The sequence below is a fragment of the Arachis hypogaea genome, chromosome 6 (assembly GCF_003086295.3).
Source record: "Arachis hypogaea cultivar Tifrunner chromosome 6, arahy.Tifrunner.gnm2.J5K5, whole genome shotgun sequence".
NCBI lineage: Eukaryota > Viridiplantae > Streptophyta > Magnoliopsida > Fabales > Fabaceae > Arachis > Arachis hypogaea.
In genome coordinates, this window is record NC_092041.1 from 33,914,510 (window position 1) to 33,986,598 (window position 72,089).

The 72,089-nt window shown below is 39.0% G+C and overlaps 1 protein-coding gene, 1 long non-coding RNA gene and 1 other non-coding gene across 3 annotated transcripts; 2 read left to right on the plus strand and 1 right to left on the minus strand.

Annotated features, from left to right (window-relative positions):
- Positions 1 to 27,473: 27,473 nt before the first annotated feature.
- On the plus strand, positions 27,474 to 29,710 carry LOC112696534 (uncharacterized). The gene has a single exon (XM_025749339.3). It carries the CDS (start codon positions 27,817 to 27,819, stop codon positions 29,278 to 29,280), a length of 1,464 nt encoding a protein of 487 aa, XP_025605124.1. The 5' UTR covers positions 27,474 to 27,816; the 3' UTR covers positions 29,281 to 29,710.
- Positions 29,711 to 30,749: 1,039 nt separating this feature from the next.
- On the plus strand, positions 30,750 to 36,598 carry LOC140173441 (uncharacterized). The gene is made up of 3 exons (XR_011862278.1): positions 30,750 to 32,840; positions 34,900 to 34,997; positions 36,331 to 36,598. It is a non-coding gene; the product is annotated as an uncharacterized lncRNA (long non-coding RNA).
- A 33,672-nt stretch (positions 36,599 to 70,270) lies between these two features.
- LOC112699957 (small nucleolar RNA R71) lies at positions 70,271 to 70,374 on the minus strand. Its single transcript, XR_003152888.1, has one exon. It is a non-coding gene; the product is annotated as a small nucleolar RNA R71 (small nucleolar RNA).
- Between the last annotated feature and the right edge of the window lie 1,715 nt (positions 70,375 to 72,089).

Sequence of the window (72,089 nt, forward strand, 5' to 3'; positions counted from 1 at the left end):
TGAGACTAGTGTCTCAATAAGAAACAACAATATTTTTGGTTTTTATGATTTTGTAAAATTTTTTTGTGTTTTTCGAAAATTAAATGGAAAAAGATATCAAAATTCTTAATGAGAATTCCAGGAATCAGTGCAATGTTAGTCTAAGACTCCGGTCCAGGAATTAGACATGGCTTCACAGCCAGCCAAGCTTTCAGAGAAAGCTTCGGTCCAAAACACTAGACATGGCCAAAAGCCAGCCAAGCCTTAGCAGATCACTGCTCCAAAAGCAAGATTGATAAGAAATCAACAAGCTCTTGTGATGATAAGTTGAAACCTCGGTCCAATGAAATTAGACATGGCTTCTCAGCCAGCCAGATTTCAACAAATCATCATGAAACTCTAGAATTCATCTTCAAGAATTTCGAAAAAAATAAATACCTAATCTAAGCAACAAGATGAACCGTCAGTTGTCCAGCCTGAACAATCCCTGGCAATAACGCCAAAAACTTGGTGTTGTTGCCGGATCTTGGCACTGATGTTACCAAAAGCTTGCTCAAAACTTGAACAATCACCGGCAACGGCGCCAAAAACTTGGTGCGCGAAATTGTGAACAATACTTTTTCACAACTCTCATAATCCCCGGTAATGGCTCCAAAAACGTGGTAGCTCAATACCATGGCATTACACAACTTCGCACAACTAACCAGCAAGTGCACTGGGTCGTCCAAGTAATAAACCTTACGTGAGTAAGGGTCGATCCCACGGAGATTGTTAGTATTGAAGCAAGCTATGGTCATCTTGTAAATCTTAGTCAGGCAAACTCAAATGTATATGGTGATAAACAAAAATAACATAAAAGATGAAGATAGAGATACTTATGTAATTCATTGGTAGGAACTTCAGATAAGCGTATGAAGATGCCTTCCCTTCCGTCTCTCTGCTTTCCTACTGCCTTCATCCAATCCTTCTTACTCCTTTCCATGGCAAGCTTAAGCAAGGGTTTCACCGTTGTCAGTGGCTACCTCCCATCCTCTCAGTGAAAGCGATTGCATATGCTCTGTCACAGCATAGCGGAATTCATCTGTCGGTTCTCAATCAGGCCGGAATAGAATCCAGTGATTCTTTTGCGTCTGTCACTAACGCCCCGCCCTCAGGAGTTTGAAGCACGTCACAGTCATTCAGTCATTGAATCCTACTCAGAATACCACAGACAAGGTTAGACCTTCCGGATTCTCTTGAATGCTGCCATCAGTTCTCGCCTATACCACGAAGACTCTGATCTCACGGAATGGTTGGCTCGTTTGTCAGGCGAGCACTCGGTTGTCAGGCGATCAACCATGCATCGTGCAATCAGGAACCCAAGAGACATTCACTATGGCCTTAGTTGCTTGTAGAACAAGAGTGCTTGTCAGTCACTTTGTTCATGGGTGAGAATGATGATGAGTGTCACGGATCATCACATTCATCAGGTTGAAGAACAAGTGATATCTTAGAATAAGAACAAGCGGAATTGAATAGAAGAACAATAGTAATTGCATTAATACTCGAGGTACAGCAGAGCTCCACACCTTAATCTATGGTGTGTAGAAACTCCACCGTTGAAAATACATAAGCATAAGGTCTAGGCATGGCCGAATGGCCAGCCTCCCAATGATCTAAGATAGCATAAAAATGAAGATAGCTACCAAAGTCCTCTAATACAATAGCAAAAGGTCCTACTTATAAGAACTAGTAGCCTAAGGTGTACAGAAATGAGTAAATGACATAAAAATCCACTTCCGGGCCCACTTGGTGTGTGCTTGGGCTGAGCATTGAAGCATTTTTCGTGCAGAGACTCTTCTTGGAGTTAAACGCCAGCTTTCATGCCAGTTTGGGCGTTTAACTCCCATTTGGGTGCCAGTTCCAGCGTTTAACGCTGGGATTTCTTGAGGTAACTTTGAACGCCGGTTTGGGCCATCAAATCTTGGGCAAAGTATGGACTATCATATATTGCTGGAAAGCCCAGGATGTCTAATTTCCAACGCCGTTGAGAGCGCGCCAATTGGGCTTCTGTAGCTCCAGAAAATCCACTTCGAGTGCAGGGAGGTCAGAATCCAACAGCATCTGCAGTCCTTTTTGGCCTCTGAATCAGATTTTTGCTCAGGTCCCTCAATTTCAGCCAGAAAATACCTGAAATCACAGAAAAACACACAAACTCATAGTAAAGTCCAGAAAAGTGAATTTTAACTAAAAACTAATAAAAATATACTAAAAACTAACTAGATCATATCAAAAACATACTAAAAACAATGCCAAAAAGTATACAAATTATCCGCTCATCAACCATAAACAAGCATCACCTAAAAAAATGCAATGATAATATACAATTGCCTAACAATAGATGACGAATGCATGGTGGCCAAAACATGCAATTCAAAGAGGTAAGATGCATGAAGGCAATGTAACATGTACTTGGTGTTCACAAATGTTAATCATGGAAAGTTCTAAACCAAGTAACCAAATATAACCTCAACAAAGAAATCCAACAATGACAATTAACAACAATGATGTTAAGATAACATCCTATTAATAATGAGCAGCAATAAACAGTAGACAAGATTAGTAATCCAACACTTATAATGGAAAACAAAAATTAAACTATCTAAATAACTAAAAGAAGTGGTGTTACATGATATTTGGTAGTGTTGGATGATGTTTGAATAGTGGAAAGAAAAAAGAAGAAGGAAAGAAATGGAAGGAGGAGAAGAAAAGAAGGTGGGTGAAATAAGGCAATCCACGCGTGCGCGTCATGTGCGCGTAAGCATGAATTAATGAAATGGTAGCGATGCGTACACGCAAGGTATGCGTGCGCGTCGATGGGTTATTTTGCAAACGACGCGTAGGCGTGAAGTGCGCGTATGCGTGCATTGGGTACAAATTTGGCACACTTCAGGCACAACTCTCGGGTGAATGTATGGGAAGTGGAAAACTTCAATCACGCGTGCGCGTGCATGACGCGTGTGCGTGGATGGTTGAAATTACTTAGGTCACGCGTACGCGTAGTGCTCTATTTTTCAAAATTTTTCTATGTTTTTGCACCAATCCAAGCATTCCAAACCTCTAAACAACTACCAAAATATCATAAAACCTTATTTAACATACTAAACTCCCAAATAAACATATCTAACCAAACAAAACATAAAATTAAACTAATTATTAGCAATATTTACAAAAAGAAAAAAGGAAAGATGTTACCATGGTGGGGTGTCTCCCACCTAGCACTTTTGTTTATTGTCCTTAAGTTGGACTTATGGGGAGCTCTTATCAAGGTGGCTTGTGCTTGAATCCATCCTTGAACATCCACCAATGCTTGGACTTCCATTGTGCTTCATCATTCAAAGTTACTATCTCCAAGCTTTGATGGAGTTCTTCACAAACCATGGGCTCCCAAAGTTAATTCTCCTTGTGCGATCCAGGATCCCACACTTTATTTTCACAGCCGTCCTTGAGTTGATCATGGTGATTTCCTCTGGGTGGCAAGAGAGATGAATTCTCATGGAAGCACCAAACTATCCTCCTAGACCCATCAAATTGAGCACTAGTCCAACACATGCTCCTCAATTTTGAGCTTCCAACCATAATGAGCCTAAACTTACAACGCCAACCACTAAACATCCTCCTCTTACGCTTAATTCCATAAAGCGCCCTAAGTTGGTCATCCGTCTCAAGCAAACCATATTTAAGTGGGATAATAAAGCTAAGAGTTAGAAGTTTTACCCACTCAAATGAAGGATTAGATAACAACCTAGGTGGAGGAGTTCCCAATGGTCTTGACAAAGTATGCTCCACTCCCGTCCATCCTCTTCTAGAGACGTCCACCACTTGGCAAAGTTTTTCAAGCTCTACCTCTTGCCAAGCTTCCTCAAGTTCACATTCTTCTTCACCAAATTCTTCCATCTCTTCCCCATCACTCAGATCATAAATAGAAGGTTGAGTGAAGTCTACCTCCTCATTAATTTCGAGCATATTGGGGAAGGATTCTTCAAGCTCAAAAGGATCATATGTTGGTATGGACTCATCATAAATAAGAGGGCCTATTACTCGGAACACTTCTTCCAATTCTTCAATCACATTCTGCCTTGGAGGTTGTGCACTCTCCTCCTCAACATCAACTTCAATCTCCATGGAAGAAGGCTCTTCAACTTGTGATTCCTTTATATACTCAACATATCCTAAGGTGCCAACCACTATTTTCTTTGGATTAATCATCTCTACCTTCTCCTCTTGCACTTCTTGCTTTGACTCCTCTTTTTCACCTTGGAGCTTCAAGTTTACTCCCTCACTAAGCTCTTTGGTTGCATCTCCACATTCAACAATGGAAGTGCTTTGATCGCACAAGCTTAGGCGGGATGAGACTATGTTGCTAATGGCTTCTACCATGATAACCATTTTTGCTCTTAACTCCACAAACTTCTTTTCATCTTCCTCTTATCGCCTTAAGATATGAGATTCAAGATCTCTCAATTCCTGCATGGAGGTCTCATCGAAAGGTGATGGTGAAAGAGAGGGTTGTTTGAGGGAAGGTTGTTATAATTGGAAGGTGGTTCATATTGGTGAAATTCTTGAGGTGATGTGTATGGACTTTGTGGTTCATGGGGGTAGTGGTATTGGAATGGTGGTAATTCTAGATATGGTTCATATGGTGGTTGGTATGGTATGTATGGGTTGGGATCATTTGGAGGTGAATGATGGTATGAGGCTTGTGAGTGTGGTGAAGGGCTATATTGAGGAGGGGGTTCATATGCATATGATGATTGTGGTTGACAACCACAATGAGGGTCATCACATACATTAGATTGGTATGCATCAAGATTTGAATTGTACCCATAAGAAGCCGGGGGAGGTTGTTGCCAAGAAGGTTGTCCATAAGCTTGGGGTTCCTCCCACCTTTGATCTCCAAATTCTTGATGCATATTGTCATTGTAATCTCTATCTCCTACAACACAGTTAGAACCATACTCAAAGCCAAAGTCATGAGAATTCATAGTGAAAGAGAAAATAAAAACAAAAGCTAACAAGAAACAAAGAGAACAAAATCCTACAACTAGCAAAAACTAACAAACAAACCAAAAATCAAGATATTCACAATATATACAATAGCCAATAACATAACACCATTGCAATCCCCGGCAACGGCGCTATTTTGATGAACAGATTTTTGACGGTCAAGAGTCTCACAAATGAAGTCTCGTTGTAAAGTATAGTTTCTAAACCAACAATAATCCTTTCATGCAAAGATTTGGTTGTCACAAAGAACAAACCCCAAATAAGAATTAATCGGAGTATTTGGACTCCAGATCGTCTCAGGAGGATTGCAATGAAGTGGTCAATTAATGGCTATGAAAGAATATTTTTGGATTTTTGGAATAAGAGACATGAAAAGTAAATAATAAGGAAATTCAAATAACAAAAAGGCCTTGGCAAGGGTGGGTGGTCAAGGATCTCTATCCTTATCACTAACCACAACATGAGAATTGGCAAGGATCAACCTCATTAATCATCCTCTAAATGATAAAGGAAAGTCAAATGAGCTATGTTAATCCAAGTCCATAAGTCCTAGTTCTCCACCAATTCAATTAGTGAGATCTAAGGTCAATGGCTCCCAATCATTAGTCACTTGGATATTAGCAACTCAAGAGTTCCTACGTTACCTTCCCAAGCCAAGAGCATAAAATTCTACTCTAAAACCCAACCAAGCATTTTGTCAAACACTTGGTGGGTACAAATGGAAAGCATGATAAATTGCAAGAAATATAAATCTATCAACTACCAATTGCAAGAAAAGTAAAATCACAACTCAAATCAACAATAAAAGAACATCAACATTAAATTGCATTAAAAATAAACCAAATCCATCATGAGTGCATGATTACAAAAGAGAGCAAAGAGGAAAATTAACACTACAAACCATGAGAATGAAATAGTAGTAGCAAGAAATCATAAAGGAAATGAGATAGAAACATAAAATTAGACCTAGATCTAAGATGGAAATACCCTAAGAACCTTAATTCTAGAGAGAAGAGGGAGCTTCTCTTTCTAGAAGCTAAATTACATGATGCTAAGCTACAACCAAGTGCTCTCCCTTTACTTGGGCTTCAATTCTGCATGAAATACACTCAGAAATAGGTTGGAATTTGGGCCTGGGCTGCTCAGAAATCGCCCCCAGTGTTTTGTCTTTAAGTGAGTCATGTGCGAGTATCGGCGCGTACATGCCATGTTCTCGTGCGCGTCGATTGGCTAATTCTTCATCCGCGCGAACGTGGCATGTATGCATGCGCGTCCTTAGACAAACTCACATTTGTGCACGCGTGCCTTGTACGCGTGTGCACCCATTGATGCATTCCCAATCTTGGTTTCTTCATGCATTCTCCACTTTGTATGCTTTTTCTTCATTCCTTCAATCCAATCTTTGCCTTCTAAACCTGAAACCACTTAACAAACATATCAAGGCATCGAATGGAATTAAAGTGAGTTAAAATTAGCTATTTTAAGGCCTAAAAAGCATGTTTTCATATTTAAGCAAAATTCAAGGGAGAATTACAAAACCATGCTATTTCATTGAATAAATGTGGAAAAAGGTGATAAAATCCCCCAAATTAAGCACAAGATAAACCACAAAATTGACGTTTATCACGTCTCCATTACAGAGAGTGGCATGAGGTTTATGCTTGACCCTAGGTCACACAGATCCTTCTCAATGGTCATGGTGCCTATAGTGCAAGGAATCAGGAAGCGTCCAGGATCTGGAAGCTTTTGAGGTAGCTTCTGCTGAACCAAAGCATTGTGTTTTTTGGAAAGAACTGGAGGTTCTTCCTCCAAAGGCTTTATACTAAATAGTTTGGCATTCAGCTTCATGAGAGCTCATAGGTACTGAGAACCTTGCTCTTCCCTAGTGTCTTGATCCTCATCAGAGGATGAGTATTAATCAAAACTCATGCATTGAAGAAGTGCATGAAAAGGAACCTCGATGGTCTTTATATGAGCATTGGCTTCCTTTAGTTCATGGATAAGGATTTCTTGAATGGGTATTGAGCACTCAGGGAGTGTGCCTTTACTAGCGTTCAACGCCAACTCTGATGGCTCTTTAGGCATTGAATGCCCATGTTGTATACCCTTACTAGCGTTAAGCGTCAGTTCCCTTACCATTTTGGGCGTTGAATGCCTAGCAGGGATGTTCTAGCTAGAGTTTAATGCTAGCTTCCCTGCCTGTTGGGGCATTGAACGCCCAATAAGGGCTTCCTCACTGGCGTTCAGCACTAGAGTACCTGCTTGTTTGGGCATTGAACGCCCAGCTAGTGTTCTTTGGCTGGCATTCAACACCAGCTCTGCTGCCAGGATTAGCATTGAATGCCCAGTGAGGGCTTCCTCACTGGCATTCAGCACTAGGTTCTTAAGCTGTTTGGGCGTTGAACACCCAGTGAGATCTTTCTCACTAGCGTTCAACACCTTCCCAATCTCTCCAAATTTGGCCTCAGCCTCAGTGAACAAAAAAATGATAATTTTCCAAATTTTATAAGATTGAATAAAAAATATCAATTAATTTTTTTATATAAATATAATTGCTATGCTTAGTGTGTGACTCGTTGATTTTTTAGAGTGGTTAGAGTTCGACAATAAAATAAATGACTTATAGGATGAATTCATTAATAACTAAGTATTGATAGCCTTACACTCTTTTCTTGGGTTCACTTCAGTATTACTTGGAAGAGTGTCAGGAGGAGTCTCAAGGATCCTCTTGCTCAGTTGACCAATTTGTACCTTCAAATTTCTGATGGAGGACCTTGTTTCAGTTATGAAACTATGAGTGGTCTTAAAGAGGATGAGGACCAGAGTGACTAAGTTAGAAAGGCTCTGCTTAAGGGTCTCCATATTCCCTTGAGAAAATGGGAATGGTGGCCTGTTGTTTAACCTATTCTGGTTCATTCCACCTTGATTGTTATTGAAACCTTGCTGAGGCTTCTGTTGATCTTTCCATGAAAGGTTAGGATGATTCCTCCATTAAGGGTTGTAGGTATTTCCATAGGGTTCTCCCATGTAATTCACCTCCTCCATTGTGGTTTGATCAGGATCATAAGCTTCTACTTCAGAAGAAGCTTCCTGAGTGCTTCCAGCTGCAACTTGCATTCCAGTCAAATATTGAGAGATCATGTTGACCTGTTGGATCAAGATCTTATTCTGGTCGATATTGTTGTTTTTCCAACCCCTAGACGTCTTCCTTTTGGGGTCTTCCTTTTTATCATAACTGTCCTTCACCGACTTCAATTCCTCTTCCTTTTCTGAGAACTTCTGTTTCATCTCAGGTGTCAGATCATTCTTCAAATCTAAATTTTCTCTCAAACTAGCCAGCTCATTAGTCTTTTCTAATAATTTTTTATGTTTTACCTCCCAACTCTGACCAATGCTCGACAATCAAAATTCGAGCACCTACAAAAGAACAGCTATATCAGATAACTAAAAATTGCAATCTACCTTATACATGTACTAAGGTTACGTCAGATGATGACTAAAATGTCTCATCGGCAACAACCATGAAAGGGGAATTCTTATCCCAAACTGAGGATCCATCACCTTCATCAGCAAAACCATGCAACTTTTCTTGATTACTCACAAAAGTAGTCAACTCCTCAAACAGAATCTCTTTTCTTTTTTCCAATAAGTCATTAGAAACATCCACATCAATAAGATTGGTCTTCTTCTTTTTAAAGACAATCTTCGTTCTTTTTGGGATAGGTTGGTCAACCTCCACTCCTTCATCTCCGTTGACAGGGTTTGATAACGAGCCCTCCTTTTCGACATTCTTTATCATGTAATGAGCTCTTAAACTCGTAGCCAAAAGTCCAAGATAATTTCCACCTGAGTGAAAACAAAGAAAAACATTCAAATACAAATAAGTTATTCTCGTAAACATATGGAGATCTTCTATCAAACCTTACCGAGGTAGTTAACCGCAGACATTTTGTCCTCTTCCCATGGAAACAAATAAAAAATAGAAATAAACTTTTTTTATCAACAACCTCCATAAGAAAGTCTATTATACACCTATTCCTCGGATTTATCTCTTTGGGACCCAAAATATGTTGCGGTTGTGAACACCACCAGAGAGGAAACTTATCACCAAGGTGTTCATCCAGGTAAAAAGGGAAATTTTCTTCCGCCGATCTTACTTTCAAGAATATTTCTTTAAAATCTTTGAATGATGACTTGTAAAGTTTAAAAATTCAAAAACCAGGGGTACTAAAAAGAAGGTTTCACCTCCAAAAATTCCATTAATATTTCAAAACACCTAAAAAAAGTCCAACCATTTGGGTGTAATTGAGAAGGAGCACAGTTCAACTACTTCAACATACTACATTCAAAATCCGTAAAAGGCAACTCACCTGAAGCTCTTCTAACACACAATTATACATGTAGAAATACTCAATGATTTTTCCTATGAAACACATGTTCAGCCCTTGTACATGGTAACAGTTCTACCTGAAATCCAGACCTCACTATTCTTGTAGAATCTATTTTATCAACACTATCTTTATCTAAAAAGAGAGACTCACGGATTTTTACATCCTCATTAACCCACTTATAGGAACCATCACCATCATCCTTTTGTACTTCTTTATCATTTTTCTCTCCCATTGTTTTCCACCAAACAAAAAGAAGAAGATGAAAGGATGAAAATTGTAAAACCCGGTTAATTAATGGCTAATTAACCCATAAATGAGAATTTATTCTAGAAAGCCCAAAATGTGATTTTTATGGCTAAATGTGATAGAGGAGACTGAGACAAGAATTTTGGTACCAATTTTATAGAAATCGGACCAAGATTGGACCGAACGGGCCAAACCGGGCCAACCGGACCCAAAGTGGGCCCTTGGCCCAACATAACTAGACCAAAACCCTAGTTTTCAGCATTCTCTCTCCTCACTAAACACACTCACATGCTGAAAATGGAGGCCATGGAGGGAAGAACACTCTCTCAAGTTCTTTCTCTCACTTGATCTTCAAACCACCATAACTTTTGATCTAGAGCTCAGATTGCCGCTCTGTTTGCGGCCACGTGTTCACCACAGAGAGCTCTACAAAACCCATACAATTAATCTTGAGGTAAGCCACGTTTTGTGCTTCGAAATTCCAGTCTTGTTTTCGAGTTTTATGAGCAAAAATGTTGAGATTTTGGGCTCTTTGATGTTATAGGACCCAACTCTCTTGAAGGAGAAGGTTAATCTTGTCTCCTTGGACCTTGGGTGTGGTAAGATTCTCAATCCTAGTGTAATTTGTTGATTCTATGATGTTTGGATATTGAGATGTTGTGTATGGGTATGATTATTGTGGCTTAGGTTGTGTATATGTGAATATTAGAGCTTGATTAGTGATTTTGAAAAGCTTGAAAAAGGGATTTGGTGGTGAAAAAACTGTTCTTGGAGGTATTGAGGCCTTGAGACCTTGTGGATAAGTGGTTTGGAAGTGCTCCGGTTGAGCTTGGGAAATCGGCTAAGGTATGGTTTCGGTTTCCCGTATCTAATATGTAATGTGGTAGAAAATACTTAGGCTAGAGGCCCTAAGATAGGCATTGAATGGTTGATGTTGTTGAATGATTGAGATATATGATGTGGTCATATATGTTATGATGATTATTGATGCCTTGGTGGTATGATGTATGAGAAATATGCATGTTGTGATATATGCTTGATGATTGGTTATGGTTGAATTGTGAGTTGAACCATGTTGATGGTGAGTATGATATTGATTGTGTACAATGATGATTTATTGGAATTGGTGTTGTTGAGAATTGGCATGGGGAAGAGTATATGATATGTCAATATGTTTGAGTTTGAGCCACTTGGGTGAAGTGGGTTAAAATGATGAGATAGTGATTTTGTAAATTATGGTAATGTGTCAATGTGTGAGTTGAGGAGGTTTGATGTTGAATTTGATATATATTGATTGATTTCAAAGAAAAGGGATAAAATTGGCATGTTTTTATTGGTTTTGAAAAGAGTTGAAAATGGCCTGTTTGAAAATGGCACTTTGTAGTTTTTATGAAAAACATGGTTTTTGGGCATACTTTGACGGGACATAACTTGGACTACGGATCTCTGTTTTGTGCCAAATCTATTTAGAAATGAAATTGGATCCGGGATGTCCAGGCCGTTCGAAGAACGGGTGAAAAATGATTTGAAATGAGGAAGTTATGTCCGTTGGAAGATTGGGGTTTAAATCTGTGAATTCTGCAGCTTTTAACTTAGAAAATTTTTAGCAGAACGACCCCCTGCGCGTAGGCGCACTTGGCGCGTACGCGCAGTTCTTCCAGAAAGCGCCATCCACGCGTGCGCGTGATGTGCGCAGGCGCGCCGATGGGCTGCACCCAATGCCCAGCTATTTTCCAGAGAGTTGCGCCATAGTTGTGCCAGTTTTGTGCCTGGGCACAAGAGTACACGCGCGTACGCGAGGTTGACGCGTGCGCGCCGTTGACTATTTTTGAATGTGCGCGTCCGCGTGAAGGGCGCCTACGCGCCGACGAGTTTTTGTGGCCATTCGCGCGTGCGCGTGGAGTGCGCGTACGCGTGGACCTGTTTTCATCCCAAAGTTGATTTTTGAGTTTTAAAAGCCAAATTTCATACTTCTAAGCCTCCGGTCTCACCACTTATGTCTTAAATCATTATGATATACCTATCTATTAGATAAGGAGCTAGTGAATGTGGCAACTTGCGAGTGAAGCAAAGAAAATGGATGATCAATGAAGATCAAGCATGATTATGTGAGATGCGGAGGATGGTGGTGGAAGTGCTTGTTATGCCATAGGCCGAAAGGCTGTAATTGTTAATGAAACGACTGGTTATGGATTTAACCGTGAGCCGGATGGCTGGATTATTGCCGTGTTACGGCGGAGCCATGATTATGGTTATGTATAAATGCATATATATGCTGTTGAATGAATTGTGAATGTTGCACTTCCATTATCAGAGATGAGAGTTTCTCTGGGAGAAAGCAGTGGCTAGCCACCACGTGCTCCAGGTTGAGACTCGAAGCTCTGTTAACCCTATGTCGTCAGGGTGGCCGGGCACTGTGAAATTCCCGGACGAGCTCACCCCCAAAAATATTCACCAGTGATGGTGATGGATAAATATTCACCAGTGATGGTGATGGATAAATATTCACCAGTGAGGGTGATGGATATGGATCATGATTATGATCAAGTTATAATGAGCATGACTCAAGTTAGGGAGACACGACAGAGGGACAGTCCAATGGTTAACTGCCAGGACTTGTCGGGTTGGCTCTATAACCGACAGATGATATCATCAGCCACTAGGGACAGGCATTCATCATATGCATACTATATGAATTGTTTGAGATTGCCTATTTGACTGCATATTACTTGCTAATTGTCTAAATGTCTTACTTGTTCCTAATTGTATATTTCTTGCTTGATATAACTGTGTTTGCTACATTATACTCCTGCTGGTGGTTGGGAGGTCTGAAGGAATTAGAAAGGGAAGTATTAGTTAGACTAAAGAATCTTTAGTCAGATGCCCTTTATGGTTTAGCCTGTTTATAAGCTTTGATATTATCTGGAGGAAGTTCTAGGATTGCCTTCGGCTTTCCTCCATTATTATGTATTATATATGTGGAAGCTGTTACCATGCTGGGGACCTCTGGTTCTCACCCATGCGGATTTTGTGGTTTTCAGATGCAGGACGTGAGGTTTCCCGCTGAGGCATGATGGAGACTTCTATAATTGCGAAGATCCTTTGTTCTCGGGGCTATGTTTTGGTTTATATGTTTTGCTTAGATACTTTTATCTCCATTAAATAATAAAACTGTGATGACTCCTCTTATGGGAGATTTTGGAGAATAAGTTTTATGTATTTGTGTCCCTTTGGGTTTCCTTTGGGGTTTTCCTTATTTTTATCATATGTATATATTGCTATGCTCGGACTGGTTATCTTCGCAGCCGAATTTGAGTCTTGATATTCCTGTTTTTGACACTCCTTTGTATATATATAATCACGCGTTGGTTATCCTTGTTCGTTACGTTATCGATCGGAGTGTTGCGCTTTCAAGTTGCGATTTTTTTTTGTTTACCCCTTTTTTTTCTACAAAGGCTCCTAGTTATAATCAATCATTCATACTACTATACGTACTAAATTTTTTTTAGAGGTCGTAATACCTTGCCATCTCTGAATTATGACTTAAGCATAAGACTCTGTATGGTAGGGTGTTACATTATGGTATCAGAGCAGTTCGTTCCTGTAGAGCCTGAGGGATGGACTGACTATGCTTCTGTGCATTCTCTGTATGTGTGTTATGTGCTATTAGTATATCTGCTTGATATAATTGGCATAAACGTTCATGAGCATGCATTTGGGACTTTGAAGCACTAGACTTCCGATATTGAGACTGATCAACTTAATATCGATTGTTTGGTGTGTATAGGAACCAGATGGCACCTCGTGGACGCGGTAGAGTTAGTGTGAGAGGTCGTACGAATGCTCGTGCGTCGGAGAATAACCCTAATGACCCGGTGAACTTTATGACTGCGTTCGAGAACATGGCTGCTGCTATGCAAGCCACTGCTGAGGCTCTTGGTCAACAGATGAACAACCGTGGTAATGATGGAGGTGGAGTTCAAGGCCTGATGACACTGGCAAACTTTTTGAAGGTTAATCCACCTAAGTTCAAGGGAACTGCTAGTCCGACTGAGGCTGATACATGGTTTCAGGCTATAGAGCAAGCACTGCAAGCACAAGTGGTACCTGAAGGGCATCATGTCGAGTTTGCTACTTATATGCTCACAGGTGAAGCGTCGCATTGGTGGCAAGGTATCCGACGTCTTCTGCAGCAGGGTGACGACTATATCACCTGGAATGTTTTCCAAGAGGAGTTCTATAAGAAGTACTTTTCGACTTCTGCTAGGACAGCTAAGGAACTTGAGTTACTGCAGCTGAAGCAGGGTACTATGTCCATATCAAAGTATACTGACAAGTTTGAGGAGCTGTTCAGGTTCTCTCGTATATGCCAAGGGACTCCGGTGGAATATGAGGAATGGAAGTGTGTTAAGTATGAAGGAGGACTCCGGAGCGATATTTTCAGTTCAGTGGGACCAATGGAGATTAGGACCTTCTCCGAGTTGGTAAACAAGTGTAGGGTTGCTGAAGAGTGTGTGAAAAGGGCAACTGCTGAGAAAGGGAGTCACAAAGGATCATTCCTACAGAACCGAGGGAAGAGCTTTGCACCTAGAAGTCCGTCTTTCAAGAGGGGAAGCTCTTTCAAGAGGCCCAACAACAACAACTCCCAAGGAAAAAGGTATGGGAAGCAGCCTCAGAATGATCAAGCTTGTACTAGGTGTGGAAGTCACCATCCGGGAGCACCATGCAAGGCCGGATGGGGATTATGCTACAATTGTGGAAAGGCGGGGCATAAAGTCGCAAATTGTCCTGAGAAGCAGAAACAAGGTGCTGGGAAAGCACAACAGACTGGTCGGGTGTTCACCACTTTAGCTGTAGGAGCTGAGGGATCTGAGACACTCATTAGAGATAACTGTGAAATGGCTGGTCAAACTTTAAATGCTTTATTTGATTCGGGAGCATCGCATTCATTCATTGCATTTGAGAAAGCCCATGAGTTAGGATTGAAGATCGTAACCTTAGGTTATGATCTAAGAGTGTATAATGCTACCCATGAAGCCATGGTAACTAGGCTAGGATGCCCGGAAGTTTCCTTTAGGTTCAAGCAGCGTGATTTTGTTCATAATTTAGTCTGCTTACCGATGATTGGTCTTGATCTTATCTTGGGATTGGACTGGTTATCTAAGAACCATGTTCTGCTAGATTGTTCTACAAAGTCGGTGTACTTTATGCCGGAAGATACTGAAGGGCCGGTCGTGGTGAATAATTATTACTTGAATTCGATGATGGTGAACTGTTATGGAATCGAATGTCAGGGTATCCTGTTGTTAGCCGCGGGTGTTTCGGGTGATGATCAAAGGTTGGAACAGATTCCGGTTGTGTGTGAGTTTCTGGAAGTATTTCCTGATGATATTGATGAGTTTTCACCTAACCGAGAGGTTGAGTTTGCTATTGAGTTGGTACCCGGGGCGGGACCAATCTCAAGTGCTCCTTATAGGATGTCACCGTTAGAGATGAACGAGCTAAAGTCTCAGTTAGAGGATTTATTGGGAAAGAATTTTATACGACCAAGTGTCTCTCCGTGGGGTGCTCCAGTGTTACTGGTGAAGAAGAAGGATGGGAGTATGCAGCTCTGTGTGGATTACAGGCAGCTAAACAAGGTCACAATAAAGAATAAGTACCCATTGCTGAGAATTGATGATCTCATGGATCAGTTACAAGGAGCTGGAGTTTTCTCCAAGATCGATTTGCGATCCGGTTATCACCAGATAAGGGTGAGGGGTGAGGATATCCCTAAGATCGCTTTTAGGACTCGTTATGGTCATTACGAGTACACTGTAATGTCTTTTGGGTTGACGAACGCTCCTGCAGTATTCATGGATTACATGAATAGAGTTTTTTGTTCGTTTCTGGATAAATTCGTTGTTGTCTTCATTGATGACATACTGATTTACTCCAAGACTGAAGAAGAGCATGCAGAACACTTGAGGACCGTGTTGCAGATTCTAAAGGAGAAGAAACTCTATGCAAAACTATCGAAGTGTGAGTTTTGGAAGAGTGAGGTGAAGTTTTTGGGCCATGTGGTGAGTAAGAAGGGAATAGCCGTAGATCCAACTAAGGTGGAGGCTGTGATGGATTGGAAGCAACCAACCACCGTAACAGAGATAAGGAGTTTTCTGGGTTTAGCTGGCTATTACCGAAGGTTTATCAAGGGCTTTTCACAGATAGCTTTGCCAATGACAAAATTAACCCGCAAAGACGCTCTGTTTGTTTGGACTCCTAAGTGCGAGGAGAGCTTTCAGACATTGAAGAAAAAGTTGACCACTGCACCTGTGTTAGTGTAACCTGAGCCGAACGAGCCATTTGAGGTGTATTGTGATGCCTCATTGAAGGGTCTAGGGTGCGTGCTGATGCAGCATCATAATGTGGTGGCGTATGCCTCACGACAGTTGAGACCTCATGAAGTTAGTTACCCTACGCACGATTTGGAACTCGCTGCAGTTGTGTTTGCCTTGAAGGTATGGAGGCATTATCTCTATGGGGTTAAATTCCAAGTCTTCTCCGATCACAAGAGTTTGAAATATCTCTTTGATCAGAAAGAGCTTAATATGAGGCAGAGAAGGTGGATGGAATTGTTGAAAGACTACGACTTTGAGTTGCATTACCATCAGGGAAAGGCGAACATAGTGGCAGATGCGTTGAGTCGGAAGTCATTATATGCGGCTTGGATGATGCTTCAAGAGGAGAAGTTGCTCAAGGGATTTGAGAGTCTGAAAATTGATGCTCGAGAAGTATCCGGAACTTTGTGTTTGAGCCGATTAGAGATCTCAAGTGATTTTAAGTCCGAACTTCTAAAGGCTCATCAAAATGATGAAGCGTTATAGAAGGTGTTACCGGCTATTGAGCAAGGAAAACAGTGGAGAGTGTCGGAAGAAAAAGATGGGTTATGGAGATTCAAGGGTAGGATCATTGTGCCGGATGTTGGCACTTTGAGGCAAGATATTTTAAAGGAGGCACACAAAAGTGGATTCTCCATTCACCCGGGAAGTACTAAGATGTACCATGATTTAAAGGCAATGTTCTGGTGGCCGGGTATGAAGAATGATGTGGCGGAATATGTATCAAAGTGCTTAACTTGTCAAAAGGTAAAGATTGAACATCAAAGACCTTCCGGGATGTTGCAACCTTTAGGTAGCGTTTGGTAGAGAGACAGAGACAGAAAGACTGAGACTGAGAGACAGAGACTGAGAGACAGGGATTGAAACAAATCTCAGTATTCTGTTTGGTGCAAAATGGGAGACAGGAATTGAAACAAGAATGAAACTCTAATTTAATTTGCACAAAGGGTAAAATTGGAATTAATTAATTGAAATGAAAGTATTTAAGGTATAAAATGTTATTAAAGTTTCAGTTTCCATCTCTAAAAATTTCAGTCCCCTGTGTCCCTACTTTTTGGAGGTACTGAAATACTGAAATTTTGGAGACAGAGACAGAAATTTTAGTACCAGTCTCTGAACTAACAAACACAATACTGAATCTCAGTCTCTCAGTCTCTGTCTCAGTACCTGAAAACAAACGCTACCTTAGAGATTCCGCAATGGAAGTGGGAAAGTATTGCAATGGACTTTATGTCGCGATTGCCAAGAACTAGGACTGGTTTTGATGCTATTTGGGTGATTGTGGACCGACTGATGAAGTCAGCTCACTTTTTGCCCATTCGAATGACTTACACCCTTGAGGAGCTAGCACGGTTATACATAAAGGAGATTGTGAGACTTCATGGTGTACCTGCTACTATAATCTCTGATAGAGATCCTTGTTTCACTTCAAGGTTTTGGGGTGCATTTCAGAAATCTTTTGGAACCCGATTAAACTTGAGCACGGCTTACCATCCTCAAACAGATGGTCAATCTGAAAGGACGATCCAAACACTAGAGGATATGTTGAGAGCTTGTGTTTTGGGCCAACCGGCGAGTTGGGATCGGTATATGCCATTGGTGGAGTTTGCATACAATAATAGTTATCATGCGAGCATCGGAATGGCTCCGTATGAGGCCTTGTATGGGAGGAAATGTCAATCTCCGCTATGTTGGTATGAAGCTGGAGAGAAAAGCTTGTTGGGGCCGGAAATGATAGCTGAGACTACTGAACAAGTCAAGAAAATCCGTGATAGGATGCTTACGGCGCAGAGTCGTCAAAAGAATTATGCCGATCAGAGGCGGAAGCCCTTAGAATTTGAGGAAGGAGACCATGTTTTCCTTAAGGCTACTCCGACCACAGGAGTAGGTAGGGCGATTAAGGCAAAGAAGTTGAATCCTCGATACATTGGTCCATTTCAAATCCTGGAGAGGATTGGGCCGGTGGCGTATCGGATGGCTCTACCACCTCATCTTTCGAATCTGCACGACGTGTTTCACGTGTCGTAGCTTCGGAAGTACACTCCTGATGCTAGCCTTGTGTTGGAACCTGAGTCGGTTCAGTTAAGGGAAGATTTAACGCTTCCAGTGGCTCCGGTCAGAGTCGATTACACTAATATCAAACGGTTGCGTGGAAAAGAAGTTTCATTAGTCAAAGTGGCATGGAGTCGAGGCGGTGTTGAGGAACACACTTGGGAACTCGAGTCGGAGATGCGAACGGATTATCCACATTTATTCTCAGGTAATTGCATTTGAATTTTGTGGGCGAAATTCCCAATTAGGTGGGTAGAATGTAAAACCCGGTTAATTAACGGCTAATTAATCCATAAATGAGAATTTATTCTAGAAAGCCCAAAATGTGATTTTTATGGCTAAATGTGATAGAGGAGACTGAGACAAGAATTTTGGTACCAATTTTATAGAAATCGGACCAAGATTGGACCGAACGGGCCAAACCGGGCCAACCGGACCCAAAGTGGGCCCTTGGCCCAACATAACTAGACCAAAACCCTAGTTTTCAGCATTCTCTCTCCTCACTAAACACACTCACATGCTGAAAATGGAGGCCATGGAGTCTCTCAAGTTTTTTCTCTCACTTGATCTTCAAACCACCATAACTTATGATCTAGAGCTCCGGTTGCCGCTCCGTTTGCGGCCACGCGTTCACCGCGGAGAGCTCTACAAAACCCATACAATTAATCTTGAGGTAAGCCACGTATTACTCTTCGAAATTCCAGCCTTGTTTTCGAGTTTTATGAGCAAAAATGTTTGAGATTTTGGGCTCTTTGATGTTATAGGACCCAACTCTCTTGAAGGAGAAGGTTAATCTTGTCTCCTTGGACCTTGGGTGTGGTAAGATTCTCAACCCTAGTGTAATTTGTTGATTCTATGATGTTTGGGTATTGAGATGTTGTGTATGGGTATGATGATTGTGGCTTAGGTTGTGTATATGTGAATATTGGAGCTTGATTGGTGATTTTGAAAAGCTTGAAAAAGGGATTTGGTGGTGAAAAATCTGTTCTTGGAGGTATTGAGGCCTTGAGAGCTTGTGGATAAGTGGTTTGGAAGTGCTCCGGTTGAGCTTGGGAAATCGGCTAAGGTATGGTTTCGGTTTCCCGTATCTAATATGTAATGTGGTAGGAAATACTTAGGCTAGAGGCCCTAAGATAGGCATTGAATGGTTGATGTTGTTGAATGATTGAGATATATGATGTGGTCATATATGTGATGATGATTATTGATGCCTTGGTGGTATGATGTATGAGAAATATGCATGTTGTGATATATGCTTGATGATTGGTTATGGTTGAATTGTGAGTTGAACCATGTTGATGGTGAGTATGATATTGATTGTGTACAATGATGATTTATTGGAATTGGTGTTGTTGAGAATTGGCATGAGGAAGAGTATATGATATGTCAATATGTTTGAGTTTGAGCCACTTGGGTGAAGTGGGTTAAAATGATGAGATAGTGATTTTGTAAATTATGGTAATGTGTCAATGTGTGAGTTGAGGAGGCTTGATGTTGAATTTGATATATATTGATTGATTTCAAAAAAAAGTGATGAAATTGGCATGTTTTGATTGGTTTTGAAAAGAGTTGGAAAATGGCCTGTTTGAAAATGGCACTTTGTGGTTTTTATGAAAAATATGGTTTTTTGGCATACTTTGACGGGACATAACTTGGACTACGGATCTCTGTTTTGTGCCAAATCTATATAGAAATGAAATTGGATCCGAGATGTCCATGTCGTTCGAAGAACGGGTGAAAAATGATTTGAAATGAGGAAGTTATGTCCGTTGGAAGATTGGGGTTTAAATTTGTGAATTCTGCAGCTTTTAACTTAGAAAATTTTTAGCAGAACGACCCCCTGCGCGTAGGCGCACTTGGCGTGTACGCGTAGTTCTTCCAGAAAGCGCCATCCACGCGTGCACATGATGTGCGCGGGCGCGCCGATGGGTTGCACCCAATGCCCAGCTGTTTTCCAGAGAGTTGTGCCATTGTTGTGCCAGTTTTGTGCCTGGGGCACAAGAGTACCCGCGCGTACGCGAGGTTGACGCGTGCGCGCCGTTGACTATTTTTGAATGTGCACGTCCGCGTGAAGGGCGCCTACGCGCCAACGAGTTTTTGTGGCCATTCGCGCGTGCGCGTGGAGTGCGCGTACGCGTGGACCTGTTTTCATCCCAAAGTTGATTTTTGAGTTTTAAAAGCCAAATTTCATACTTCTAAGCCTCCGATCTCACCACTTATGTCTTAAATCATTATGATATACCTATCTATTAGATAAGGAGCTAGTGAATGTGGCAACTTGCAAGTGAAGCACGGGAAAAATGGATGATCAATGAGGATCAAGCATGATTATGTGAGATGCGGAGGATGGTGGTGGAAGTGCTTGTTATGCCATAGGCCGAAAGGCTGTAATTGTTAATGAAACGGCTGGTTATGGATTTAACCGTGAGCCGGATGGCTGGATTATTGCCGTGTTACGACGGAGCCATGATTATGGCTATGTATAAATGCATATATATGCTGTTGAATGAATTGTGAATGTTGCACTTCCATTATCGGAGATGAGAGTTTCTCTGGGAGAAAGCAGTGGCTAGCCACCACGTGCTCCAGGTTGAGACTCGAAGCTCTGTTAACCCTATGTCGTCAGGGTGGCCGAGCACTGTGAAATTCCCGAACGAGCTCATCCCCAAAAATATTCACCAGTGATGGTGATGGATAAATATTCACCAGTGATAGTGATGGATAAATATTCACCAGTGAGGGTGATGGATATGGATCAATATTATGATCAAGTTATAATGAGCATGACTCAAGTTGGGGAGACACGACAGAGGGACAGTCCAATGGTTAACTGCCAGGACTTGTCGGGTTGGCTCTATAACCGACAGATGATATCATCAGCCACTAGGGACAGGCATTCATCATATGCATACTATATGAATTGTTTGAGATTGCCTATTTGACTGCATATTACTTGCTAATTGTCTAAATGCCTTACTTGTTCCTAATTGTATATTTCTTGCTTGATATAACTGTGTTTGCTACATTATACTCCTGCTGGTGGTTGGGAGGTTTGAAGGAATTGGAAAGGGAAGTATTAGTTAGACTGAAGAATCTTTAGTCAGATGCCCTTTATGGTTTAGCCTGTTTATAAGCTTTGATATTATCTGGAGGAAGTTCTAGGATTGCCTTCGGCTTTCCTCCATTATTATGTATTATATATGTGGAAGCTGTTACCATGCTGGGGACCTCTGGTTCTCACCCATGCGGATTTTGTGGTTTTCAGATGCAGGACGTGAGGTTTCCCACTGAGGCATGATGGAGACTTCTATAATTGCGAAGATCCTTTGTTCTCGGGGCTATGTTTTGGTTTATATGTTTTGCTTAGATACTTTTATCTCCATTAAATAATACAACTGTGATGACTCCTCTTATGGGAGATTTTGGAGAATAGGTTTTATGTATTTGTGTCCCTTTGGGTTTCCTTTGGGGTTTTCCTTATTTTTATCATATGTATATATTGCTATGCTCGGACCGGTTATCTTTGCAGCCGGATTTGAGTCTTGATATTCCTGTTTTTGACACTCCTTTGAATATATATAATCACGCGTTGGTTATCCTTGTTCGTTACATTATCGATCGGAGTGTTGCGCTTTCAAGTTGCGATTTTTTTTGTTTACCCTTTTTTTCTACAAAGGCTCCTAGTTATAATCAATCATTCATACTACTATACGTACTAAATTTTTTTTAGAGGTCGTAATACCTTGCCATCTCTGAATTATGACTTAAGCATAAGACTCTGTATGGTAGGGTGTTACAAAAATCAAACTAAAAGAGAAAGAAACTGAGCTCTTTTGCTCATGTTTCATTCTCTTCCCAAAACGTTTTAACCAAACTGAACTTCCATTTATGAAACCTTTCAAGATTCTAAAAAATATGTCAAAATTTAATGAAACTAGTTCAGTTCCATGTAATCAATCACAACCATTATTTCTCTCAAAATCACGACACTAAATCGTATTGGAAACTGGAATAATAGTTTCCTTATCATTTAATGACAAGACTTTTCCTTTTCCCTTTTTCGAAAACATAAACTTCTCTATTTAATTATTTTATCTTTTATATTTATTTTGATAACATATTTTGAATTGAGAGTTCCATACCTATAGATCAAAATGTCGAGTTATAACTCATCAATAAAAGTTCAACCTATTTTATCAAAATATCACCAGGCCAATCTTGGGGATTATGATATGATCGTTATAAATCGGTTATACATTATAACTCAGCTATGAATGTTATAGATCGGTTATCAATAACAAACATCAAAGCAAATATCAAAACGATCGAATATGCCATTACTCTCCGCTTAAAGTAAAATTACTCGGAGACATAACCATTATTCTCTAATCCTGAATATAAAAAGGAGGTAAGACATTGATTTCGGAGACAACAATACAAAGCATATTATTCACTCACTAACTTGGGCATTAGAATGCTTTTTATAGGTACCAACCCCCTTGTTCTCTTGCTGTCGAAGTATAACTTATCTCAACAGAAAATTCCTAGTTATTCACCAGCAAACGAGCTATATAGCAGCCAATCTTTATAAGAACAAATAGATTCCTAAATTTATAAGAGATATTTATTTATCTTAAATTTCAAAAGACTATTTTATCTCTTTGTAACCTAAGGACATTCCAACACAAAAATTGTTAATGATGAAATTGTTAGGGATAATGGAGTTGATTCGTCCGTCGTCTGAGAATGAGTTATAGCGGTTTCTCTGAGAAATGTGCAGCTTGCAAAGAGAGCCATACATTGGTCTGGTTTGAACACTGTGGTGAGAATATTTGCAAAAAATATTTTAACAAAACAACAACAAAGCCTTGTCCCACTAAGTGGGGTCGGCTACATGAATCAAATGACGCTATTGTGCTCTGTCATGTATCATGTCTATAGAGAGACTGTTTACATGTAGATCTCGTTTGACCACCTCATGGATGGTCTTCTTAGGTCTTCCTCTGTCTTTTGCCCTTTGTCCATCTTCCATCTCATCCACCCTCCTGACTGGTTGTTCTATCGGTCTTCTTCTCACATGTCCAAATCACCTGAGACGCGATTCAACCATCTTTTCCACAATGGGTGCTACTCCAACTCTCTCCCTTATATCTTCATTCCTTATTTTATCAAATCGCGTATGACCACTCATCCATCTCAACATCTTCATCTCTGCCACACTCAGCTTATGTTCGTGCTCCCCTTTAGCCGCCCAACACTCCGTACCATACAACATAGCCGGTCTTATAGCGGTGCGATAGAATTTACCTTTAAGTTTTAGAGGCACTTTTTTGTCGCATATAAAACCAGATGCACTCCACCATTTTGACCAACCTACTTGGATCCTATGATTTACATCCTGTTCAATCTCTTCATTATCCTGTATGATGCACCCAAGATACTTAAAACTTTTAACTTTTCGTAGGATGTTTTCTCCAATCTTCACCTCTATATTAGGGTTTTCCCTTCTCAGACTGAATTTACATTCCATATATTCCGTCTTGCTATGGCTTATGCGCAGACCATACACTTCTAAAGCTTCTCTCCATAACTCCAACTTCTTATTTAGGTCTTCCCTTGACTCTCCCATAAGAACGATATCATCGGCAAAAAGCATGCACCATGGCACAGGCTCTTGAATGTGCTATGTGAGTACTTCCAAGACTAATGTGAAAAGGTATGGACTTAAGGATGATCCCTGGTGCAATCCTATACCAATAGGGAATTCCTCTGTCACACCACCTTGAGTCTTCACACTAGTTGTGGCCCCATCATACATGTCTTTAATTGCCCGAATATATGCGATCCTTACTCTCCTCTTTTCTAAAACCTTCCATAAGACCTTCCTTTGTACCCTATCATACGCTTTTTCCAAATTAATAAACACCATATGTAGATCCCTTTTATTACTACGATACCTCTCCATCATCCTTCTTAATAGGTATATCGCTTCAGTGGTAGATCTGCCTGGCATAAATCCAAATTGGTTCTCTGTTACTTGTGTCTCTTTTCTCAACCTCCGTTCTATCACCCTTTCCCATAACTTCATAGTATGACTCATAAGCTTAATCCCTCTATAGTTTCCGCAACTTTGTATATCCCCCTTATTCTTATAGATAGGTACCAAGGTGCTCTTTCTCCACTCATCAGGCATCTTCTTTGACCTTAAAATCTCATTAAAAAGCTTGGTTAATCAGTTGATGCCTTTTTCTCCAAGACCCTTCCAAACCTCAATCGGAATATTATCAGGTCCTACTGCCCTGCCATTTTTCATCTGCTTTAGAGCCTCTTTTACCTCAAATTCTTGAATCTTTCGATAGTAGTCAAAGTTTTGATCTTCTTCCCTTGTGCATAATCGACCAAGGCTCGGAAGAGTCTTCTGTCCCTTATTAAATAACTCGTAGAAGTAGCTCTTCCACCTTTCATTAATCTTCTCCTCTTGAGCCAACACCTCTCCATCCTTATCCTTTATGCACTTAACCTGGTCCAAATCTTTCGTTCTTCTTTTCCCGCTCTTTGCGATTCTATATATACCTTTTTCTCCTTCTTTCGTACCCAAAGACTGATAGAGACCCTCATATGCTCTTGTTCTTACTTCACTTACAGCCACTTTTGTCTCTTTCTTAGCTGCCTTATATTTTTCCCAGTTATCTGCATTGCGGCATAAAGATCACTCTTTAAAGCATTCCCTTTTTATCTTTATCTTTTCTTGTATACTCGCATTCCACCACCAAGACTCCTTGTCTCTTGGTCCTATTCCTTTAGATTCACCAAAACTTTCTTTTGCTTTTTTTCTAATAACTTCTGCCATCTCCCTCCACATCTCTTCCGCGCTTCCATTCCCATCCCACTTTGCCTCTTCTACTACCCATTTTAGGAAGCTTCTTTGTTCCTCACCTTTCATCCGCCACCACCTCATCCTTGGGTTCTTCGTATGATGTATTTTCCTCAACTTTTGCTCAACGCGAAAATCCATGACGAACACCCTATGTTGTGTTGTCAAACTCTCTCCTGGGATAATTTTACAGTTAATGCAAAATTTTCGGTCGACTCTCCTCAACAAGAAGAAGTTGATTTGAGAGATTGTCATGCCACTCTTATAGGTTATAAGATGTTTGTCTCTCTTTTTAAAACATGTATTTGCAATGAGAAGATCAAATGTTGAGGAAAAGTCCAAAATAGTTTTACCCTCGGCATTGATCACCCCGAAACCATGGCCTCCGTGAATACTCCCATATCCAATCACTTCTCTCCCAACATGGCCATTTAAGTCTCCTCCTAAGAAAATCTTATCTCCCAAAGGTATGCCTTGAACCAAACTCTCTAGATCCTCCCAAAACCTTATCTTGTGTTGTTCGTCCGAACTTACTTACGGTGCATAGGCGCTAATGGAAAGCACCTCCCTCTACCACAAGTTTGATAGAGATGATCCGATCTCCCACCCTCTTGACATCAACTACGTCCTTCTTCCACTGCTTATCCACAATTATTCCAACCCTATTTCTATTCTTCACCTTTCCTGTATACCAAAGTTTGAAACCAGAAGTATCCAACTCCCTAGCCTTTGCACCAACCCATTTCGTTTCTTGTAGGCACATAATGTTAATTTTCCTCCTTGTCATGGTGTCCACCACCTCCATGGACTTTCCTGTTAGAGTGCCTATGTTCCATGTCCCAAATCTCAACCTTCTGTTGCTTCGACCTTTACCTTTTACTTTGTGAACTAGCTTATTTACCCTCGTCCGTTCACGAAAACGCGAGAACCCTTTCTCATTTAACACTACATCCGGGCATCGATGCAGCGGCTCTTGCTTTGACACTGTACTCGAGCCATACGGCGCGTTGCTTCCGGGCAAAGACCTAGGTTTAGCGCAATAATATCTTTGATTCATGTCATGGGGGTTCGGCTATATTTTTATGTTAGTTGCCGAAGACCTAACACAACCCTCCTCCTTTATCTGGGTTTGGGACCGGCTATGTACTGCAAGTGTAACATAGACGGAATTGCAAAAAATATTTTAACACTCAAATAAAAAGAAGTCTTTAAAAGAATATATTAAAGAACATTCAAAATAAAAGCTTGTAGAACCTGTTTTTGCCGAGGTTAAATCCTCGTTTATATGAGATTATAGGTTAAGTGATGAGTACTGCTTTTTTAGGATAACGCATATGTTGACTAGTTTTGTTTCATAACCGATCTTTTGTGATTTGTTCTGACTTATGACAGATGTTGTTTGTTGGGCCGAAATATAGGTTACGTATCAAAGAGTAATATATGCAAAACTGAATTTTCAGTTTGAAGATCAAGTATTTTCTAAACAAAATATCTAAAACGAAAATAAAACTCTTACTACATCCAATATAGTTTTATTGTTTTATTACTCGTCATAAATGATGAAATTAATTACCTTTTGGCCAGCAACGGACGCAGTGCACTCTTTCCGCTTGAGAACAAACGAAGTTTGTCAGTTGTCACCATTTTTTTTTAAAGTGAGTTAATACAAAGATTTGACAAAAGTGTGACCAAATATTTGTTAAAAGATAAAAAGTAAAAATTAAAAAAAAAAGTAGTTATTCAAATATATATGATGAATTTAATTTTTATAAATAGTATAAAATAGTTTTATATAAATATTTAATTATATTTATTGTATATTGTTACATAATAAAAAACTTAATTTTTAAATTTTATTCTTTAATTCGTGTATAACTATTTATACTATATTAAAATAAAATTTGTATTCGATATATATATACTTCAAAAAAATGCTACTTTTATTTTTTTATAATATCATTTAACACGTAATTCTTTTACATTATATATTTGTATAATTTATAAAAAATATATGCCATTATTAAAATTAAAGTAACAATATCAATTCTTTAAAAAAATTATTATGTTTTTGTTGTTGTCTAGATTATTATATTTTTTATTCAAAAGTTTTATTACGACGTCCTATATCATATTTGTTAACAATATTTTTAATATGATGCTTCATCGTTAAACTATTTTTTTGGCCAAAAGAAAAAAAGAAAACAAAATTCTCCAAGCAAAGCCCCGCTCTCTCAAGTCTCATCCTCCATCCTCCGATCTCCATGAAAAAATTGTTAGACAACGATTTTTAGTATTTTTGTCCTTATCTAATTAATATAAATATTAAATTATTATTTTATTAATTTAAGATATAAATTTTAGAAAATATAAATATAATTACATTAATTTATAAATATAAATTATATATTTTTTATATATAAAATATATAAATATAAATATTAATTATTATTAATTAAATATTAACTAAAAATAATAATATATTTATTAGTCATTTAACATTACTTCTCTCCATAACCACGACTCACACCAATCTCATTTGTCTCTCCAAAAGAGCGTCCATCCCACCGCCTCTTCAAAGCGCGTGAGAAACCAACCACCTTCCCCAGAAAAACAAGAAAGCAGCTCACACAGAGAACACCATAGGCCATAGCCACCATCCTCCCTCCCCTTTCTCAAACCCCGTAACCAAAAAAAGTAAACCAGCAATAAAAAAAAAAAAAAAAACAAAGAGAAGGAACCAGAAACACAGAGACCCCAAAAAAGAAAAAGAACACCCAAACGCGAAAGACGAATCCGAAGAAGAAAGGGAAGAAACGCGAGACGCGAAACGCGAAAAATCGTTGGAATCGCGATGAGCGAGCACCCACGGTTGCAGAACCTGCGTTCCACTGCACAAGTTCTCAGAGAAGCAACTTCGTCGTTCTCTTCGAACCTCGTAACGTTCCTTTTGCTTTCGCTTCTCATACTTTCGTTTCGCACCGTTGTGGAGAACGGAACCTCTCATGTGACCTCCTTTATCGACCGCGATCCTTCCCTCAAGGCTTTACTCTCACGCCTCGACCTCGCCGGAAACGGCCCCAACCACCACGGCGGGCGCCTGCGCCATGACGCTTCTTCCTCCATCCACCGTCACCGCCACCACCTCCACCGCCGCCGCCGTCCCTTTCTCCACCTCACAAGAGTCGGAACCCTAGATGATGACTTCTTCTCCGGCGACGACGACGACGGCCGCACGCTCTTCGGCTCTGCTCCTAAATCCGCCATCAACGGCAGTCATGTCTTCTTCGGACCCTTCAGTCTCGAATCAGGGTTCTCGGATCTCGTCATTGACGATGGAATTAGGGTTTCGGAGGTAGTTCGCTCTGGAATCACGTTCAAAGCCGACGGGTTAACTTTCGCCAGCGATGATAAAGAGCGCGGTAGCTACGAGGAGGAAGAAGAAAGAGGAGATAAAGATGAGAAGAAGAAGAAGAAGAGCGAGAAGGGTGATTTAGGGAATGGAGGGCAAGAAATCGAGAAAAGTGTCGACCTTCAATTCTTTGTAAAAGGGTTGGAAGTTGGTCGCCGTGACGCGGCCGCACTGTTTTTCCTTGTGAGCTTTCTCTCTGCCGCTTATGGATGGGTAATTTTGGTTTTCCTTGTTACGTATTCGTGGGTACTAGGTGTTGTGTTTGTTGCTGTTGTTAATGATCTTGTAGGAAGATTTTGTTCTGTCACTGGTTTGATCTGGGATGGTTCCAGATTGGGACTCAAGAGGCTCTCTGGTTTCATCCTTATGCGGTGGGCTGTGAGGGATGCATTGACTCAGCTTCTGGGTTTGTGGTATTTTGGGGAGATTGAGGACCAGTACTCGTTCTTCAAGCTGTTTGTTAGGTTGAAATTGATGCCATTTTCGGTTATGTCGCCGTGGGTTAGAGGCTTTGAGAAGGAGATTTCTGGGTTCTTGTTCACTTGGTTTTTGGTTGATACCTTTGTGGCTTTTATATTCTCTGTTGATGCATGGGTTGCCATAGCGGATACTAGGAGGAGTGGGAGGGAGATTGTTAAGGAAGGATGTTATTTGATAACTACAATGTTGAACCAGGCTATACAGATTAAGTGCCTGGAAGCTATACTTTGTGGGTCGTTGATGAGGTGGATTTTAGGCCGGTATTGTGGGAGGTCTTTTGCCAAGATGTTTCAGTCGACTATGGAGGTTTACTTCATGGTTGCTTGGCTTGTGTTTTACTTTGCGGCTAGATGCAGGGATGCGAGTCTACAGGGTAGGAGATTTGGGCACCGAGAATTGGAGGGAATAATTGATGGTCATAGATGATACTTGACGGTGATTAGATGACAGCTTGTCATGCAGGGTTTTGTTCTCTAAGTGTAATGAACTAATGAACAATTAGCAGCAATCTTTCACTGGTTTATGTCCAACTTCAGCAGTCTGTCTACCAATACTGCTGATCTGTAGTTTTGTCACCAAGAGTGTGTGCAATGTGCCTTGCCTGAAGGCCAATATACTTCTTGTGTATATTCTGAATGAGGATTCTTCATCTGTATATTATTCATGAAATCATTCAATTAGTTCACACATTATGTGTTGGTGATGATGATAGTCACAGATTACAATGTTTGAGAAATGGGGAATGGACGAATGGTAATGTTTTTTCTCCATGCAACATGGAGTTTTGTTATGATGACCAATGTAGCTATGTAGCTTGTTTTTTTTATTTGATGTTAATGTTACATATTTTCGTGAATTTTATGCATTGAGTTGTATATCATCTATAAGAACAAGAACATATAGATTCATCTGCAGGAACAGGGAAAATTGTTTCAAAATTATGCATTGTTTTCCTCCTTTCAGAAAGCCTTTGCAAAGTTTGTTCAGCCTTCAATCCTTAGTTAACTTGTGCTTGTGTTGCATTATCTGTAAGCTACCTTGCAGAATTTTCTGTCTTAAACTCATTTTACGTGACTTTTCTGCATTGAATGAACAAAATAAAGCTAATTCCGAAATTAGAATATGTCAAAGGGTCCTCCCAATTGTGAAGTGAATTTTTATAGAGCTGCCTTTTAGTTCTGCAAAACTGATATTCGGAGTTCTGCAAAACTGATATTCAGTGGTCAGTGGTCACTGGTCTTACTACTTGATGTTTGCTTTTTGGTGGCTGATATGCTTATGTTGATTTGAAGGTCATTTTAAGATTGCAGGTTTTTCATGCTTCAATGTTGTTAGCTGAAAAGGGATCAACTTAAAAAGACTTAAGATATGAACAACGTACTAATCCTATGGCAATTCAATGAAAAGCTATTCAATATTACAGGCAGAAAAAAAGTACATGAAATTTTTATTGAAATCATGATGATTGTTGCATGAATTGAAGTTGTATGACTTATTTATCCATAGTCAATAAAGTATGTCACTTCATTTTGACAACAAATTTTGGTAAAGCTTCTGGCTCTATAGCATTTTCCTTTAATGAATCTACTATGTATCTGTATAATGATACCAGCTCTCTAAAGAGAGTATAATGGACGGTTAGTAGCCTGAGATCAGTGAAATACAAAATCATATAGGGGGTGTATCAGTTATCCACTCCCCCAAGATAGTATGGTGTGTGTCATGGGCAATGTTGCAAAACTAAAATTCAGTTTTAATGTTCTCATTTTGTTATTGCTCATGGAAATCCCATTAATAGGAAGTTGACTTATTTTCATGCAATATTTTTTAGGAAAATATGCATAAGATGCATCCTTGGGATTTCATTTCATGGTCCATTTTGAATATGATTTGATAGGCTAGTTTATCTTGGTTTTCTGATAAGTCTTACATGTAATCAAGCCATTGGAAATTGGGAATTTGCTAGGTTCATTGGGTAACCTGTCAAGGACGTGGACAATCTTGTAAACCTAGAATTCTGTATAGGGTTCCCCTGTTCTCTCGTTGCTCATGCCTTATGACAGTCCCTCATACCAACCAAAAATCACAGGGAGCTTCTTGAGGATTTTGAACATGTTTGTGCTTCACTTGAAAATTTAATGGTTGTCTTGGTTTCCTGAGTTGTAGTCTGTTCTTTCTAACCAGTGGTCACTTCATGAATGACTGACCAAAGGAGCATGGTGGGTGAAGGGAGAAGCGTCCAATTATTAAGCACAATGTTTTGTACTTATCTTACATGGGACACCATATCAGCTCTTCAATCATCTCCCATTGGATGAAATATCATATTCATTGAAATCAAATCCGACGATGGATGATAAATGAGTTGGCACAGTATCTCACATAAAATGAGTGCACATAACATAACTCAATTATTAATCAGCTTAAAAAGCAAGAGGCAAAGGAACACATTTGGTATTGTTAGCTAACTTGCAGTAAGCAGGTACAATGAATTCTACATATCTGACAGTTTGCAGCCTAAGGTTGAATGCAACATATGCTGAGTGGTCCTTCTTTTCTGCCGTCGTGTATGACTGTGTGTGATTGTCTCTAAGCACTAACCATGGCCCTCCCTGCATTGCCTTACCTTCCTTAAATATCAGTTTATGCATGTTTTATCTGTTGGTGCCCCTGCATTTCAATTTTTCAATCCTTACTCGTTGAACTTAGACTCTGTTAAGTTAGATTACTCATACTTATGCTGAGTTTTTGAATTAGGGTGTTGTGTGGTTTCAAAGAACTTTCTAGGTATGCTGTTGGCTGCAGAAAAAGGAAAAGAAAAGAAAAAGGGAATTATGGCCTACATTTTTATTGACCAATGACAATTGAACTTTTGAGTTTTGTTTATATTGGTATTTTGCACTCTGAAAAAATTCATCTTTTGTGGCAGCTTGTTCTGATGCTAGGAATATTTTGAATGTTTGATGCACTTGTCTATGCTTCTTCCCAAGATGCAAGTGAATAATCCTTTACCTGAAGATCCTGTCTGGACTTTTGTACTATAGTTTTTAGAGAAATATTTTTTTAACTCCTATTATTTTACACTATGTTGATACTTAGTTTTTCACTAATCACTATTAAATTTGGTGTGGTTCTTATTTTAACAGTTAAACTTCTTATTTTTCACCTTTAAATCAACTTAGTTTATATACTGATTTTTTTTAATTTATTATTATTGTTGTTGTTGTTGTACAACCCTCTCTCAACCTCAACACCGACCTGTTTATTTACATCTGTGTGCATTTATTGGTCAATAACTCAATATTCTTATGCATTAAAAGTTATTTTAAAACTTGAGTGCTAACCACTTTTAGATTATGTCATATTTAATCATATTAGTGCATTGATCTCTTGGGTTCACAGCGCTCAAGTTTGAAAACTGCTTTTTCTTTGCTTAACTAACAAACTCTGAGTTGAAATAATCAAAATGATAGAGAAATAGAATAGGATCATCTCAGTTCCTCAATTTGATTTACATCTATCAGCTACATGACACTTTAGCCTCAATAATCATACTTACAAGATATCAGTCATGGCTAACATATGAGCATACTCGTTAGAAGTAACAATTGATCAAACAGCATGATGGTTTCTCAGAGCCGAGCAAACACCGTTTCCTTCTTTGGCGAGCTCGCACATTGAAGGACACTTAGGAAGAAGTGGTCATCACAAGGAATACATAGTTTTGAATCCGCGACGAAATCGTATTCTTCCTGAGCTTGATCAAGCAAGGCCTTGAAGAGTGGATGGTTGAGGAGTGTAACCTTGATCACATATCTCTTGCGATTCTCTCCTACATACACAACCAAGTGTCCCTTTGGAACATCACTTGGAATGGAGCATCTTTTGTGCATGGAAGGCCACAAAAACCATTCACAGAAGTATTCATAGGAAGAACAAGAAGGATTGGTAGCTCCTCTCACCACCAGTTTCTTACACTTGTTAAGGTACTCTCTCAGAAACTTTGCCTTCATAGTTATTGGCTTGTGCTACCTCAGAGAGAGAAAGAGAGAGAGATAGCAAGAAGAAAGAATAGAGAAAGTACAGTAGTGAGTACTTGGAAGTTGGAGCACGAAAAGATTTATATTATATAATAGTGGCATGGGAAGTGCCAATGCTCTGGCGTGATGCATATGTAGCTTAAGTTAATACGATCCTTCATCAGATATATCAATATTCGATATTATATTATTACTATTACTAGGTAACTTATTGATTTTCTGTTAAGAAACGACCTTTGTACTAATTTTTATGTATACTTTTAATATACACTATTTTTTATAATATAAAAGGCATTTTTTTTTATCAGTTACGAAAGATGCTCATAGTGCATGTAATATTTCTCTTTTCTAGTTAGTGTTTAGGTGATATTACATAGACATCTTAATTTGGAAAAATCAGTGACATAAATGTCATAAATTTTAAAAGATAAATGTATTGATTTTTGCTGTAACGCTTAGGAGATGTTAGTGATATGTACTTTTATAAATAAAAAGATATTTGAGATATAGTTTAATTTTTACCATTATTATTATTATTGAAGTTTGTCAGTTAGTGATGGTTGCTGATCATGCTTGCTTACTTCTTGTAAAGTATTACACCCTGAATACGAAACTGTACCAACATGCATGTCCATATCACACACACAAATAGATGTAGTCAAACACAGAGCACTATCTTATTATTTTGTGGGTTTTTGCTCCTAGATAGATAATTATGAGTAGAAATTACTCAAGGTTACATATCAATTACTTAGAAAAAGGTTACATGATTGTGACTTTTATGCTCTTTAATGCTGATAAAGTTGACTATCATATGCTTTGTAATTCTTGAATGGGGGTGTGGCGTTTGATCACTGACCATACAAAGCTCTTAAAGAAGACCCCACAAAAGAGAAGCTAAGATAAGATATAAACGAAGGATGGGATAAGTTTTTTGGGTTAAGTGTGAACCCAGTTCTTTGTTGATTTTGTCTATCGAAAGAATTTCAGGTATTTCAAGAATAGCAGTGTTTCAATAGGTTCTAGTCGTTGATATATATATATCATTAAGACGACTAAAATTATTGAAACATCGATATTTATGGAATAACTGAAAATAATTTTCCCAAACTATATATGGGGGGATAGATTTTGTGTTAGCACTTTGAGACTTGACGTAGTTGGAACTGTTGAAAATTTTCTAAGCGCTAAACTAAAAGTCGGTGACAGGTTTTGGTTAGTGGTTGGATAATGTGACGGATGAATATGGAAGTTGATATAACAATGTTATTTTGGTTTGTGGTTGGAATAACCATGTATTATGGATCATGGGAGATGAACTAAGACACTTTCTATGTAGAATGTTTGGTGTCTGTCAATTATAGATTTATAGGCAAAGCAGCTCTTTTTTCTCCAAGCATGCAAATGTGGATTCTAATTTTGTACTATTATTCTTATTCTTATTTGGATTGGTTTCAACTCACTATTTAACACTTCAGTAATCTTAAATTCAGTGCTTTTGTGCTTTATGCTCTAAAGAGTGTACGGACCGTACAACATGTGTTACTTATGACTATGCCTAGCAAGTTTTCTCTCTCTCTATCTCTCTCTATATATATATACTTTGTTTCTGTTTTTAGCTTTTCTGCGGACAAAAAATTGCTTAAATTTTGCCTTAGAATTAAAAAATATTTTATTTACTTTTGTATTTCCTTTTTTTTCGAATAAACATGTTTTTGAATATTTGTATATGTAGAATATGAGACGTTATTAAATAAGACAAAAACTGTGTTTTGTTTTTCTATGTAAATATTTTTCAGAAAGTATTTTTAAATAATTTTTTTCATTTTTTAATAAAAAAATAATTAAAAAGATAAATTAAAACTCCCTATGCCTATCATTACTCTAAAGTCTAAATCAAGAATATTCTACGCATAATACGTAGTTTTAAATATTTTTTCAGTGTTACCAACTTACAAGCGGCTGCATTGTACAAATGAGTTTAGGACAATCTTCACTTTTTCAGGTTTCTACTACTGTCTGTTACAAGAAATGGGCTTTGCATTTCATAAGGGATGGAAAAAAATGCTTTTGGCTGCAGACAGTGCAGAGGAAAGAATGGAGGTGAGAATTATTCATCTTGAAAACTTTGACCCTTGGTAGACATAGATGTGATACCATTATCTTTGATTTGATTCCCTTTATCTTCTTTCGCATGAAATGTCATAGATGAATAGATGTTAGATTATTGATTCTATACTTTCACTCTTTTATTTCACCCTTTTCCCCACTGTGCTGGATCCTATTATCATTCTACTGCAGTAGCTATTGCCTCTGATGTATAGGTCCACTGTCCACATATCACAATAACAAGTGCAAAGAAAATAAAGACTAGAAAAATAGAAGGTTGTAACGATTTGTAATTGAAAAAAAAAAAAAAAAACTCATTATGCCCGTGTTCTGGTGGAAAAGTGGTTGAGATGGAAATTTAGTTTCCTTTCAAGAGAATCACAACTTTTGATCTTTATTTTAATTGCTTTTTTATTGAAAATATGGTGAAAAATAAGATTTTTTTTATCAGACAGATTAGACAGATCACAAACTCACACATACTGTATATTTATGCATGCAACATTTAAAGATTTTCACCCACTATTTTATCTCAATCAAGTTTTAAATCTGAGTGCAGCACTTTAAGAAGTGCCAAGATTTGTCACTATGCTAAAACCACCTCAGCTGCGGTGGAAGATGAAATTTAATGTACCTGTTTTTCTGGTTTGTTCTTGTTAGACCGTGAGTGGTCCAATTTAATACACAAATGATGATAGTACTTGGTCTTTTGAATGGAATAGTAACGTCCAATTCACACATCATTTGCGGTAAATTACAACCACTTGCCTCCTGTTTTGTATGGGACAGAAAACCCTTGATGTGGGATCTTGTAGTTTATTCCATCCCTTATTGAAACATGAAAGTGGAAATTACCAAAAACTTTTGAAAAGAAATGATTGTATGACCCATAACTCACTACTTGACTCACTCTCGAAAAGCTGCTAGCAATCTATCCATTTATAATACATTTTAAACAAAATTCTAATTATGAAATTGAAATAATGTTATATGAATATATAAAAAAAATTGTGACCAATTAAAATTAGTGATTTTCTAATTATTTGGTATTCATAAAAAAGAAATTGAGTTTGCAGCTATAAAAAAAAATTTATTATTCTCTTACAAAACGTTCAATTATTCTGGTGATTGACTATTGCTTTATTTAAAAAAAATATATATACAGTAACATGTATAAAATATCATGTGTTAGATAATTTTGGTAGTTGGCTTTTTGGTTTACGGAGCATTTTTTTCATGACATGATTTGAAAGAACAAATAAGTATAACAATTTTCATCTTTTCTTATTGCTTAGAATGAAGTTGGATTTGTTTCATTTTGCTGCAGTGGATCCAAGCTACGATGGACGAGGAAGAAATTTCTATTGTCGATTGTAAATCGCGTGAATCATCTTCCCCATTGCTCTCCAAAACTCAGTGCCACTCCCAAAATATTATTAGCACCGGGATTCTGGCAGTTGGATTCTTTTCTCCATTATACTGTCGACCACAATACAAATCTAACTTCAACTCAAAATGACAACTTAAAACAGATTATACTTTCTGTTTATTTGATATATTTTAAAATGCCAATTACAAGTACGTCATTACATCGATATTTAAAAGGCTCATTATTTTTAATATTTAAAAGGCTCATTATGGAGGTTTGAGAGGTTAATATAATGCTGTGACTGCGTTAAAATTCTGAAGTTAGGGAGAAGAAATCGGACCGTCCGATTTTTTTGCGGCAGAAAGAACACAAATTGGACGGGCTAATTTGTGTGTGAAAAAAATTTTAAATATGGTAATCGGACGGTCCGATTTCATGCATGCTAAAATTTTTAATTCGTATGTTACTAAAATTAGACGGTCCAATTTCATGCATGTTATAATTTTGAATTCGTATATGACTAAAATCGGACGGTTTGATTTTAGTTCTTTATAAAATTTAACTCGGTTGAAATGCGGTTGGACTGTCCGATTTTTGGTTTTATATATACCCAACATTAGCTGAAGTCTCCATTTCTTCTTCGTCTTTCAATTCTCTCTTCTGAAATTTTTTTGGTTCTTTCTTCTTCTTCATTGTTTCGACAACAACTTCTTCTTCATTGTTTCTATAAGAGCTTTACCAAGATTGAGAGTGTTTAATGTGAATATATCATAATGGATGATAGAGTGATGTTAAAAGTTTTTCTTATCATGGTCAAATTTTGTTACAAACAGTTGAAGGAGTAAAATTTGTGTGTGAAAATTCATTAGATATCGTTATTCCATTCACATTGCCGTTTGAAGAACTAAAAGGTGTAATTTGTGAGAAAATGGATTCTCAAATATCTGGGAGAGTGTCATGCATTTTGCACAGGTACTCTATATTTGCATTTGGTGGGTTCATTCAGTTTCAAACCAAATATGTAACCGATGAAGCGAGCATGCAAGATATATTTTCAGTGTACATGGAAACTCGCTCACAGATATCGTTCATCGAGTTGCATATTGAGTTCGAACAATCTGAAGTAGACCGAAATATTGAGTTGGAAGATTATAATAGTGATAGCGAGGAGGAGTTCGAAAGTAACTATGAGGCCATTGATCAAGGTGGAGACGAAGATCAGGCTGATGGAACCATGCAGGCAGATGTGGCGGAGGTGGAAATGTACTAGTAAATCAGCATCCATTTGTGGAGCCTACTTTCATGCGCTCGCTGAATTTGGAGGCCATGCATGCACTAAAATTTTCTTAGTATATGAATGCAGATATGTAATTTTAATCAATGTATGATAGATAAATATTGCAGATTGATTAGGTAGCATGACCAACATGTAATTTGTAGAATATCAATTGATCATGTAAAGTTTTTTTATTTAGTAAGTAGCATTTGATTGATTGATTGTTTTTATGTATATTTTATAATTTATTATATATTGTGGTTAATAATTTATTATTACTTATTTATGTTTATATTTTGAAAACTACACATGTTGATAGATTTTATATTTATATTTATATTTATATTATTAATTATTTGTATTTATATTTATTTTATTACTTATTTATATTTATATGTGTAATTTATAATTATTAATCAAAATACATATTTTGTGGTGTGAATGTAGCAGAACTTCCTGTTATTCATCGTGGGAATGGAATTCAGTTCTAGCGAGGCAGTGTCTAAGGTGATGAAAGATTATACAATCCATCGAGGCATAGATTATCGGGTGTACGAGTCAGAACCAACAACATTCTATGCTAAATGTACACAATACGGCGTTGGTTATGATTGGCTACTCAGGGTTAGTAAAATATGCAAGTAGTACTGCTGAAAAATAAGGAGGTACAATGGTAGTCACATGTGTACTAGAGCAACCATTTCTCATGACCATTCGAAATTGGGTTCCAACACAATTGCAGAAGTTGACCCTTGGTAGAAGTTTACCCATCTATAAAGGTGAAATGAGTCATTGGGAAAGTACAGTCGAAGTTTAACTACACCGTAAGATATCACAAAGCATGCTTAGCAAAGCAGAAGGCAGTGGAGTCAATTTTTGGCGGTTGGGAAGCTCCGTATGAAGCTTTGCCCATATGGTTTGAGGTCATGTGTCACAAAGAGCCATCAGCGGTCGTTCACTTTAAAACAATGCCTGCGTACCAGGGTGATGACTTGGTACCTGACATCTGTGTTTTACATCGAGTCTTCTGAAGTTATTACCCTTGTATTAGAGCATTCAAATATTGCAAGCCAATAGTGTAGGTAGACGGAACTCATTTGTATAGAAAATATACGGGTTGTATGTTGGTTGCAGTTTCTCAGGATGGCAATAACAATATCGTGCATATTGCATTTGCGATAGTAGAGGGAGAGACATTTGAGGCGTGGCACTTTTTTCTCAGTAACTTGTGACAGCATGTGGTGACATGTAACGGTGTGGGCCTTATCTCCAATCGACATGAATCCATCAACTTAGCTATTGCTCAGAGTAACAGAGCCTGGTCTCCTCCTAGAGCTTTCCACATGTTTTGTATCAGGCATATAGAGTCGAAATTCTTGAGGAAGTTCAAGGCTCCATACTTACAAAAGCTTATCGTCAACATGGGTAAATTTGAATACAACAAAATTTGTTATTGTCTCAGATTCTGTTATACTGCATGATTTTACAACGAGGCCTTTTGTGTATTATATGATATTCGAGGATGGTTCGTGAGTACGAGATACATTATCAGCGATTACACGAACGTGGTGAGGCTTACACTAACTGGCTAGACTGGATCCCACGTGAACAGTATGCTTTGGAATTTGATGGTGGATACCGATGGGGTCATATGACCACCAATCTAGTGGAGTGCATCAATTCAGTCTTGAAAGGAGCACGCAATCTCCCAGTCACTGCACTTGTTAAGGCAACGTTTTACAGGCTTAATGAGTTGTTCACAAGAAAAAAAGCCGAGGCTGAGGCTCGTATTAATTCTGGACATGTGTTCTCTGAGCATGTGACTTCTAAATTGCATGCGACTCAGCGGGCATCGGGAAACATCTAGATTAGTTACTTTGATATACAGAATGAGGTATTTGAGGTACGTGAGATGCCAAATGGAGTATGCAGTAGACCTACGTCGAAGAGTATGTGACTGCGACGAATTCCAAGTTGACCGCATTTCCTGTCAACATGTATTTGCTTGTTGTGCAAATCAGCGACTTGATTGCCAAGTGTACGTTCATGACGTATACAAGATGGACCAAGTTTGAAGAGTATACTAAGCTAGGTTTAGGCCACTAGAAAATCTGACAACGTGGCCTATTTATAGTGGATCTCGATTCGTAGGCAATCCGTTTCTCAGACAGGTTGCCAAAGGTCGGCCAAAGATGACCCGCTTCTTGAATGAGATGGACACTCGGATATTGTGTGCACTAGGGTGTTCAAATCTAAACCAATCCAAATTAAACCGCTCATCCAATCTGATCCAAACCGAAAACCGATTAAAACTGCACTAATTCGGATTTGATTGGATTCTATTTTTTGCAAACCACTGGATTGGATCGGATTTCAGATCTATTTTTCATAACCGATCCAATCCAATCCAAACTGCACAATGTGCTATACTATTATTATTTTATTATTATATTTACAATTATACTTATAACATGTTCAATATGTTATACATTTTTCTATTATTCATGTATTATTATTATTTAATAAAAATTTTATGTTCAAAATATTATTATTTATTTATTTTAACTAACCTATAATTTTATTTCTATTGTTATGTTATCGTTGGCTTTTAAAGATATTGTTAAGACTTGTTATGTCATTGTTGATTATTTAAAATTTGATGTTGAGACTTGTTATATGTATTTAATTTTTTTTATTTAAAAAACCGCAAATCCAAACCGATCCAAACCGCTTGTAATCGGATCGGATCGGATCGGATTTCCAAAAAAATTTCATCCAATCCTAACCGCACTGCACATAAATTAAGTATTCAGATCGGATGACTTTTTTCCTTAAAACCGAACTAAACCACACCGCGAACACTCCTAGCGTGCACCAAGGCGCTGTAAACAATGCAGGGCCAAGGGCCACAGCCGTAGCAGATGTCGTCAATGTGGTGGTGCAAGTGCAGATCCAGCCACCCAATAGAATTGTTGATGCATTTGTTGCATTGTCTTTATGATGTTATTGTATGAACTTTATGAAATTTTTAGCAAGAATGTCACTATAACGATTTGTCCATTGCATCACCCAGAATGAGTGTACATCAGATCAATCTTGATTTTTAGGTCCAATTAGTACCTCGCTGTGTGCTACACCTAGGTCCCGCTCTTGATGAGGGATGCCCTAACTCAATCCAAACTGCCTCCTCAACCTATCAGACGCATTCTATTCAATGCATTCAAAAGGTATCAGCGGCACCGTTGCACTCCAAATAACCGAATGGTGGTGGATGTCAGCCAGAATCATGCCTGCCTCAATGCGATCAACTGCATAAGCCTCCCAAACAAACTGAACACATTGAAATTAATAGAGGATTACACACCAGATAATAATACAGCTAAATAAAAATAAAAAATAATTGAAAATAACATACTTGTCCTTCTTGCAGATCGTTGATAAACACCAATTTTAGGGTTTATCTTGTGTTAATTTTGGTAGGTTTCATCAATATTTTTCACACTTATTCATATAAATTGCATGTTTTTATGATTCCTTCCTAATTATGTTTCATAGTTCAAAACATGCTTTTTAGGCCTTAAAAATGTTAAATTTAATCCTCTCCTATTTCCGTTCAATACAGTGATGCGTTTGTTAAGTGATTTCAGGATCTATAGGGTAAGAATAGCTTAGAGAATGGAAAGGAAGCATGAAAAAATGGAAGGAACATGAAGAATAGAGATTTGGAGAAGCTGGTTCCCACGCGCATCCATGGAGGACGCGGACGCATGACAATTGCAAAATTCAGATGACGTGTACGCGTGACCTTATGCGTGATCGACGCGTACGCGTGACTTTTAGCACGTGACTCATTTATGGAAATCATGACTGGCGAATTCTGAGAGACTCCAAGTCCAAATCCAACTTGATTTTGAATGGAAAAATGCCAAGAATTGATGGGGGGAAATGGGGCAATTAAGCATACACATAATTAGACTTAATTTTAGCTAGTTTTGTTCTTTGTTTTTCTAGAGAGAGAACTTCTCACTTCTCTCTAGGTTTTAGGGTTTCTTGCTCTTTGTCACTTGAATTCTTGGATCAGATCTTTTTAACTTCATTTCTTGTTGTTTTAATTGTAGTTTCTACTCTTTAATTTCACTTAGTACTTTTTCCATACTAGCTATTTTGAGATTTGAATTTGGATCTTATTGGAATTACTTTTTATTAATGCATTGAGTTTTCTTTCATGTTCATTGTTGTTATTTAGTTTGTTATTAGCAATTATTGTTAGTGGGTAGCTTTGATTTGAGTTTATTTCTCAATTTTATAATGTTTTTCTTTAGTGCATATAAGGTGTTTGTGAAAATGCCTTTTATGATTATGGAGTAGAGATTTTCACAAAAATATCGCGTTGCAAGTATAGTTCTAAACCAACAAATTATCCTCAGTCAATATTTAAATTGTTTGTCACAAATATAAACCCAATAAAATTAACCGAAGTATTTAAACCTCAGGTCGTCTCTCAAGGAATTGCAGGGAAGTGTATTTATTATTGGTTATGGGAAATTATATTTTTGGGTTTTTGAAATAAGGAACAAGAAAATATAGATTACGAGAAAAATAAACTAATAACTAAGAAAGCTCCTAGCAAGGATTGAGAATTAGAAGTCCTATCCTTATTATCATCATCAATTGCGATGGTAATTGTGAATTGCCTTCACTTAGTTAACCTCTAACCAATGGAGGAAGGTCAAGTGCATACAATTAACTTGAGTTCACAAGTCCTAGTCAACTCATAGTGAGAGACTAGCTTTGGTGAAGTTCAAGCTAACCAGCAATCTTCAATCACCAATCAACAAAAGACTTTTGATAACTCAAGAGTCTCTAAATTAAGTCAAGAACATAAAAATATAAATAAAAATCCACCCAAGAATTTTATCAAACACTTGGGAGGCACAAGATAAAAGCATAGAAAAGTAATAATGGAATGTAAAATCTAAAACCAACAATTGCAAGGAATCAATAATAACAAATGAGGAAAGACAATCTTAAACATGAAAACATAACTTGCATTAATATGGATTAAAGGAAACAAGAAGAATTCATAAACTAAGTTGGCAACATAAAGGAATCAATGATAGAAGTACGTAACTAAAGTACTAGAACAAATAAAAGTAGAAGAAAACTAAATTAAAGGAAGATTAAACCTGAACCTAAGGAGAAACTGAAAAGAGAAACCCTAAAACCTAGAGAGGAGAGAGCCTCTCTCTCTAGAATTCTACATCTAAACCTAACTAATGTGAAAAGTGAAAGGTGAATGAATCATTCCCCCTTCCAGCTTCACTCTGCAACCTCTAATTAGTGTTTTTGGGCCTGAAATTGGGTCAAAAGCAGACCAGAAATCGTCCCCAGCGTTTTCTGTAATTGCAGCACGTGACGCTCTATCACGCGTACGCATCGCTCACGCGTACGCGTCGCTTGAACAAATTCTTGGTCACGCGTGCGCATTGCTTGTCTCCTGCACCAGTCATGCGTATGCATCGTCCACACGTGCGCGTCGCCGCCAGCTTCTCAAAAGTTCATTTTCTTGTGTTCCTTCCAATTTTGCATGCTTCTTTTCCATCCTCTAAGCCATTCCTGCCCTAGAAAACCTGAAATCACTTAACACACATATCACGATATCGAATGGTAATAAGAGAGAATTAAAATTAGCAAATTCAAGGCCAAAGAAACATGTTTTTAGTCATAGCACAAGATTAGGAAGGAAAATGTAAAACATGCGAATTCTATGAATAAATGTGAGAATAATGGATAAAATCCACTCAATTTAGTACAAAATAAACTGTAAAATAGCGGTTTATCAATCTCCCCACACTTAAACATTAGCATGTCCTCATGCTAAGCTCAAGAAAACCAAAAGAGTGAAGAGGAATGGTAAAATTTATGAAATGCAACCTATGTATATGAATGCAACTAAATGCAAAGTATAATACCAAGCAACAAAATATAACCTCAACAAAGAATCCAACAATGAATATTCACAACAATGATGCTAGAATAGCATCTTATCAGTAATTAGTATCAATAAACAACAAACAAGATGAATAATCCAACACTTAGCATGAAAATATAACCTAAACTAACAACTTAATTTACTAAAATAGAAAATTAAACTAACTAACTAAGAAATGGAATAGTAAATGGTGGTGGTGAATGATGAATGATGGTGGTGGATGATGGTTGAAAGAAGGGAAGAAGAGAGGAGAAGGGAAAAGGAAAAAAGAAATGGAGAGAATAGAAGAAAAGAAGGTGGGTGAAATAGGGGTGCCCACGCGTCCGTGTGGGGTCATGCGTAAGTGTGGGTTGGGAGAATGGAATGTGATGCGTGCGCGTCTGGCACACGTAGCCGTGAAAAGAGAAAATAGGGTGTGACGCGTACGCGTGGGTCACGTCTACGCATGGGAAGAAATTATGCTAGACGCACGGTTCCCGCGTACTACGCGCACAACTCACTATCTGGACCATGCGATGGCACAGTCCAAGCACAATCCTGGCACGCTCAGTTTTAGGGGGATCACGCGTACGCGTGACGGGGTGCTCTGTTTTTCAAAATTTTTCAAGTTCTAGCACCAAACCAAGCATTCTAAACATCCAAATAGGCATCTAAACACCACCAAAGCTTATTAAAGACACTAGACTACCAAATAAATTCAACAAACTAAGCTAAACACAGAAATAAACTTATTTACCAATATATACAATAGAGAAAAGTGAAAAGATGTTACCATGGTGGGGTGTTTCCCATCTAACACTTTTATTTTAAGTCCTTAAGATAAACATTTGGGAAGCTCCTTGTCATGGTGGCTTGTGCTTGTACTCTTCCTTGAACTCCCACCAATGCTTGGACTTCCAATAAGCTCCACAATTCAAAATCAATAGCACCAAGCTTTGATGAAGTTCCACACAAGCTAAGGGCTCCCAAAGTTGATCTTCATATATTCCGGGATCCCATATCTTGTTTCTACACCCGTCTTCAAGTTGATTATCATTATTCCATTCGGGTGGCAAGTTCTTAGAATTCTCCTTTAAACACCAAACTCTCCTTCTAGACCCATTCAATTTAGCATGATTCCGACCTTTGCAATTCAACTTTGAGCTTTCAACCACAATGAACCTAGGATTATATTTCCAACCACTACACAACTCTCTCTTACTCTTCACTCCACAAAGAGCTTTAAGTTAACCATTCGTTTCAAGTAAGCCATATTCAAGTGGGATAATAAAGTTTAAGGATATGAGTTTTACCCACTCAAATGATAAGATGGATGGTCTCTTAGTGAGAGAGGCTTCAAACGGCTTTGGCAAGGTGCTTGCAAGTTCCACTCCCTTGTATTCTTCTTTGACTACCTCCACCTTTTGGCAAGCATCTTCAATTTCAATTCCTTGTTCACCAACCTCTTGTACACCTTCCTCAATGCTCAAGTCATGTGTTGGAAGTTGTGCATGGTCCTCTTTGTCCTCAATTTCAAGCTTCTTGAAGGAATGCTCCATAATTCTAGATTCCCATGGAGGTTTGACATCTTCTAAATCTTTACCCACTTCCTCTTCTTCAATAATTTCTGCTTTCTCCACTTGCTCTAGTACAAAATCCCACTCTTTATTTTCACTAGAGTCTCTAATCTCTCTCTCATGCTCTGCTCTTCACTTGATTCTCCACATTCATCCGTGGAAGTGCTTTGTTTGTAGCATGACTCTCATGAGTCTAAGTTGGCTTTAATCTTGGCAAGGTTAGCCATGATAGCTTCATGTCTCTTTTGGCCTTTCTCTTGCTCTTTTTGAACTAAGATTTCTTGATGAGTGGATAATTTATACGCTTTTTGGCATTGTTTTTAGGTAGTTTTTAGTAGGATCTAGCTACTTTTAGGGATGTTTTCAATAGTTTTTATGCTAAATTCACATTTCTGGACCTTACTATGAGTTTGTATGTTTTTCTGTGATTTCAGGTAATTTCTGGCTGAAATTGAGGGACCTGAGCAAAACCCTAATAAAAGGCTGACAAAGGACTGCTGATGCTGTTAGATTCTAACATCCCTGCACTCAAAATAGATTTTCTGGAGCTACAAAACTTCAAATGGCGCGTTCTCAACGGCATTGGAATGTAGACATCCAGAGCTTTCCAACAATATATAATAGTCCATACTTTATTCGAGATTAGACGACGTAAACTGGCGCTCAACGCCAGTTCCATGTTGCATTCTGGAGTCAAACGCCAGAAACACGTCACGAACCAGAGTTGAACGCCAAAAACACGTTACAACTTGGCATTAAACTCCAAAAGAAGCCTCTGCACGTGTAAAGCTCAAGCTAAGCCCAAGCACACACCAGGTGGGTCCCGGAAGTGGATTTCTGCATCAATTACTTACTTCTGTAAACCCTAGTAGCTAGTCTAGTATAAATAGGACATTTTATTATTGTATTAGACGTTTTTGACCACATTTTTGGTCTCAGTTTTATTCTATTATTCATCTTAGGAGACTATTGATCACGTTTATGGGGGCTGGCCATTCGACCATGCCTGGACCACTATCACTATTTGTATTTTCAACGGTGGAGTTTCTACACACCATAGATTAAGGGTGTGGAGCTCTGCTGTACCTCAAGTTTTAATGCAATTACTACTATTTTCTATTCAATTCAGTTTATTCCTATTCTAAGATATTTGTTGCACTTCACCATGAAGAATGTGATGATCTGTGACACTCATCATCATTCTCACCTATGAACGCGTGACTGACAACCACCCCCGTTCTACCTTAGACCGAGTGCATATCTCTTGGATCCTTAATCAGAGTCTTCGTGGTATAAGCTAGAATTGATGGTGGCATTCATGAGAATCCGGAAAGTCTAAACCTTGTTTGTGGTATTCCGAGTAGGATTCAGGGATTGAATGACTGTGACGAGCTTCAAACTCGCGATTGTTGGGCGTGATGACAAACGCAAAAGAATCAATGGATTCTATTATGACATGATTGAGAACCGACAGATGATTATCCGTGCCGTGACAGAGCATTTGGACCTTTTTCACTGAGAGAATGGGATGTAGCCATTGACAACGGTGATGCCCTACATACAACTTGCCATGGAAAGGAGTAAGAAGGATTGGATGAAGGCAGTAGGAAAGCAGAGATTCAAAAGGAGCACAGCATCTTCATACGCCTATCTGGAATTCCCACCAATGATTTACATAAGTATTTCTATCTTTATTTTCTGTTTATTTATTATTAATATTCGAAAACTCCATAACCACTTATTATCCGCCTAACTGAGATTTACAAGATGACCATAGCTTGCTTCATACCAATAATCTCCGTGGGATCTACCCTTACTCACGTAAGGTTTATTACTTTGACGACCTAGTGCACTTGCTGGTTAGTTGTGCGAAGTTGTGAAGAAAGTGCTGAGTTATAAACGCGCATTCCAAGTTGAGCGCCATTGTTAGAGATCACAATTTTGCCTACCAAGTTTTTGGTGCCATTGCCGGGGATTGTTCGAGTTTGGACAACTGACGGTTCATCTTGTTGCTCAGATTAGGTATTTTTCTTTTCATTTATTTTCAAATTTTTTTTTTTACTTCTGTTTTCGAAAATTTTTCAAAATTTTTAAGAATGGATTCTAGAGTTTCATGTAACATGTTGAAGCCTGGCTGGCTGTAAAGTCATATCCAAATCCTTTTGGAATGAGACTTCAACTAATCACCTCAATGCATGTAATGCCATCCTAAAGCTGGCTGGCTATTAAGCCATGTCCAACCCTTGGATTGGAGCTTTAGGCTAACATTTAAAGATTCCTGGAATTCTTCTTAAAAATTTTTGAAATTCTTATTTTCTTTTTTCTATATGTTTTTCAAAAAAAATAAATAAAAAAATACAAAAAAATCAAAAAAACATAAAATAAAAAATATTTTGTGATTCTTGTTTGAGTCTAGTGTCAATTTTTAAGTTGAGTGTCAATTGCATGTTTTTTTAAAAAAATTTTATGTATTTTTCGAAAATTCATGCATGGTGTTCTTCATGATCTTCAAGTTGTTCTTGGTAAGTCTTCTTGTTTGATCTTGATGTTTTCTTGTTTTGTGTCTTTTGTTGTTTTTCATGTGCATTTTTGCATTCATAGTGTCTAAGCATTAAAGATTTCTAAGTTTGGTGTCTTGCATGTTTTTTTTGCATCAAATTTTTTTTTCAAAAATATGTTCTTGATATTCATCATGATCTTCAAAGTGTTCTTGGTGTTCATCTTGACATTCATAGTGTTCTTGCATGCATCATGTGTTTTAATCCAAAATTTCCATGTTTTGGGTCATAATTGTGTTTTTCTCTCTCATCATTAAAAATTTAAAAATAAAAAATATCTTTTCCTTTTTTCTCTCAAAATTTCAAAAATTTGAGTTGACTTAGTCAAAAAAGTTTTTTAAAATTAGTTGTTTCTTGTAAGTCAAGTCAAATTTTCAATTTTAAAAATTCTATCTTTTCAAAATCTTTTTCAAAAATCAATTTTTTTATTATCTTTGAAAATTCTTAAAATTTATTTCCAAAATATTTTTCTTATCTTTATTTCAAAATTTCGAAAACTTTACTAACAATTAATGTGATTGATTCAAAAATTTGAAGTTTGTTACTTTCTTGTTAAGAAAGGTTCAATCTTTAAATTCTAGAATCATATCTTTTAGTTTCTTGTTAGTCAAGTAATCAAATTTTAATTTTAAAAATCAATTCCTTTTCAAAATATCTTTTCTATCATATCTTTTTCAAAATTTTATCTTTTTCAAAAATTTAACTCCAAAATATCTTTTCTAACTTCTTATCTTTTCAAAATTAAATTTCAAATCTTTTTCAACTAACTAGTTGACTTTTTGTTTTGTTTAACTATATCTTATCTTTTTCAAAACCACCTAACTAATTTCCTCTCCCTAATTTTCGAAAATTACCTCCCTCTCTTTCAAAATTCTTTTAATTAACTAATTGTTTTAAATTTTAATTTTAATTTTATTTCTTCTCTTAATTTTCAAAAATCACTAACTGTTTTTCAAAATTTATTTTTGAATTTCTCCTTTTCTCATCTTATTCTATTTATTTATTTATTTACTAACACTTCTCTTCATCTCAAGAATATGAAACTATCTTCACCCTTGTGTTTGGATTCTTACCTTTTCCTTCTTCTATTCCCTTCTTCTTCTACTAACATAAAGGAATCCCTCTACTGTGGTAAAGAGGATCCCTATTATTATTTTTTGTTCCCTTCTTTTTCATATGAGCAGGAGCAAGGACAAGGACATTCTTGTTGAAGCAGATCCTGAACCTGAAAGGACTCTGAAGAGGAGAGAAGCTAAATTACAACAATCCAGAGACAACCTTACAGAAACTTTCGAAAAAGAAGAGGAGATGGCAGCCGAAAATAATAATGCAAGGAGGATGCTTGGTGATTGTACTACATCTACTTCCAAGTTTGATGGAAGAAGCATCTCAATCCCTGCCATTGGAGCAAACAATTTTGAGCTAAAACCTCAACTAGTTGCTCTACTGCAACAGAACTGCAAGTTCCATGGACTTCCATTAGAAGATCCTTACCAGTTTTTAACTGAGTTCTTGCAGATCTGTGAGATTGTTAAGACTAATAGAGTGAATCCTGAAGTCTACAGGCTCATGCTTTTCCCTTTTGCTATAAGAGACAGAGCTAGAATATGGTTGGATTCCCAACCTAAAGATAGCATGAACTCCTGGGATAAGCTGGTCGCGGCCTTCTTGGCTAAGTTCTTTCCTCCTCAAAAGCTGAGCAAGCTTAGAGTGGATGTTCAGACCTTCAAACAAAAAGATGGTGAATCCCTCTATGAAGCTTAGTTAAGATACAAGCAGATGACTAAAAGGTGTACTTCTGACATGCTTTCAGAGTGGACCATTTTGGATATATTCTATTATGGTCTATCTGAATTCTCTAAGATGTCACTGGACCATTCTGCAGGTGAATCCATTCACCTAAAGAGAATGCCTGCAGAAGCTCAAGAACTCATTGACATGGGTGCAAATAACCAATTCATGTATACTTCTGAGAGGAATTCCGTGAGTAATGGGACGCCTCAAAGGAAGGGAGTTCTTGAAATTGATGCTCTGAATTGCCATATTGGCTCAGAACAAAATGTTAACTCAGCAAGTCAACATGATTTCTCAAAGTCTGAATGGATGGCAAAATGCATCCAACAGTACTAAAGAGGCATTTTTTGAAGAAGAAGCTTATGATCCTGAGAACCCTGCAATAGCAGAGGTAAATTACATGGGTGAACCTTATGGAAACACCTATAATTCATCATGGAGAAATCATCCAAATTTCTCATGGAAGAATCAACAAAAGCCTCAACAAGGCTTTAATAATGGTGGAATAAATAGGCTCAGCAATAGCAAGCCTTATCCATCATCTTCTCAGCAACAGACAGAGAATTCTGAGCAGAGCACCTCTAACTTAGCAAACTTAGTCTCTGATCTGTCTAAGGCCACTTTAAGTTTCATGAGTGAAACAACGTCCTCCATCAGAAATTTGGAGGCACAAGTGGGCCAGCTGAGTAAGAAAGTCACTGAAACTCCTCCTAGTAATCTCCCAAGCAATACTGAAGAGAATCCAAAAAGAGAGTGCAAGGCAATTGACATAATCAACATGGCCGAACCTAGAGAGGAAGGAGAGGACGTGAATCCCAATGAGGAAGACCTCATGGGACGTCTCTCAAGCAAGAAGGAGTTCCCTATTGAGGACCTAAAGGAACCTGAGGCTCATATAGAGACCATAGAGATTCCATTAAACCTCCTTCTGCCATTCATGAGCTCTGAAGACTATTCTTCCTCTGAAGAGGATAAAAATGTAACTGGAGAGCAAGTTGCTCAATATCTAGGAGCCATCATGAAGCTGAATACCAAATTGTTTGGTAATGAGACTTGGGAAGGTGAACCTCCCTTGCTCATTAGTGAACTAGATACATAAACCTTACCTCAAAAGAGACAAGATCCTGGCAAATTCTTAATACCCTATACTATAGGCACCATGACCTTTGAAAAGGCTCTGTGTGACCTAGGGTCAGGCATAAATCTTATGCCCCTCTCTGTAATGGAGAAGCTGGGGATCATTGAGGTACAGCTTGCCGTATTCTCATTGCAAATGGCAGACAAGTCAGTAAGACAAGCTTATGGATTGGTAGAGGATGTTTTAGTGAAGGTTGAAGGCCTTTACATCCCTGCTGATTTCATAATCTTAGAAACTAGGAAGGAGGATGATGAATGCATCATCCTTGGAAGACCTTTCCTAGCCACAGCAGGAGCTGTGATAGATGTTAACAGAGGAGAATTAGTCCTTCAATTGAATGGGGACTACCTTGTGTTTAAAACCCAAGGGTGTTCCTCTGCAACCATAGAGAGGAAGCATGAAAAGCTTCTCTCAGTGCAGAGTCAAACATATCCCCCACAATCAAACTCTGAGTTTAGTGTTGGGAGGCTACAGCCAAACTCTAAGTTTGGTGTTGAATTCTCACATCCAAACTCTAAGTTTGGTATTGGGAGTCTACAACATTGACCTGATCACCTGTGAGGCTCCTTGAGAGCCAACTGTGAAGCTAGTGACATTAAAGAAGCACTTTTCGGGAGGCAACCCAATTTTTATTTATCTAATTTTATTTTTATTTTATTCTTCTTTTATGTTTTATTAGGTTCATGATCATGTGGAGTCACAAAATAAATACTAAAATTAAAAAAAAATCAAAACCAACAGAAGAAAAAGCACACTTTGGAGGAAGGACTTACTGGCGTTTAAATGCCAGTAAGGAACATCTGGCTGGTGTTTAACGCCAGAACAGAGCATGGATCTGGCATTGAACGCCAAAAACAAGCAGCATCCTGGCGTTCAGACGCCAAGAATACACCCTGAGGAGAGCTGGCGCTGAACGCCAGAAACAAACATGGAACTGGTGTTCAACGCCAGAAACATGCAGCAAATGGGCGTTGAACGCCCAAAACAAGCATGAAGCTGGCGTTCAACGCCAGAAACAAGCATCAATCTGGCGTTGAACGCCAGGATTGCATGCAGAGGGCATTTTATACGCCTCATTGGTGCAGGGATGTAAATCCTTGTCACCTCAGGATCTGTGGACCCCACAGGATCATCTCAGGATCTGTGGACCCCACAGGATCCCCACCTACCTCAATCTCTCTTCCCCATCACCTCTTCATCACTCACATCCATCCACTCTTCCCCAAAAACCCCACCTACCTTCAAAATTCAAAATCTCTTTCCCATCCAAACCCACCCTAAATAGCCGATCCTACTCCCTCTCCCTTCACTATATAAACCCCTCTATCTTTCTTCATTTTCACAAACCACAACCCTCTCTTCTTCACCTTGGCCGAAACTACACACTTCTCCCTTTCCTCTATATTTTCTTCTTCTTCTTCTTCTTCTTCTTTCTTCTCTTGCTCGAGGACAAGCAATATTCTAAGTTTGGTGTGGTAAAAGCATAGCTTTTTGTTTTTTCCATAACCATTGATGGCACCTAAGGCCGGAGAAACCTCTAGAAAAGCGAAAGGGAAGACAAAAGCTTCTACCTCTGAGTCATGGGAGATGGAGAGATTCATCTCCAAAGCCCATCAAGACCACTTTTATGAAGTTGTGGCCAAGAAGAAGGTGATCCCCGAGGTCCCTTTCAAGCTCAAGAAAAATGAGTATCCGGAGATCCGACATGAGATCCAAAGAAGAGGTTGGGAAGTTCTGACCAACCCCATTCAACAAGTCGGAATCTTAATGGTTCAAGAGTTCTATGCCAATGCATGGATCACTAGGAACCATGATCAAAGTGTGAACCCGAATCCAAAGAATTATCTTACAATGGTTCGGGGGAGATACTTAGATTTTAGTCCGGAAAATGTAAGGTTGGCGTTCAACTTGCCCATGATGCAAGGAGATGCACGCCCTTACATTAGAAGGGTCAACTTTGATCAAAGGTTGGACCAAGTTCTTATGGACATTTGTGTGGAAGGAGCTCAATGGAAAAGAGACTCCAAAGGCAAGCCGGTTCAATTAAGAAGACTGGCCCTCTAGCCTGTGGCTAGAGGATGTTGGAGTTCATCCAACGCTCCATCATCCCCACTAGCAACCGATCCGAAGTTACTGTGGATCGGGCCATAATGATTCATAGCATCATGAATGGAAAGGAAGTAGAAGTTCATGAAGTCATCTCCCTTGAATTCTACAAAATAGCTGAAAAGCCCTCCACTATGGCAAGGCTAGCTTTTCCTCATCTTATTTTCCATCTATGTTACTCAGCTGGAGTTATCATAGAAGGAGACATCACCATTGAGGAGGATAAGCCCATCACTAAGAAGAGGATGGAGCAAACAAGAGAGCCCACTCATGGATCCCAAGAGACGCATGAGGAAGCTCATAATCAAGAAATTCCGGAAATGCCTCAAGGGATGCACTTTCCTCCCAACAATTATTGGGAACAACTCAACACTTCCCTAGAAGACTTGAGTTACAATGTGGATCAATTAAGGGTGGAACATCAAGAGCACTCCATCATTCTCCATGAAATTAAAGAAGATCAAAGAGCAATAAGGGAGGAGCAACAAAGGCAAGGAAGAGACATAGAAAAGCTCAAGGACATCATTGGTTCTTCAAGAAGAAAGCGCCACCATCACTAAGGTGGACTCATTCCTTGTTCTTATTTCTCTATTTTTTTTCAGTTTTTATGCTATATGTTTGTTTATGTTTTGTGTCTCTACTTCATGATCATTAGTATGTAGTAACTATGTCTTAAGGCTATGAATAATTCCATGAATCCTTCACCTCTCTTAAATGAAAATGTTCCTAATTCAAAAGAACAAAAAGTACATGAGTTTCAAATTTATCCTTGAAATTAGTTTAATTATATTGATGTGGTGACAATACTTTTTGTTTTCTGAATGAATACTTGAACAATGCATATTTTTTATCTTGTTGTTTATGAATGTTAAAATTGTTGGCTCTTGAAAGAATGATGAACAAAGAGAAATGTTATTGATAATCTAAAAAATCATGAAATTGATTCTTGAAGCAAGAAAAAGCAGTGAAAAAGCAAAAGCTTACGAAAAAAAAGTGGCGAAGAAAAATAAAAGAAAAAGAAAAAGCAAATAGAAAAAGCCAATAGCCCTTAAAACCAAAAGGCAAGGGTGAAAAGGATCCAAGGCTTTGAGCATCAATGGATAGGAGGGCCTAAGGAAATAAATCCAGGCCTAAGTGGCTAAATCAAGCTGTCCCCAACCATGTGCTTGTGGCATGCAGGTCCAAGTGAAAAGCTTGAGACTAAGTGGTTAAAGTCGTGATCCAAAGCAAAAAGAGTGTGCTTAAGAACTCTGGACACCTCTAATTGGGGTCTTTAGCAAAGCTGAGTTACAGTCTAAAAAGGTTCACCCAGTTATGTGTCTGTGGCATTTATGTATCCGGTGGTAATTCTGGAAAACAAAGTGCTTAGGGCCACGACCAAGACTCATAAAAGTAGCTGTGTTCAAGAATCAACATACTTAACTAGGAGAATCAATAACACTATCTGAAATTCTAAGTTCCTATAGATGCCAATCATTCTGAACTTCAATGGATAAAGTGAGATGCCAAAACTATTCAGAAGCAAAAAGCTACAAGTCCCGCTCATATAATTAAGAACTAATATTCACTGATATTTTGAGATTTATATTATATTCTCTTCTTTTTATCCTATTTTATTTTTAGTTGCTCGGGGACAAGCAACAATTTAAGTTTGGTGTTGTGATGAGCGGATAATTTATACGCTTTTTGGCATTGTTTTTAGGTAGTTTTTAGTAGGATCTAGCTACTTTTAGGGATGTTTCCATTAGTTTTATGATAAATTCACATTTCTGGACTTTACTATGAGTTTGTATGTTTTTCTGCAATTTCAGGTAATTTTTGGCTGAAATTGAGGGACCTGAGCAAAACTCTAATAAAAGGCTGACAAAGGACTGCTGATGCTGTTGGATTCTGACCTCCCTCCACACGAAATTGATTTTCTAGAGCTACAGAACTCCAAATGGCGCGTTCTCAACGGTGTTGGAAAGTAGACATCCAGAGCTTTCCAGCAATATATAATAGTTCATAACTTTATTCGCGATTAGATGAGGTAAATTGGCGCTCAACGCCAGTTCCATGCTGCATTCTGGAGTCAAATGCCAGAAACACGTCACGAACCAGAGTTGAACGCCAAAAACACGTTACAACTTGGCATTAAACTCCAAAAGAAGCCTCTGCACGTGTAAAGCTCAAGCTAAGCCCAAGCACACACCAAGTGGGCCCCGGAAGTGGATTTCTGCATCAATTACTTACTTCTGTAAACCCTAGTAGCTAGTCTAGTATAAATAGGACATTTTATTATTGTATTAGACATTTTTGACCACATCTTTGGTCTCAGTTTTATTCTATTATTCATCTTAGGATACTATTGATCACGTTTATGGGGGCTGGCCATTCGACCATGCCTGGACCACTATCACTATTGTATTTTCAACGGTGGAGTTTCTACACACCATAGATTAAGGGTGTGGAGCTCTGCTGTACCTCAAGTTTTAATGCAATTACTACTATTTTCTATTCAATTCAGTTTATTCCTGTTCTAAGATATTCGTTGCACTTTACCATGACGAATGTGATGATCTGTGACACTCATCATCATTCTCACCTATGAACGCGTGACTGACAACCACCCCCGTTCTACCTTAGACCGAGCGCATATCTCTTGGATTCCTTAATCAGAGTCTTCGTGGTATAAGCTAGAATTGATGGTGGCATTCATGAGAATCCGGAAAGTCTAAACCTTGTCTGTGGTATTCCGAGTAGGATTCAGGGATTGAATGACTGTGACAAGCTTCAAACTTGCGATTGTTGGGCGTGATGACAAACGCAAAAGAATCAATGGATTCTATTCTGACATGATCGAGAACCGACAGATGATTAGCCGTGCCGTGACAGAGCATTTGGACCTTTTTCACTGAGAGAATGGGATGTAGCCATTGACAATGGTGATGCCCTACATACAGCTTGCCATGGAAAGGAGTAAGAAGGATTGGATGAAGGCAGTAGGAAAGCAGAGATTCAAAAGGAGCACATCATCTTCATACGCCTATCTGAAATTCCCACCAATGATTTACATAAGTATTTCTATCTTTATTTTCTGTTTATTTATTATTATTATTCGAAAACTCCATAACCACTTATTATCCGCCTACTGAGATTTACAAGATGACCATAGCTTGCTTCATACCAACAATCTCCGTGGGATCGACCCTTACTCACGTAAGGTTTATTACTTGGATGACCCAGTGCACTTGCTGGTTAGTTGTGCGAAGTTGTGAAGAAAGTGCTGAGTTATAAACGTGCATACCATGTTGAGCGCCATTGTTAGAGATCACAATTTTGCCAACCATTGCTCTAAGCCGATCCATCGCTTCCATGAGACGATCCCTTGACTCTTATTCCACTTGGCTAACATAAGTAGGATCATATTACTCTTGGATCGATGGATATGGATATTCTTCTATGGAGGGTTGTAGTGGAAAGGAGAATTCATCATGTAGTTGAAAGTTTTCATATATGGGAGGTGGTTAGTCTTGGTAAAGGTAGTGAGATGGTGTATATGGAGGTGGTTCTTGGGAGTAACTGTGTTGGAATTTTGGTGGTTCTACGTATGGTTCATATGGCTCATAAGGTGGTTGGTATGGTGGATATGGGTTATGGTCATATGGAGGTATTTGGTTGTATGAGGTGATGCGTGAGCATCTTGTCTATCTTTTCCTAGTGAATTTGCACTTAAATTGTTGAGTTTAATTAAGAATTAATTATATTTTAGCCACTATGGATGCTATTTTGAGTTTTGTGCAATTTTATTTATTTCAGGTAGCATTCGGTAGAATTTGATGGAGTTTCTGCAGCACAAGAATCAAAGGAGATGGCTGCGAGGAGCGACGCACACGTGTGCCTCACGCGTACGCGTGATCTGGAAGTATCCATGGCGACGCGTACGCGTGATTTGAGGAGTTGCAGAGCGACGCGGCCGCGTGACCGAGTCGTCCGCGTGACTTGCGAAGAAGACCAGCGACGCGTACGCGTGACTGACGTGTACGCGTGACATGCATGATCTGCAGAAATTATAGAAATCACTGGCGTGGATTTTGGGCCGCATTTTGACTCAGTTTTCAGCCCAGAAAATACAGATTAGAAGCTGCAGAATGGACAAAGCAAGTGGTCCCCACCCATCAGCTGAAGACTTGTCAATTAATTCAAATTTAAATTCAAATCTTATCTTTTAGGAAAAGATATTATTTTTATTTTTAGATGATTAGATTTTAGATTTATTTGGATTAGTTATAAATAGAAACTCTGTACATTTAGACACGATACCAGATTGTTACCAGAACCCTTATTTTTCTTCTCTGAACCATGAGCAACTATTCCTTCATTGTTAAGGTTAGGAACCCTGTCTATTTGTATGGATTTATTCGTTTGATCTTTCTAATTTAATTCATGTCTTGATTTATATTTCAATAATTGTTTTCATTCTCCATTTTATGAAATATGGGTGGAACGGAAGTATGACCCATGTTCTAATTGAGTTCTTGTAAATCTTGGAAAAGCTCTTTACTTGAACAACAGCTTGAAAACATATTATACTGAATTTTAATTGTTTGTATTTAACAGGATACGTGACATATAATCCCCTTATTTTTGGATAATTAGAATTCTTTTGGCATATAAACTAGAAATTGATCATCACCCTCTAATTGGAATTAATTGACCAAGGCATTGGCAATTAATGAATTTTAGAGGAGACTAGGAAGGTCTAAGGAATTAGGGTCTAGTCATATATAGTTTGCCATGAAATTAAATCTTGCATGATTAAAATAGTTAGTAAGAAAATAAATCTGGAAAAATAGATAACTCTGAAACCTTAACTATTTTCTCTAATATTTTATTCACAACTTATTAATCTGCCTGTCTTTGATATTCTGAATTTACACTTAAACTTTTTGAACATCTCAAAACCAATTTCTGCTTGCCTAACTAAGCTTATCACTCAATAACTATTGCTTAATCCATCAATCCTCGTGGGATCGACCCTTTCTCACGTAAGGTATTACTTGGTACGACCCGGTGCACTTGCCGGTTAGTAAGTGTGGGTTATAAATACCGCATCAAGTTTTTGACGCCGTTGCCGGGGATTGATAGTGATTAATAACTATTAGTTGTTTGATTTCTTAGATTAGGCATTTTAGTTTTAATTTTATTTAAAAAAAATTTTTGCTTTAAATTTTCAAAAAAAAAAATATTTAATAAATAAATAGCAGTAATATTTTTCTTAATTTCTGAAATTAAGTTTGGTGTTAACTATTTATTATTTTTTTCTATTTATTTATTTATTTTATTCAATATTTTTATTTCTTTACACAGGTTACTGATAAACCCCAATTTTGGGGTTTATCTTGTATCGATTTCAGGGGTTTTATCGACGATTCCACACGCTTTTCATATGAAAATGCACGGTTTTGTGTTTCTTCCCTAGTTTTTGCTTTATGGATGAAAACATGCTTATTTTGCATTAAACTAGATACATTTCTATTCTCCTATTGGTGTCATTCGCTGCCGTGACCTGTGTGTTAAGTGGTTTCAGAATATAGGGCTTGGATGACCCGGAGGAGAGAAGGAAAGTGGGTGCAAAAGAGGCGAGCATGAGAAATTGAGCCTTGGGAACTTCAGCAAGGGCGCGTGCGCGTACTTGGCGCGCCTGCATGGATTGCACAGCCAGAAGCCAAAGTCAGAAGCCGAGCTACGAGCCGGCACGTGTAGCGGCTAAGCCATGACCACCATGGACGCGCACGCGTATGTCACATGTCCGCTCGAATTACGAGATGCCCCAGCGGCGCGGGCGCGGACTTTGTGCGAGCGCGCCGATGCTCGAATATGATTTTTTTAATGGGGTCACATGACCTGGGCGTGGAGACAGTTGGAGATCCCATTTTGGGGAAGTGCCTTGGCGGGAAAGCTTAAAAAGACCAGGGGTTGAAGGGTTAAGGGACTTTTAGCTCATTTTACATTTTTCTAGATTTTTCTCCTGGTGGTAGTTACACTCTTGGGTAGAGAGAGAGAGATTCCAAGCTCTCATTAGGGTTCATCTTCCTCAATTTCTGAATTCTCAATCACTCTTTGGTGAGATCAAATTGCAATTCTCAATTTACTTTGTTCATATTATAGATCTTCTTCTCTAATCTCAATTAGTGCTTGTAATTGATCAAGTCTCATAGATCCTAGATTCAACTTTGTAGTTTTGGATTCTATAAATTTCTTGAGAAGTTCATTTCTATTGTTGTTCTTTGTTAATTGTTGTTAATTTCTTGCGTTGAAGTACTTTTAATTCTAATTTCTTCTCATTCTTACTATGTCTTTCATCCTTGCTCATCAAGTATTTGACAAAATGCCAACACTAGTTATGGAGTAAAAGTTTCTTACTTGGCATATGGGTTTGGACCATTGGAGAAAGTTGAATAGTTTATGTCAATTGTTGATTGGGAATTAGGAATTGCTAATTGACTTGGAGTGCACTAAAACTAGATTTCCCTAGATTTCCCTAGGGTAAAACTAGGACTTGTGACTCAAGTTAGTTAATCTCATTTGACTTTCCTCTATACCTAGGGGTTAACTAAATGAAGCAAAGCCTAATTGTTATCATCATTGAGGAAACTATAATGATAGAATTTCTAATGCCAACCCTAGGCCAAGTCTTCTAATATTGATAGTTTGCCATCTATTCTCGCTTAACATCTAAAAGAACCATAACAAAGCTTCCTACTCAATAATATGCATTCTCTAGCAATTCCAAGGGAGGACGACTCGGGAGACTAGTACTCTCGGTTATAGATTGTAGGATTGTTTGATGCGAAGTTTTGAATGTCGATTAGACTATACTCACGATCATATCCATTATTGAATTCTAAATCGGCATGCTAAATTTCGTTTTTCAGTTACCTCATTGGGAATTCTTTGCACTCTAATGTAGAGATTCCCATTCTTTCTCATTTTTTGTTTGTTTATGCGTAGGAACAGAAACAAAGAACATCTCTTAAGTTTTGATCCTGAACCTGAAAGGACTTTCAGGCGGCGTTTACAACAAGCAAGACTTTATAAGGCTGCAGAATCCACCATGGATCTGACTAATAATGATAATACCAATGCGGCAAACCCGAATGGGAATGAAAAAAGGAGAGTACTTGGCTCTTTCTCTGTTCCTACTGCAGATTTGTATGGAAAGAGCATTGTGGTGCCTCCTATTACTGCGAACAACTTTGAGTTGAAGCTTGAACTGGTCACCCTGGTGCAACAGAACTACCAGTATCATGGTCTTCTTTTGCTTTAGGTACTAACACCATGGCCGCTCCGAGGAGAGTTACTATCAAGGAAGCGGGTGCACCGGATTATATCCTTCAACCCCTTCATGTAACTCACCCCAACTTGAATGCAAACTTTGAACTCAAGACCACTTTGATCAACGTCCTACCTAAGTTCCATGGACTTCCCGCACAAGACCCTATTCGACATCTCAAAGATTTTCATCGTATATGCTCAACAACTAGACGGGAAGGATCCGATGAGGTTGCTATATGGTTGTTTGCTTTCCCTTTCTCTCTTGAGGACAAGGCTAAAGAATGGTTCTACACTTTATCTAGTGAAGTCACTTCCGATTGGGACTTGCTTAGAAGAGGATTCTTGGATAAATTTTTTCCACCGGAAAAGATGGATAGGCTAAGGAAGGAAATGTCATGTATTGTACAAGGTGAAACGGAACCACTATACGAATATTGGGAACGGTTTCGTAAGCTACTAGACGCATGCCCTAACCACATGATTGACACTCAAGTGTTGCTTGGATACATATGTCAAGGGATGTGGGAACAAGATAGAACTCTCTTGGACACCTCTAGCAATGGTTCTTTGTCTAAATATAAAACAGCGGAGGAGGCATGGCAACTCATCATTGACTTAGCCGAATCCAATCAACATATGAGACGAAGAGTCAACCGCCCAAAAATCGTGAATGAGGTATCAACTAGTAGCGAAACCACCGCTCTAACCAAATCCTTGAGCGAAATGACATCTATCTTGAGGCAACTCCAATTGAGCCAATAACAACCACAACAACCTCAACCATACCAACAACAACCTCCACCCCCTCAACAATACAATCAACAATTGGTCCCTCAGAAAGTGTGTGGCATTTGTTCATGCTATTCCCAGTACACGGATGAGTGCCCAAGCCTTCAAGAAGACAACACTTTGGCGGCCACTCACAATTTCTATGACCGCCCAAATCAAAGGTACTACCAAGGCGGTAATCCTAACCAAGGGTATCCTTATCCAGGGGGAAGCTACAATTAAGGGAGTGGCAATCATAATCAAAATTGGAGGGACAATCATCAACAAGGAAGTAGGGACAACAACAACAATGGAGGAGGTCAAAGATGGAATAACAACAACTCACAAAACCAGCCACCATACAACCAACAAAACCCACCATACAACCAACAAAACCAACAAAGAAACTACCAAACATACCAACCACCACATCAAAGACCACCACCCAACCAATCACAAGCCCCTCAACTCACATACCCGTCCACCCCCCAACCAAGATGATACACTCCGGACCATCATCCAAGGCCAAAAGGAACTACAAAGCACACTTGCTTCCGGTCTCACCGGCCTCATCTCTACACTACAAGCTCTTCTCGCACGCATGAACCCACCATCAAATCCCACTCCTCAACCCCCAATCCAAAGGGTCATCCCCTCTCAACCTCAACCCAATCCTAAGGGAGGCATCAATGCCATCACCCTAAGATCCGGAACACAATTAAAAGAGAAGGGAGCAAAGGATTCAAATCCCATCCCAACCGCTCAAGGGGAGGAGGGAATAGATATAGAAGAGGTAGTGGAAGAGGAGACACCATAAGTCATAGTTGAGGATGAAGAAGCTCAACCAACAAAAGAGACCCCCAAGACTAAGAGAACCTTGGAAGAAGAAATTGCTCAACCACTCCCATTTCCAACACTTGCAAAGAAAGCTAAGAAGCGCATAGAGCTCGATCCCAAAATGATAGAAATGTTCAAGAAAGTTGAGGTAACCATCCCCCTCTTTGATGCTATCCATCAAGTTCCTAGATATGCAAAATTCCTTAAAGATCTATGCATGAGCAAGGATAGAATTCTTGAATTGGAAACCATTCCATTGGGGAGTTCTATTTTCGCTTTAATGGGAGCATTGCCCGAGAAGTGTGATGACCCGGGCCCTTGTATGGTCACTTGCACCGTCAATGGAGTTCGATCCCTAGATTGTATGTGTGATCTCGGTGCATGTGTTAGCATTTTGCCGCTCTCCGTCTACCAAGTATTGAAGTTACCACCACTAAAGAGGTCGGCGGCGAGATTTGTCCTAGCGGATAAAAGCATAATAACTGTAGCGCGTGTGGCGGAAGATGTATTGGTGAATATCAAAGGGTTGGTGTTTCCGATTGACTTCTATGTCCTTGAGATGCCATCAAATGAACCTGAGAGAGCATCATCTATCTTACTTGGAAGACCATTTTTGAGAACTTCTAGATTTAAGCTAGATGCCTACTCAGGAACCTACTCATTTGAGATAGATGGGAGAGTCGTGAGTTTTAGCCTAGAAGAAGCAATGAAGCATCCACCGGAGAATCACTCTCTATTCCGGTGTGACCCAATCGACAACATTGTTGCCGAAGTGCACCTTGCAAAGTTGGATGAGAAGTACATGATTGAAGAAGCAAATGAAGATCCAAGCAAACTAAACACCACACACCACACAAACCATCCGGAAATCCAAACTTCAAATCATGACAAAAAGATGGAATTGAAGCCATTACCACCCCACCTAAAGTACTCATATCTTGATGAAGCCCACAAGCTCCCCGTGATAATTGCAAAAGAGCTAACCCCTCAACAAGAAGAAAAGTTTCTAGATGTCTTGAGGAAAAATAAAAGGGCAATCGGGTGGAGTTTGGCGGATCTAGTGGGAATAAGCCCCCAAGTATGCGAGCACCGCATATTTCTTGAAGAAGGAGCAAGACCGGTCCGACAACCTCAAAGGAGACTTAATCCAACCATGGCTACTTGAGGCGGACATCATCTATCCCATCTCGGATAGCGAGTGGATGAGCCCGGTCCAAGTGGTGCCAAAGAAATCTGGGGTGACCACAATCAAAAATGAAAGCGGTGAACTTATAGTAACAAGGGTGCAAAATTCTTGGAGGGTATGCATATACTATCGAAGATTGAATGCGGCCATAAGAAAAGATCACTTTTCACTACCGTTCATTGATCAAATGCTTGATTGACTAGCCGGTAAATCATATTATTGCTTTCTTGATGGTTACTCCGGATACTTCCAAATACACATTGCTCTAGAGGACCAAGAAAAAACCACATTTACTTGCCCCTTTGGAACGTATGCTTACAAGCGTATGCCATTTGGCTTATGCAACGTACCGACAACGTTTCAAAGATGCATGATGAGCTTATTTGCGGACCTCCTAGAGCAATGTGTGGAAGTTTTCATGGACGATTTTAGCGTGTATGGTGACTCATTTGATCATTGCTTAGACAACCTTGAAAAAGTCTTAGAGAGATGCACCAAAACAAACCTTGTCTTAAATTTTGAAAAATGTCATTTCATGGTTAAACAAGGCATTGTTTTGGGACACATTGTTTCAAAAGAAGGAATCTCCGTGGATCCGGCAAAAATAAATGTCATATCTAGTTTGCCTTACCCCTCCTCCGAGAGGGAAATCCGCTCCTTTCTTGGACATGCAGGATTCTACCGGAGGTTCATCAAAGACTTTAGCAAGGTAGCCTTACCTCTCTCTCGACTACTACAAAAGGACACTGAATTTGAGCTGAGCAAAGAATGTATGGAAGCATATGACAAGCCTAAAGTGGCATTGACACAAGCTCTTATTGTGCGAGGGCCGAATTGGACTCAACCATTTGAAATCATGTGCGATGCTTCGAATTATGCGATAGGAGCCTCGTTAGCACAACGCGAGGGTAAGATTCCCTATGTTATAGCTTATGCTTCCAAAACACTAGATGGGGCCCAATCCAACTACACTACTACCAAAAAGGAACTCCTAGCTATCGTTTTTGCTTTGGACAAGTTCCGATCCTATCTTCTTGGTTCCAAGGTAGTAGTGTACTCGGATCACGCGGCATGAAAACCGAGATTAATTCAATGGGTGCTTTTGTTACAAGAATTTGACTTGGAGATCAAGGATAGGAGTGGTTCCCAAAAATTAGTGGCCGACCATTTAAGTCGCATCAAACACACAAAAGGCGACACCACTCCTATTAATGACTCCTTTCCTCTAGATGGTTTGCACTCAATCTCAGAAGTAGTTCCTTGGTATTCTCCAATAGAAAACTACTTGGTTTCACACACCTTCCCTCCCAACCTCAACAAACATCAAAAGGATAAGCTGAAAAGCGAATCCAAATACTATGTTTGGGACGATCCCTATTTGTGGAGGTGTGGAGCGGACCAAATAGTGTGAATGTGCATACCCCAAACCAAATTCCAAGCAATCTTGGACGCTTGCCATTCTTTCGAAGGCGGTGGCCACTACGGTCCTGAAAGAATGGCAAGAAAGGTCCTTGATTGCGGATTTTGGTGGCCAACCCTTCTCAAAGACTCTTCCCTCTATTGCAAATCTCCCAATGTATTCGGTTTGGAAATATTTCTAAGAAGGATGAAATCCCACAACAAAATATGCTTTTTTGTGAAATTTTTGATGTATGGGGAATCGACTTCATGGGACCATTTCCAAATTCCAATGGCTTTCTCTACATTTTGTTAGCTGTCGATTATGTGTCAAAATGGGTGGAGGCAATCCCCACCCGGACGGATGATGCTCATGTTGTTTTTTCTTTTGTGAGGAACAATATCATTTGTCGTTTTGGCTCCCCGAGAGCAATCATAAGTGACCAAGGATCCCATTTTTGCAACAAAAAAATGGACGGCCTCATGAGAAAGTATGGCATTACACACAAAATTGCCACGGCCTACCACCCGCAAACAAACGGCCAAGCTGAGGTTTCTAACCGGGAAATTAAATATGTGTTGGAAAGAATTGTGAAGCAGAATAGGAAGGATTGGAGTGCTAAGCTCTCCGATGCACTTTGGGCATATCGAACGGCTTACAAAACACCCATTGGCATGAGCCCTTTTAGGCTTGTATATGGTAAAGCATGCCATCTACCGGTAGAAATCGAACACAAAGCCTATTGGGCCATAAAGGAATGCAATCTGAGTTTGGGTGGAGCCAGAGTAGAGAGGAAGGTTTAATTGGCGGAATTGGAATGCTTGAGATTAGAAGCTTATGACAATTCTAGACTCTACAAGGAAAAGATGAAAGCCATTCATGACAAGAACATTAGGAGAAGGGAATTTAGACCCAGTGAGCTAGTTCTCATTTACAACTCAAGGTTAAGATTGCTACCCGGAAAGCTTAGATCAAGATGGGATGGACCTTACCAAGTAGAGAAAGTAGAACTTTACGGGGTCTACCACTTGCGCCACCCATCAAGTCCGGACATTTTCAAGGTAAATGGGCACCGTCTCAAATTATACCATGGTGAGCAAAGAAAGAACTCCAAGGAATTTGAAGTGTTCCTCTTGAGGGATGCACCTCTTGAACAAGAACCTTGAGCTAGTAGAGGTCCAACTTAAGGACAGTAAACAAAAGTGCTAGGTGGGAGACACCCCACCATGGTAAGATCTACCATTTGTACATAGCCATTGAATTCTTCTTTGATTGATACTTGCTCAATACTTGACTTCATGTTTGGTAGCTAGGTATTTGATGAAGTTGTAGCTAGATTTGATTTCAAGTCTGTTTCAATTGTTGAGTTCGTTCGGTACTTTATCATGTTAAACAAGGTTTCTATAGTGCCTGAGTGGCTGTTTGGAGGGTCGGAATGCTTGAATTGGTGCAAGAACATGAAAACTTTGAAAAAACACCATTCTGCGCATGCGCGCACCTGACACGTACGCGCATATGAGGCATTTCCGACCATCCCCGCGAGCGCGCCACGTGCGCGGACGCGTGGACTGCAAGAATTACCCCTCCATACATTTTCCAGAAAGTTGCGCCCACACCACGCCGGCACCATGCCTGAGGCACAGGCCAATCATGCGTGCGTGCACATGGCGCGTACGCACCTTTTTGGCAGTTCGCGGATCAACGCGCTAGCGCATCTTGCGCGCGCGCGCCGATCGCCCCTGTGTACTCCTAGTACATCTTCTAGAGAGTTGGGCCACTCTCGCGCCTGCACTGAGCCCCCAGCACACCACCTCTGCCGCGTATGCACACTAAGCGCCGACGCGTCAGTCCGCTCGTGACGCAATGGACGCGCCCGCGCTCATGCCGCGCATGCATCCCTAGTCCTGCAGCAACCTCTGGGCCATTTTCCAGAGAGTTGAGCTAATCCCAAGCCGATCTCATGCCTGATGCATAACATCATTGCCGCGTGCGCGCACCTGCCGCGTGCGCGCCAACATCCCTGCAGCCAACTTCTGGTACTTCTTCCAGAAAGTTGTGCCACCTCTGAGCCAACCTTGTGCTACCGGCACAAGCACATGGGCGTCTAAGCGAATTGTGCGCGCGCGCGCCATTACCCTATCCCGCTTTCCTGCGCGGGCGCGCATCGTGCGTGCACGCGTGGATATCTGATGAGCGGATAATTTATACGCTTTTTGGCATTGTTTTTAGGTAGTTTTTAGTAAGTTTAAGCTACTTTCAGGGATGTTTTCATTAGTTTTTATGTTAAATTCACATTTCTGGACTTTACTATGAGTTTGTGTATTTTTCTGTGATTTCAGGTAAATTCTGGCTGAAATTGAGGGACTTGAGCAAAACTCTGAAAAAGGCTGACAAAAGGACTGCTGATGCTGTTGGAATCTGACCTCCCTGCACTCGAAATGGATTTTCTGGAGCTACAGAACTCCAATTGGCGCGCTCTCAACGGCGTTGGAAAGTAGACATCCAGGGCTTTCCAGAAATATATAATAGTCCATACTTTATTCGGGAATTGACGACGTAACTTGGCGTTGAACGCCAAGTACATGCTGCTGTCTGGAGTTAAACGCCAGAAAAACGTCATGATCCGGAGTTGAACGCCCAAAACACGTCATAACTTGGAGTTCAACTCCAAGAGAAGCCTCAGCTCGTGGATAGATCAAGCTCATCCCAAGCATACACCAAGTGGGCCCCGGAAGTGGATTTATGCATCAATTACTTACTCATGTAAACCCTAGTAACTAGTTTATTTATAAATAGGACTTTTTACTAGTGTATTAGACATCTTGGGGACGATTAGTTCTCAGATCATGAGGGCTGGCCATCCGGCCATGCCTGAACCTTTTACTTATGTATTTTCAACGGTGGAGTTTCTGCACACCATAGATTAAGGGTGTGGAGCTCTGCTGTACCTCAAGTATTAATGCAATTCTATTTTCTTTTATTCAAATCTCTCTTATTCTTATTCCAAGATATTCATTCGTACCCAAGAACATGATGAATGTGATGATTAAGTGATGCTCATTATCATTCTCACTTATGAACGCACGTGATTGACAACCACTTCCGTTCTACATGCAACAGAGCTTGAATATATATCTCTTAGATTCCCCAACAGAATCTTCGTGGTATAAGCTAGATAGATGGCGGCATTTATGAGGATCCGGAAAGTCTCACCTTGTCTGTGGTATTCCGAGTAGGATCCTGGGAATCCGGAAAGTCTCACCTTGTCTGTGGTATTCCGAGTAGGATTCCGGTAATGAATGACTGTGACGTGCTTCAGACTCGCAAGTGCTGGGCGTTAGTGACAGACGCAAAAGAATCAAGGGATTCTATTCCAGTAGGAGCGGGAACCAACCAGTGATTAGCCGTGCTGTGACAGAGCGCGTGAGCGTAGTTTTCACTGCGAGGATGGGATGTAGCTTTCGGCCAGGTGATGCCTCCAGACGATTAGCCATGCGAGTGACAGCCGCAGAGGACCATTTTCCCGAGAGGATTCAAAGTAGCCATCGTCGAATAGTGAACCCCTATACACAGCTTGCCATGGAAAGGAGTAAGAGGGATTGAGTTGAAGCAATAGGAAGGCAGGCGTCCGTGAGCCATGCAGTATCTCCATATGCTTATCTGAAATTTCCACCAATGAATCTGCATAAGTATCCCTTTTATTATTTCCTTTTATTATTTGATTTTCTAAATTCCATAATTTTATCTGCCTAACTGAGATTTACAAGGTGACCATAGCTTGCTTCATACCAACAATCTCTGTGGGATCGACCCTTACTCACGTAAGGTTTATTACTTGGACGACCCAGTACACTTGCTGGTTAGTTGAACGGAGTTGTGTCCACTCGTGCCAATTTCAAATTCCATAAAAGTACAACTTAAAGAATAGTGATCACAATTTCGTCCACCAAGTTTTTGGCGCCGTTGCCGGGGATTGTTTGAGTATGGACAACTGACGGTTCATCTTGTTGCTCAGATTAGGTAATTTTCTTTTCAAGAATCTTTTTCAAAATTTTTCTTTTCTTTTTCGTTTTTCCAAAAATGTTTTTCGAAAAAAATCATAAAATCATAGAAAACCAAAAATATTTTGTGTTTCTTGTTTGAGTCTTGAGTCAATTTTTAAGTTTGGTGTCAATTGCATGCTTTTAAAATTTTTCTTGCATTTTTTCGAAAATCTCATGCATTCATAGTGTTCTTCATGATCTTCAAGTTGTTCTTGACAAGTCCTCTTGTTTGATCTTGATGATTTCTTGTTTTGTGTTGTTTGTTGTTTTTCATGTGCACTTTTGCATTCATATTTTCCATGCATTGAAGATTTCTAAGTTTGGTGTCTTGCATGTTTTCTTTGCATCAAAAATTTTTTCAAAATTATGTTCTTGATGTTCATCATGATCTTCAAAGTGTTCTTGGTGTTCATCTTGACATTCATAGCATTCTTGCATGCATCTTGTGTCTTGATCCAAAATTTTCATGTTTTGGGTCATTTTTGTGTTTTTCTTTAAAAATTCAAAAATAAAAAAATATCTTTTCCTCATTTTTCTCCAAATTTTCGAAAATTTGAGTTGACTTAGTCAAAAATTTTCAAAATTAGTTGTTTCTTACAAGTCAAAGTCAAATTTTCAATTTTAAAAATCTTATCTTTTCAAAATCTTTTTCAAAAATCATATCTTTTTCATTTTTTTTCGAAAATTTCAAAAATCTTTTTCGAAATATTTTCAAAATCTTTTTCTTATCTTTATATCAAATTTTCGAAAATTAGCTAACAATTAATGTCATTGGTTCAAAAATTTGAAGTTTGTTACTTTCTTGTTAAGAAAGGTTCAATCTTTAAGTTCTAGAATCTTATCTTGTAGTTTCTTGTTAGTTAAGTCAATTTTAAAATTAAATCTTTTTATCTTTTATGTTATCTTTTTCAAAATTTTATCTTTTTCAAAATTTGATTTCAAAATATCTTATCTAACCTCCTATCTTCTTATCTTTTCAAATTTGATTTCAAATCTTTTTCAATCAACTAACTAACTTTTTGTTTGTTTCTTATCTTTTTCAAAACCACCTAACTACTTTTCCCTCTCTAATTTTCGAAAATATCTCATCCCTTTTTCAAAAACTCTTTTTGTTTTAAATTTTAATTTTAATCTTATCTTATCTCTAATTTTCGAAAATTACTAACCCCTTTTTCAAATTTATTTTCGAAATTTCTCTTCTCTTCTCTTATTCTATTTAAGTAATTAATTACTAACACTTCTCTTCACCTCTCTTCATCTAAGAATCCGAACTTCTTATATCCCTTGTATTTGGATTCTTCTACCCCTTTTCTCTGTATACTAACAGAAAGAAATCTCTAGACTGTGACATAGAGGATTCCTCTTTCTTTTCTTGTTTTCTTCTCTTTCATATGAGCAGGAACAGGGAAAAAGACACTCTTGTTGAAATTGATCTAGAACCTGAAAGGACTCTGAAGAGAAAATTAAGAGAAGCTAAATTACAACAATCCAGAAATAACCTTTCAAAAATTTTTGAACAAGAGAAGGAGATGGCAGCCGAAAATAATAATAATAATGCAAGGAGAATGCTTGGTGACTTCACATAGCCAACGTCCAAGTTTGATGGAAGAAGCATCTCCATTCCTGCCATTGGAGCCAATAACTTTGAGCTGAAACCTCAGCTAGTTGCCTTAATGCAACAAAACTGCAAGTTTTATGGGCTTCCATCTGAAGATCCTTATCAGTTTTTAACTGAGTTCTTGCAGATCTGTGAGACTGTAAAGACGAATGGAGTTAATCCTGAAGTCTACAGACTCATGCTTTTCCCTTTTGCTGTAAGAGACAGAGCTAGAATATGGTTGGATTCACAACCTAAGGATAGCCTGGACTCCTGGGATAAGCTGGTCACTGCCTTCTTGGATAAATTCTTCCCTCCTCAAAAGCTGAGCAAGCTGAGAGTGGATGTTTAAACCTTCAAACAAAAAGATGGTGAATCCCTCTATGAAGCTTGGGAAAGATACAAGCAGCTGACCAAAAGATGTCCATCTGACATGTTTTCAGAATAGACCCTATTAGATATATTCTATTATGGTCTCTCTGAATTTTCGAAAATGTCACTGGACCATTCTGCAGGTGGATCTATTCACCTGAAGAAAACACCTGAAGAGGCTCAAGAACTCATTGACATGGTTGCAAATAACCAGTTCATGTACACCTCTGAGAGGAATTCCGTGAATAATGGGATACCTCAGAAGAAAGGAGTTCTTGAAATTGATGCTCTGAATGCCATATTGGCTCAGAACAAAGTGTTGACTCAACAGGTCAACATGATCTCTCAAAATCTGAATGGGCTGCAACATGCATCCAACAGTACTAGAGAGGCAGCTTCTGAAGAAGCTTATGATCCTGAGAACCCTGCCATGGCAGAGGTTAATTACATGGGTGAACCTTATGGAAACACCTATAACCCATCATGGAGAAATCATCCAAATTTCTCCTGGAAGGATCAACAAAAGCCTCAACAAGGCTTTAACAATGGTGGACGCAATAGGCTGGGCAATGGCAAGCCATATCCATCATCTTCTCAGCAACAGACAGAGAATTCTGAACAAAACACTTCTAATTTAGCCAATATAGTCTCTGATCTGTCAAAGGCCACTTTCAGTTTCATGAATGAAACAAGATCCTCCATTAGAAATTTGGAGGCACAAGTGGGCCAGCTAAGTAAGAAAGTCATTGAAACTCCTCCCAGTATTCTCCCAAGTAATATAGAAGAGAATCCAAAAGGAGAGTGCAAGGCCATTGATGTGATCAATGTGGCCGAATGCACCAAGGAGGAGGAGGACGAAAATCCTAGTGAGGAAGACCTCCTGGGACGTCCCTCAAGCAAGAAGGAGTTTCCTATTAAGGATCCAAAGGAATCTGAGGCTCATATAGAGACCATAGAGATTTCATTAAATCTCCTTCTGCCATTCATGAGCTCTGAAGACTATTCATCCTCTGAAGAGGATGAAGATGTGACTGGAGAGCAAATTGCTCAATACTTAGGAGCTATCATGAAGCTGAATGCCAAGTTGTTTGGTAATGAGACTTGGGAAAGTGAACCTCCCTTGCTCATTAGTGAACTAGATACTTGGATTCAGAAAACTCTACCTCAAAAGAAACAAGATCCTGGCAAGTTCATAATACCTTGTACCATAGGCACCATGAGCTTTGAAAAAACTCTATGTGATCTAGGGTCAGGGATAAATCTTATGCCACTCTCTGTAATGGAGAAGCTGGGGATCATAGAGGTACAACCTGCCTTGTTCTCATTGCAATTGGCAGATAAGTCATTGAGACAAGCTTATGAAATAGTAGAGGACATGCTAGTAAAGGTTGAAGGCCTTTACATTCCTGCTGATTTCATAATCTTAGACACTAGGAAGGAAGAGGATGATTGCATCATCCTTGGAAGACCTTTCCTAGCCACAGCAGAAGCTGTGATCGATGTCAACAGAGGTGAGTTAGTCCTTCAATTGAATGGGGACTACCTTGTGTTTAAGGCACATGGCCACCCCTCTGTGACAGAAGAGAGTAAGCATGAAGAGCTTCTCTCAGTTCAGAGTCAAGAAGAGCCCACACAGTCAAACTCTAAGTTTGGTGTTGTGAGGCCACAACCAAACTCTAAGTTTGGTGTTAAGACCCCATGTCCAAACTCTAAGTTTGGTGTTGGGACTACACTAACATTGACCTGATCACCTTGTGGCTCCATGAGAACCACTGTCA

Excerpts from the sequence above, each read along its gene's own strand:
- LOC112696534 (XM_025749339.3), top strand. The coding sequence starts at position 27,817 with ATGAGCGAGCACCCACGGTTGCAGAACCTGCGTTCCACTGCACAAGTT.